The sequence below is a fragment of the Cryptomeria japonica genome, chromosome 3, assembly GCF_030272615.1.
Source record: "Cryptomeria japonica chromosome 3, Sugi_1.0, whole genome shotgun sequence".
Classification (NCBI taxonomy): domain Eukaryota; kingdom Viridiplantae; phylum Streptophyta; class Pinopsida; order Cupressales; family Cupressaceae; genus Cryptomeria; species Cryptomeria japonica.
In genome coordinates, this window is record NC_081407.1 from 760,168,232 (window position 1) to 760,240,320 (window position 72,089).

Sequence of the window (72,089 nt, forward strand, 5' to 3'; positions counted from 1 at the left end):
TAATTTTCTACAAAATAAGCATTCTATGCACAAATAAGCACTCAAACACCAACATCAAGAAGGCGAAGACAAGATGTGAACGCACACGCTACACACCAGCTAAGGTCTGCTCAATCACTCACATGCAAAGGAGGACAAGCATACACATAAGGTTGATACACCTCACACAATAGAGGGCACACGTGACACCAGAGATCCCAATGTTTGCAACATGGGCTCTGATACCAAATGTAATGCCCCGCCAGGAAACCCCGAAGGGATAAGCTAAAATAACAAGAATAGAGTGCAAATTTTTTTTTTTAAAGTTACAACACATAAGATGCAACAACATAACAAGATTCAGATTACATAGCGGAAGACTTCAACTAACTCCTAAAGAGTTTCCCAACGAGATTACTTAAATTTTCACAATACACTTAGCTCACACAATTAATCCATTAAGCTGAATATCTTAATAACGAGATAATTCGCAATCGGGATAATTTCTTTCAAAGATGGAAATATAAATCACAAGCAAGAATTCATCATTAAGATCCATTCATGATTCTCATTCAAGCTTTTCATTTAAAATTACCAACCATACATCTAACATTCTAATACACTAGGATTTCAAAATAACAAAAGAGATCTTTCCAAGCATATTTAAATTCCTTAACAACAACTGAGTATAATTCACTACTCTAAGTTACATTCTTTTCATATACCAACTTATTGCATTTTAAAAGACGATTGCATACTAGCATCTACGATAATCTCATCTAAAACACTTACGCATACGATCAACATGGCATTTAATAAAGAACTGAATATAAGCATTCATAGTTAATTCCAATTATCCACTTACCCATTCTAACATAAGTTAATCATACATTATAAAGCTGAAGTAAGAGACATAAAAGAACGCATCACATAACACCATATGATCTCGGAGTTCACCCCTAAAGGGCTACATCTCCGGGTCTGCGCAACTGCAAGACCCCTTCTGATAATTAATAAGGTTAAGAGTACAAGAGGTTACACCAAGTACTATCCAGCCATCAAGGCGATACATAAGCAATATACAAACGACCACATCGGTCAATAATACATAAACGATCCTTTAAAAGAACAGGATCCAGCTGAACATAATCAAAGCTAAAACAAAGAGATCCAAGAGAGCATCTGTAAAACTGAACCATCACCACCCAAGGTCTAACATGAAACCGACACTCACAAGGGCAGAGATAAAGGATGACTCACAAAGGAACTCAAAACAGGACAAAACAACAACACACTAGCGAACGTAGGGACAAGTGTCATCACATGACCTGGTATGGATACCATGGCAAGTCTTCATAGGTCCCGGCCCATGCACTGGTAACCCTGGCAACCTAATCTGAACTTCTGGCCCATCCAAGCCTCATGTGGACCCACACATCCTCTCGTGAAGACAAGGAAGGTGGTTTGCCATTTCAGGCCTTCTCACAGCATGTCGAGTCTATGCTAGCACTCATCCCATGTGTGAGGCACATTATCTTATTTATAAATTATTTTCTAATCTACTTAGGTTATCACTTATTAGACTCACTTTCGACGGGTTATCCAGTAGCCACTTTGGGCGCGGCCCCCAATCAAAAGCCACTTTCCCATACGACACTAGAACAAACTCAGACGAACTTCAAACCAAGGAATAACATGGTCAGACGAACGGAGTTCAAGAAGATACAAACATCAGGTCAAACACGGCTCAAGGGTAATCACTTACTGACGGTGCTCTAACTAGAGACCTGACAACTAAGGTTAACCACGAATCATTATTCGACTCACTCAAAGAGGATATAACCAACTAAGACAACATCACAATACCATAGTCAACTCAAAATTCGAGGACTGAAACAGGTACACCAAGTCAATCCATACGACAGGGTCCTATTTAAACAAAGCAAAACATGCCATTTCATAATTAAAGCGAATACAGTAATTAAACTCGCAAGGCAATAATCAGAAAAGACAATATTTTCTCAAATTGATTAAGCATTAAAAATGATCAAGTTTTCTACAAGATCTAAACAGATTACAGTTATCTATCTCATCAAGGGTTAAGTTGTTCTTGGTTTTCTAACTCCTAAGGTTCAAGCATCGAACAGGCAAATTAAGCCATAAAGAGTTTCAACCAATTCATATTATTAAATCTCAGACAACCGTTAACCAACTCAAATAAGGTATTTAATCTCCCAATCAAAACGTCATTACATACTGGTCTAAAATCAGTCTCTACAGATTCATAATTTCAATTCCAGTTACATAATACGGATCACGGAATTAAAGATAAAGAAATTCAGTTGTAGATACTCATTTCCAACGCACATGATATAAACTTATTAATCTAAGAATGGACCCAAGCATAGCCAAATAACATTTGATGATGAAATTATCAATGTTAGAACTCAATTAGACGAGGTGCACAAATCATGAAATGAACTTGAATGACTAATTCACCTATAACTTCCATTATATACTCAATCAGAATCAAGTTATCATTTATCGTGATATGCCCTTTAATCATAATTCAGAACAAATAAAAACTTAACATTAAAAATTAACTTCATTGACATGATACTAAAATCATATGTATTTTTTTTTTATTATACCAAGCCAAATACAATTAAACAACCATTTTATTTTAATTTTTTTTTAAACCATGTTTGAAACAACTAAAAACGCACTTTAAATAAAATGATGCTTCTTTGTTTATAAAGAAAAACATGTTCAACACAGTGAAAACGCGGCGGCCGTGCCCTAACCCTAGCTGAGGGAGAGGGCGGCGGCGCTCGTGGCGGTGCCACTCCACACAGCCAGGTGGCGGCGGCGGCGCCCTGCAGCCACCGCAGTGTGCCGCGGCCCGGGACTAACGCACCAGCGAAGGGTTTGACGAAAACCAGGGGAAACGAGCGGGACAAAGGGGTGCGAGCGGTGGAGAGGGGAGGGAGCGGGTGGAGCTCCGCTCCCCGCCTCCCATCCCCAAAACACAGGGTTGCGCTAAACATAACGCCCAGCTCGGCTTTGAGCATAAATTTCGCTCAAAAAAAACCACAGTACGAAACAATAACAAAGACGCCCAGCTATGATTCGAACCACAAAGCACAGGGGGGGGTAAAAAAATTATATATTCTTTTTTTTAAAAAAAAAACAAAAATACACACACAGTTCGAAAATTACCACCAACGCCCAGCACAGGTAATTTCATAAAAAAAATTTCCAATTCAATATAATTTCGAATTCAACATACAAGAATTCCATCTTTTCCTTTCAACACAGCAAACCCCATAATAATAAAACATAGTCCAATCAAGAGATTAACACTATGATTCTTCAATAACAAAACCAATTCTTTCAACCAGAATTTCTTTTGGCAACAAGAAAATGATTCAGACTCCTACCTTTATTCGCAATCCTGGCGAGATCGGCTGAAGAATCCCAATCTCAGCTGCCAAGCCTCCAATTTTCCATCTCCAATCCAAAACTTCCCAAAAATGTCCATCCTCTCCAATTTCCCCAAATTTGGGTTATATGGAAGAGTTGACCCAAAAATTTCCATTTTTGGAATAAAAACTTTTATTTAAAAATAATACTTAAAAATTAATTCTTTTCTAAATACAACAACAAAATAACTTGCTTTTTCAATTAAAAATTCGATTTCCTTATTTAAACAAGTTTAACCTTTCTAATATAATAATCCAACAGATTCAATTAAATTCTATTGCGATAACCTACTAAACTTCCTTTTCAACAGCATATATAAATGCATTTAATAATCGAAATCAGCCATTAATTCGAATTCACTCCCAATAAAAATAAGAAATTCATTAACAACGAAAATCGCATAACGAATTCTCAATCAATTTAATCCATGCACACCAAGCACGCAAATCGAGAAAGTCAACCAAACAGACGACTCGCAAACCCAAACAAACAGGGATTACCGACGACGACTGGCGATGCTCACTAGAGCACGACGAAGGTCAACTAGGGTCTCACGACCACCTAATCCGACTCTAGGGATTAACAAGGGTACACTCAAACCTGCAAAACCAGGTGACGACGAACCTCGCACTCATGCGACTTCGTACCTGGAATCTCCTGCAACAAAAGATCATACATGCATACATTTATAAAATCTAATGAAAGCATTAGTCCGATACTAACATCACGAAATAGGTACACTGAATAACCTGCATACAACTAGTGAGAAAACCACATCAATAGCTATGCGTAAAATCAACATCTGACTATCACATAATAATACGATAAACTAATCAAGATTAACCAAGGTTAGAAATAGACTAGGGTAGGGGTACTACAGTATACAATAGTATTAAATTCAATAACCAAATCTCTGTAAACCTACCCTCAAAAAGTACTACTTCCATAGAAGATGCTTGTTCACCAATGATTTGGTCTCGTACAAGTTTCCAATCATTTCTCAAAAGGCTGGCAGAAGATTCATCTACAACATTCAGGAGTACTAAATTTCCCAAGCAAAACCAAAAAAGACTACTAAATTTCTTATCTAACACAACCCAATATTTGTCCTACATACGTAATGTTTTACTTTTAAGGAATGCTTTCCATAAATCTCTAACCAACTATGCGAAACTGCACAGAGGTTCCATTCCCATAACCATTCCGAAAATGACTGAAAAGCCGGTTACGTTTGCAAAGCCAATTGAAAGAGAATCTCCCTCTCCTAGGTACCCCAAGAACTGCATGGATATCATGCCTCTCAAATAGATAAGCAGTCCCATTACTACCACTGGGCTCGAGATTCTTCCAAGCATCACTAGCTCAACTACAACCTGTGTGAACTATAACGCGTCAACTAAATTAAGCCCAAGTCTAATCTATATTCTATTGAATTGGATAAACTACAAGGAAATTTAATACCGAACTCCCTACGTGGTGGCCAACAATCCAAGTCATCGTAATCAGGATGGGTATGAGACACCATTCATCTATGTCAATCTTAAACTAAAGTTGATTCTCGACTATGTGTGAGCACCTGAAGATTATATGCATGATTTTCATAAATACGCAACAAATTTTTCTCTCGTGTATAAAAAATGCAAATTGGCTTTTCCAACGATCTCTCCTCGTGGTCGTTTTTCCTATATTTTCCAATGATAGAAGATCAAAATGAAATCCATATAGCACATGGGGTAGCCAGTAGATTTTGACAAGAACCCACCCGCCAGCTTCGATGTCTATGTAGCATAGCTTTTGACTTCTTTCAGAAGTCATGGCTCATTATGAGACGTTGGATCCACTTTTCCTTATAGTTGGTGGTCTCCTGATCCATTCCTAATAAACTAAAATTATTGTTTATATCTCAAATCAAAATATAGGTTTTAAATAAAAACTAGCAAAAGGTTTTGTAGCCAAACGAATATACATAGGGCCATTAAATCATTTGTAAGATGAAATGCTACTACGACATCATTTTCAAAATAAGATAAAATCCTGACCAAAGTATGCAAGAATAAAGGAGTAAAAATAATAGTCAAATGCACGTCGAGTATCTAAAAATGTAGCTCATGATATCTCATGAGTAAATTCATGGATGCCCTCCAATATGCATATAGTTGTTAGTTCTTTTGTGGGGATGGAAGGCGGTCGTGCACAATGAAATAATCAAGATGCCCAACTTTGTCAAATTTTGATTGTTGGTAATCACTTATTTGGTAAAAGTTTGAAATTAGGGACTAGTCTGAAGGCCATTGAAGTTAATATACCCTCTGTGGAAAGAGACTGGCATAATTTGCGTTCATGATTTGACAACTAGAATAGAAATTCAATAATGTAAATGGATATAAATTCCTCGCGAACATGTGCAAAAGCAACTCTTAGTTTTGAAGATATATGTCTGGTTTTAGATATGATACGTGTAATGCCCCGCTAGAAACCCTAAAGGAAAACATCACAATCTAGGCAACTAAAGGGTGAAATAATTTTTTTTCCTAAAGATTAAGTGCATAATCATATAACTTGCACGTTTAATAACACAATGGAAGTCTAACACCTGATTCCCTAAGGGTTACCAATGAAGATTACTTTGTAGATTATAATAACACCATGGAAAATCCTTTTGTTCAGCTATTTAGGAAAATTAAATGTTTAAGATAAAATCTACACATACATCTAAATTCCATAATGAAAGAATCAAAGTACTCCAATGCATTCATTTCTCATAGATCATATATACAAAAGATTAAGGCAACTGAAATAACAAACATTCCAATGATTCCCTTTCACAATATCCATAAATACATCGTTACCACAAATACCATGGATTACAAAGTTACAATATCAAGGTTACACAAAAGTTTGATACAATGATGACAAAGTCTCAACTGAACAATGATCACAAACATGAGCTACATGAACCACAAACCAAGAACACCAGCGAAGCCCTTCCTCACCTGAAGATACATTCCAGAACATCTAATAGGAAGTGGCACTACCACCCGACCATGTGATCCCAAAATGCAACCACCCCACCGTGCTAGGAGATAGTAGAAAACCCTCAAGCAAGTAAAGTAAGACAAGTACGAAAGGATTACAAGACTCTGCAAACATCCATGTGACTCAACTCACAAACACTAGTGACTCTAAGGAGAGAGTGCATCGCATAGCTTAAGATGGATACCATGGTACAACCTCCTAGGTCCTGGCTCTCTGTCCTGGTAACCTCTCCTGGCTTCTAGCTCCAACTAAGTCTCATGCGGACCCTACCAATCCTCTCATGAAGACAAGGTGGTAAGTTTGCCATTCCAGGCCTTCTCGTAACATTATGAGCCCTGTACAAGTGCTTCACCTATGCACGAGGCACATTATCTTAATTAATGTTTATTCTAACCACCCCCTAATCAATTATTAGGTTATCACTTTTTATCTGACTTCCGACGGGTTATCTCATCATCCACTTCGAGCACAGCCCCTGCTTGAAAGCCACTCTCTCTTAGAGGACACTACAGGAAAGGTCTCTCTATGAGAACTCTATGGTGAAACAAACAGCCATACCTATTCCTGACAAACTACACGTGAAGGATACACAATCACTAACCCAGGATTGACCATTTGGACAAAACACACAATGGCTCACATCAATAAGGTTATACATCAACACCTGACCAAGGAAATATAATAACATAGGACACAATGACAACTCAACCAGAATTGCAACAAAATTTAAACTTGACTGTAAACACCATTAAAACAAGATCCTAATACAGGCAATCTTTTCTTAACACAACAAAATGCATAAATAACTTGCAATTTAAGATTTCCAGAAAATAAGAATTACAACTATATTAATACAAATAATAAATGTTGTCATTTTATTGAGAAAAGAGATAAATGAATCGGGACACATGGCAATATAGAGAGCTTAGGTGATATAAACTTAGAATTTTAATCCATAAGAAATGTCGATATTTCTTAGCGAAAAAGAAACATATTTGCAACATTACGTCTTCTCTAATCCTATCATGCTCCCTAACAAATAACCTTATAATATAACTAGAAGATTAAATATCCCTATTCACCACTGTAGCAATTAAATTAGTTAACATTTATTTCACTATGACTTCCATTCCTCTATTTCAAAATGATTAATAATTACATTTTCAATTAACAATGATATAAGCAAAATCATATAAATAATCATAACCTATATCTAAAACTACAAATTTCACACTTCCTTAAATAATAACCAAAATCAAAAGAAAGTCCGACCTCATTGCAAGCTAAAACTGGTTTGTGAGACTTCTGACGCTCTTCCGCCAAATAGCACTATGCCTTGCTTGCCAATCTCAAACCAATCTATCCTCTAGCTTGCTATCTTCTAACTTGCTATCCTCTAACTTGCTATCCTCCAACTTGCTATTCTCCAACTTGTTATCCTCCAACTTTCTATCCTCCTATTTCATTCTCTATTCCTTAGTTGCATCTCACCTCCCTTCTCTTCCAACTCAATGGTTTATAAATAGTGTAGTCGTCTACCCTCTTTCCTACTTTTGGGCTATCTCTACTAGAGGTGGATTGATTCTAAGTGACACCACTCATAATCTAATTGCATCATAATAGTCCTAATCATATTTGAATTCTTATGTGTTCACATGCAAAGTTATCCATTAACTTCTTATGTGACACAACACTGCACATGTCGTTATAGACACTAATAACGACTCCCTTGCAAACAGTTTTATAAGTTCTCATGATGCCAAGTTGACTTTCCTCCTTTTTCAAATATGACTTGAATTAAATACACCCAATCATAGCAGTAGAAAACTCTTCTCATTCCAATTTAACAAGTTTGACATCTCTTCAAACACATCGTGGTTGCAAGGTCTGATCATCTTAAACTCTATGTGTTTGTTTGCATGTAAAGTTGATACCAATCCAAAGACTTCCTTCTCTTAACTCGCTGTTCACTGTAGTCGTGGGATGCCAATCTACTGATTTAATCACTTCTCTGCCATTTTACCATGGTTTGGGGGGGTAATTGGTGGTGTCGACTCCCTCCATTACTATACTTTCCACATTAACTTTCCAACCATAAAGTTTAAGTGGCTGCACGTAGTTTATGTGTCTTGAAATGTGGCATACTTAGCATTAAACTCCATGATTTCTAAGTTGCAACATGGTTGGTGTTTACGCTTTCCTAAATTCAAACAACTTACCTTTAAACTTGACCACTACCGTATTGGATCTGCTAAATGGTGATTGGGATAGCATTATCCACCAAAGTTTCTGCTTGCAACGTGGAGTATGTTTCATAAAAAGGTAGGAGGGTAGGTCGGTGTTTAACTACCACCGCATTCGGCCTACAACGTGGTGTATGAAATATTAAAATGGAGGAGGGTGGTCGGTGGTAATACCGACCTCTCCCTTTTATTAAGGGGGGTGGTTGATAGCAATATCGACCACCCTCTTTATCATTAAATTCTCTCAAAACTTAACTTCACCTACCAGCTTTTGTTAAGTTATATTTTAACATGCGACTCTAACATCTTTTGCAAAGTAATATTAAACTTAGACATTTAAAGTTTATAATATATATTCATTATTTACCATATGCTAATATTTATAAATATGTTTTATGAATAATCATTTTTTATATCATATGACAATATTCATATTAATTAAATTTACGACTTCACCTATATATATATATATACAAATAAGTGTAATCGACAAATTCAAGTTATCTATCATATGACTTACATCTATATAACAATGATTGATTATTTTATACTAGGTCGTAGAATTCAATTATTCATCTTTTAATTAGTCATATAAAAATAATCAAATAAATTTACATGAACTATATTCACTTTTGAATATACAAATTTTTAATCGATTCCTAATATTTAAAATACGTACAACTAAATTGTAATTCCAAAAACCAATTATAATCGATAATTTCCATACAAAGAATGTAAAAGCATAGAATCACTATATAATTCAAATCATTAATCGATTTCTCATCCTATGTAGACAAATAAAGCGTATCATGCAATAATTAAAATCATTAAACACACAAACTGAGAAAAACTCAAGCAAATACTCATAAAAGATCAAACAACAAAATACAAAGGCCGAACAAACTGACCAAACGACCAATTGACGACACTCACATGAGTTTAACTAAATAAAATAGGGTCATCTACCATCTCCTCCACTTCCATGGGAAAATATAAGGCACGCTTAGACTTGTGAAGCCAGGTGGACATGATACCCCGTACCTACCCGGTACTTGTACCTGCAATATCCTGCATCACCGAACCACACATACATATATACAATATAGAAAACATGAAAAACACACCGATGAAGGAGACTCGTGACGTTCCCTGTCTCACCAAAATGAGTGAAGGAAAATCGTCCCCTTGCATCAAATACACTTGCGGACACACAACATACAATTCCACATTGCATAGATAAAGTAAAGTGTCTGCACATAGCAATAATCCATAAAATGCCATAAATCACAAGTACTAAAATACTGCAAATAAATTATGCATCTCATATCCATATAAAGCATGAAATAATGTCATATAAGTCTAAATAACAAAACATGGTAATGTATCCACTGAAAACAACAAGAATAAAATATGAGTCCAAACGAGTAGGGGTACTACAATACAACCATCGATAGTCAGAGAAAAAAGTAATGCTCCTCTGGCACTTGCTATAGAATCATTGGGCTCCTCCATATATATTCTTTCCGTTCATCCACTTAGGCTTACCTTCGGAAGGAACGAAATTTAGATGCAAATGTTACAATAGCTAACAATATTTTCAAGTGCTTAAAAGTTTAGCATACATAGTCAGTTTAGAGTAGTTTGTATTTAGTAATTATTTTTTATATTTATTTATTTATTAAGACTAATTATGTCAAATTATTTCATTTATTTATTAATATTAAGAGGGAATGGATTAAAAAGGTAGCTAAAGAGAACACATACCAAAGGGTTGTAGTTGAATTAAATGAGAAAACATTGGTGAGCATGATGGCACATTCTTAAGTTAAAACTTAACTAATGGTACTACTTCATTAAGATTATTTACCAATGAATCAAGGTTACCTACTTGTCTACAATTTAGAATTTTCATTGGGATGATTTAATTTAGCTGATTTTCTCATAGATATAGAACTTTAAGGTGAGATCATGTCCGATTCTAGGCAGATAGCACCTGTCTAAAAGGAAGAAGATAGTAGAAACATGCCCTACACTAACCAGTGATGAGAGAAATAGATATGAAGATTAACCATTAAATAATTACACATGTACATTACAAAAAAAAGTTTAAGAGAATAGTTTTCCAATGTTCTCGCACTTATTTCAAATGCCTTCGAAAATGATCAATCTAACTATTAAGGACTATGAGGCCATTATATTTACTACAGCATCTAATTTTATTTATGCTCACATACTTCATCAAATCATCTAAAAAACTCACCAAAGAGTTAGTGTTTTCAATCATCATCCACTCTCCTCCACCATGTGATGAGAATAATGATATTGTGCATCTATATACACCACCTACATACAAAAACTTGTGTTTTTCGAAGATAATGACACTTTGACTCTCACATCCAATCTAAACTACTCCTTGAGTTAGCCTAATAATTGAAAAAAAAATCTAAACAAAATTGTCTGGTTCTAATTTTTAGTAATTGTCACGTGCTTTGCCTCTATAATGGATAAATGACTACAACCTATCACTTGCTCATTCAACTAATAACAACATTAAATAGTTTAAAGAAATAGCCACTAGTAGATATTTTTCGATTGAGATCTCCTATCCAATCTAAGTTGACAAAACCTTGGATCTCAAAGGTTTGTGAGTAATCCCAAAAGTAGAAAATATAATAGTTTGTAGTGTTTCACATTCACATAAACTCTTTATTCAGTGTTGCGCATTTATTTATGCCAATATTAGCCATATAACAAATTTGGGCTCCTACTATATTGGCAATGTCTAGATTTATGCAAAACATAGCATACATTAGACTATGAACTAAACTTGTGTAAGCAACATGAATTCTATACTCCATCATTATAGCTGAAGACAAATACATTATTTAACCAATAACATAGTCCCCACCAAAATAGGAATATTTACTAGTATATATTTTTTCATACTTAAATATTCTAACATAAATTCTCATTCTTAGCCTATCTGAACCAAAGCTTTCTATTTGCTCTCCTTTTTCAATACCTAAGATGCACTTAGCAAACCCAAAGTTTTTATGTGAAATTTTAGTGAACATTGATATATTATATTTCTAGTCATCCATTTATTGTCACCAAATATCAACATATAATCTATACATAAATTAGTATCAAGAAAATGATTATCATATAGTTAAAATATATAAAATGATATGGTTTGTAGCAAGTATAGATTTGGACTTCAAAAGGAATCAAACTTTTGACAGCACATTTTTGAGATTGTTTGAGATCGTATAGATATTTCTTCAATTTATACACCAATGAATCCTTACCTTTTACCACATAGCGCTTGTTATTGTGAGTTTTTCATTTCCTTATATTAGGGGGTATTTATTTTTCTTACACATATTATTTAAGTTTGTTTAGGTTTATTAGGAGTGGTTAATATGAAGGCATATGGCAAAATATATAAGCTAGATGTGTCACTCTCTTCCACAAATGGGTAACTGAGTCACACACCCTCTTTTTCCTTGGTGTGCCACCTCTTATAACCACTACTTTGTCCTTACCTGAGTAGGTTATGGGGTAGTTGGGTTTCTCACCCTCTTTTAGCTTAATGTGCCACCTCTCATAACTTCTTCTCTATCCACACTTAAGGAATATATGCCACATATTTAAATGGCATTTATCAAGTAGCTAAAACTTTCCATCTTTTATGGTTCTTAGAAGTTAATGCAACTATTGGATATATATGCCATTATTTTTCTATGTATACAACACTCTTTTCTGACCTTCACTAATTGGTGATAGCTCAATGAGAGTACTAAGAGTATTGTAAAATTATATTGCATTATCTCTATTGTTCTTTCATTTTATATTTTATATTTTATCTCTACTTTGAAATTTTGATCTATGATAATCTGTTGGATGGTTGGTGTTGTCCTCTTTCTAGACTGCTGAGGTTCTAAAGGAGATCTTTCTCCTTGATCTTTCAGTTATGGGGGCCTACCAAAACCCTTTGTTCCAACTAAGAGAAATGGGTTTTTTCTTGAGTTTTTGGACTTTCTTCTTCAATTGCAAGTTGTTATTCTTGTTGGGTTTGCCCTGGTGGCTATGAGTGCTACTACTAAACCCATCTCTTTAGGTTGTGGGAGCCTGGTTTTTCTTGAGGTAGACAATTTTTTGGTTGATGGATCCACACTTTCAAGCTCTCTTTTGTCTTCTTCTATAGAGGTGGAGTTTTTGGTGTTGCTTGTTTGATTGGATGTTGTTATTTTAAGACCTCTCTTTCAATCCAAGGTGGTTGAGGGAGCCACTTCAAAAACCTTTCTTGCATTTTTGGAAACAATTTCAAAACCCAGGTCTAAGGTTAAGGAAGCCTTTGAAAATCCCCTTGTTTCTTTTCAGCATGTTTTTTCTTTTATGTTTAATCTTGTCTGGCTGGAAGCTTATAGTTTTCAAGGGCCCAATTTAGGCAGTGGTTGTTTTTGGTTATGGCCTAGGCTGGTTTTTTTGTGTCCAGAGTCTTTATCTTAGGTTAAGGGAGCCATGAATATCCCTGTTGTTTACCTGAGGGTGCTTGCTAACCCTCATCACTATTTCTTAAGGTTAAGGATGTAGCCTTTTCGATGTGGCAAATTTTTTTTGTCTTAATCATATCTTAAGTGTCTGGTTAGCTCCTGCCTATGGTAGTGCTGGTGTTCGGTTGGCTTTTGTCAGCTCAGCTATGTTAGGGCTGCTGGTTTTCATGGTTTGATTTCTGGAGTAGCATTGTTCTGTGGGTTCTAGATCCTGGTAAAATTTGAGGGTTTTGGGTCCCTTCAAACCTTCTTGTAATGGGTTTCAAGTCCCCTAAAAACCTTTTTTCCCATAATCAAAAACATGGTATCAAAGCTTGGTGTCTAGTATAGTTCATTTTATTATATGATTTTTTGAGAGATTTTAGACTAAAAGGTAGCTATATTTTTTACAAAATCTAGTATTCTCTTCTCCTACATCCATGGATGACTTAGAGAAAGTGGATAATTTAAAGGAAAACTAAGAATCTATATACTCTAGTTTGCATATTTATGTTCCTATGAGATTTGGTTGATTGTAGCATTTTGGTAATATTGGAAGTTTTTTTAGCATTTCCAAAGCATCCAAAAGGTCTGAGAAAGTCATAATTGAATTTTATTTCACGAAAATCAAAGATTAGGGGACAAAGTTACAAATCAAAGTTTAAAATTTGAAATATTTTATAGAACTATTTTTTAATTTTGTATTAGAAACTCATCTTCCTCTCAATGGAAATAAACAAAAATATCTGGGTTTTATTCCGACACTAAAAAAAATCTATCTAGTATATTTGCATATATTTCACAAATTTTGTATAAATTACATAAAAAGTAGATATATTTGTCAGGAGAGTTCTTCTTGTGTGACAAATTTACCATTTTAAGAAAAATGCATAATTTTTTCATTGAGTGTTAGAATTTGGCAAAATAATACTTGAAAAAAAGTTGTAAACAATAACTTTCCATCCATATGAATATTCGTTCCTTGGTGTTGGCTCTTTCCTTGAGCCTATTCTAGGCTCCTACAATGATTCTCCCTCCTCTAATCTTTGAATACGTAGGGACTTTATTTCTAGTCATGTTGTGGCTAATGTCACTATGCGTGTGAATGTCTTTGATGTCCTTCCTTCCAACTCTCCTCTAGATGTTGTGCTTGTGTTTAATGTCCCTCCAACCACCTCTCCTCTAGATGGTGTTATTCCCCCTACTTCCTCTCTCTCTTTGTTGGTGGAGGACTTTAGGTGCCCTTCAAGTATCCCCTTCTGATGCTATCATTGCTAAAGATTAAGTTTTTCTCCACGAATTTTGTCAGGAATATCTTTAGAGGATGTCTCTCCCCGCTAACTATTCTCGATGTTTGAAGTCTCTTCCTCTGGTCCTGCAATGCCTTGTTCCTTATATCCCTAGTCAATGGGTGGATAAGGCTTCTTATAGGTTGCAGGTTACTCTCATTGGTAAGTTCTTGAGGCCAAGACCTAACATAGAGACTATACGTGAATGGATTTCTATTCATTGGTCTATTGTTGTTCATGTGGTAATGGGTCTTTCACATGGTTTACTATTATTTCTATAAATTATTTGGAGGATAGTAAAAGGGCTCTTCTAGGAGGTCCTTGGTTCTCTCACAAGGTGTTCCTAAATTTGAAAATATGGGTTATTGGGTTTGATCCTTCTATGTTCAATTCACTTCCTATTTGGATCAAGCTCCTAGAATTCTCTTTGGAGTACTGGGATGACTATATTTTTCATGGCATTACTAAATCTTTTGGTTAACTTAGTTTTGTGGATGAAATCACTAAATCTATATCAAGATATTGCTCTGCTAGATTTTGTGTTTGTGTGGAGGAGGGTTTTAGGTTGCCTAATTCCATCAAGCTGTCTTCTAGATTGAGAGTTTGAGATTAATATTTTCTTTTTGATGACACTCATTTGTGTCATTTCCACTATATGGGAATTTTCTCTATGAATTTCATCAATTCTCATAAGATCAATTCCTATAATGCAATTTAGAAGTTAGTGAATGTTCTTCCTCAACTAGCTAGTTTGGTGTAGGTTTATTCTTCTTCTTCCAAGGATCTTAAATATTTTTATTGCCCCTCTATGGTGCAAGGCCCTTTCTTGTATCCTACAATTGGGTTCTCTTTGATAGGCATCATTAGGAAAAAGATTGACATTTTTCCCTTTATCTTGGGTTCATCTTGTAAGGGTAAGAGAAATCTTGTTGTGGATCACGGGAGACATTCTTTACAAATTCTATTCCTTCTTCTCAACCTACTCCTCTCATGAGGTCATGAATTGAGTTTGGATTCAAACGTCTAGGACTTTCCCATCTCCTTAAGGCTGCTTGTAGCCTTGTTCCCCTTATGTCCCTACTTTGCCTTGCTAGCTTGCCCTTTTATAGTTTTTAGCTTTTCCTTTTTTGGGCAGCATGTGTTGGATTTAGACCTTCTCAATTTTGTTGGTTTTCTCACTCCTTATGAGATCCCTCTGTGTTGCTTGGTAGGTTTATATGTAAAGGTTTGGGCCCTCTCCTACTTTATCTAATCAAAACAATCAATGAGTAATAGAGAATATAGTAAAATCAAAGAGAAAAAGTCTACATAATAATAGACAAGGTGCAGGATTACAAGTTAGATATGTGTAGTGTAAAATCAATCTACAATCACATAATAAACGTAAGATCAATTAAGATTTTGTATACAATTTTTGACATTGACTGTTTCCAAATTATATATTTTTTGATATGAAAGTGAGCAGAATCTACAGTGCACCAATATTATCTTAATCATTAAGTATATTAATAAAATATCCATACCCTTATACATTTAATTTCCTAAAATAACATCAATTTACACAATTTATTTTTGACATTGACTGTTGCGTCGTATGCAATTACACCGGGTGTGTTCGTAGTTTCAAGAAACATTTGCATAAATTAGTTTTTTGAATTACTGGTATGAACATAAATTCAACTATTTCCTATCTATATATTGCAGTTCTTGTGAGATTTACCAAAGAAATGCTTTTAAGTGATAATCGAGATAATATAAACAAAACATTGGCTTGACGTTCTACCACTATGCTTCAAATTTGAGAAAAATATTATTCGATATTTTCCATATATTCATCTTTAGTGAAAGTTGACAAGAGAGTCTCAGCAAACAAAACAAAAATAACTAAGAAGCCTCATTTCGTGTGCTCATGCTTGCAAAGTAACAGAATTGAGGGATTCCTAAGAATTTGTCTATAATGCACGCATTTGGTCTAACAACTGGAACCTTTTCTACAGGTGAGAACACCCAAACTTGCAGTGATAGAGCCCACAATAGAGGAAGGACTTGCCGCCATACTTGAAGCTTTGGCATAGCTTGAGGATGCTTTAGCCCCTGATGCTGTGAAGAATGCTCCATTTAACATAAGATCTCCCACTGATCTCCAGTTGCCTTCTATTGAATCTTAGTGCTTTGTAACCTGCACATTACCCATACTATAACTATACTACAATCGTTAAATACCAAATATATAAGAGACATGAGTTGTACAGGTCTTTTACCTCCTTGTGGAATCGATTATCAGGAGCAAGGAATCTTTTGGCTTGGCTGTTAATGGTGGGGTTTGCACTTCCCTCGATTGCATACATTTCCCAGTGGGTGTAATCATTGTTCACCACATGAAAGTATCCATGTCGACATCTGCATCATAATGTTAATATCTTAAAGACTTGAGCAAATAAACTTCAGCAAGGTGTATATTCGTGGTCTTTGTGCAAGGAATATCTATTCACACCTAGGCATACGTTGAACAAGCCCTTCTCCAAAGTCGTTGAAAGAAACTGTTACTTGCATTTTGACGTCCTTGGTGTAGGCATCGTTGTGTCCCAGGAGCATCACCTCTAAAAAGTGAATAATTATTAGATTTGAGAAATAGCGTTCTATCGACAATTTAGTAAATACTCACATTTTTTTCATAAGTCTAGTAATAGGCTTTTAGTTCCCTACCCTAAAATCCTCGGATAAAAAAAACAATTGTGAAACCTAATTTCAAAGAAAAGTATATTTATGGTAGACCAAACAAGCAGTTTTGAGCACCTTGTCATGGTGAGTGGAAAAGTTGTTTGAAATGGTTATAGCAGTGGAACCCCTGATGGTGTCGATCAATCCATTTGCGCAACTTGACAATGAACAGTGGTCAACCCAAATTGTGCTTGATCCAAAGATGGAAATCCCATCTCCATCACTCTTGGTTCTAAACCCATAATGGGTCGGGGAGCTCCTAACATTTGTATTTCCCCCAGGTTTACAGTCGTGGATATGAACTCCATGAATGATAATATTCGTCACATACTGAATTGTAATGCAAGCTGTAGAAATTCTACTGCAGTCACTGATTATTAATCTCCTATCTCATAAAAATTATTTAACTGTTGAAAATAAATTTACAGCTGAATATCGAAAAATAACACAACTGCAACTTCACTAAAAATACGAAAAGAAATAAGCAACACAAGGACACAATATTTTTGGACAATCGTCCCTGGAAAAACCCCTAAGGGAAAACCAGTTCTACAGATGGAAAATATATTAATCTTCAGCAATATAAGAATTACAAAAGAATTCCTTGCCTCTTACTAGCAGAACTCCAACAAACTCCTAATATCTCCTGCTGATATCCTCCACTGCTATATCAACGCTATCACTGCGCCTCTTGCTAACACTACAAGACTATTTGCTATCACTGCAAATTCTTCTCAAGACTTCTTGTTTTCCAAATGACCCATGACCCCTTTTTATACTACTCTATTAGAAAACCAACGACCGAGATTAATTCAAACCAATGGCTGAGATTAAGACAACTCAATTAACCAATAACTAATTTTGGCTATGAGGTGTCACCTAAAAAGAGCCACTATTAAATAAAAATTGTTATTATCCTAACAACACTTGTTTGACAAAAACAACCATTTTCTAATTCTAGGTCAGGACGAACAGCTGTCCAAAACTACCCATAACTAATGCTGTTATTTCTGGGTAAGGACGAACAGCTGTCCAAGCTACCCATAATTAACACTCCCTCTTAGCGAGGAAGCTGTTCTGCACGACACCCATCTTATCTCTAAAGAAGATGAATTTTTCCTTCCCCAATGCCTTTGTTAGAATGTCTGCTACCTGCTCCTCTGTAGGTATGTACTGTAGCTGAACAATCCCCCTCTGTACACAATCCCTGATGAAGTGATACCTGATGTCTATATGTTTCGATCTATCATGAAACACTGGATTCTCAGTCAACTTGATGCAACTCTGATTGTCGCAGTGTATCACCGTAGTCTCAACCTTCTGACCAAACAAGGCTACTAGCAACTTCCGAAGCCATATAGCTTCACACGTCGCCATGCTGGCTACTATGTATTCTCCTTCTGATGAACTCAAGGCCACAGATTTTTGCTTCCTGCTGAACCAAGAAACAACTCCTAATCCCAGGCTGAAACAACATCCTAAAGTACTCCTTTTGTCCATTGTACTGCCTGCCCAATCTGCATCAGTATAGCCTATCAACTTGATACCTTCACCTCGAACATATCTGATCCCGTACTCAACTGTACCATGAAGATAATGCAACACATGCTTAGCCGCCGTCCAATGCACTCTCTTTGGCTCTACCATGAACTGACTAAGAGAGTTTACTGTAAAGGCTATATCTGGGCTGGTGTTGACCAAATACATGAGCGAACCAATCACCTGCCTGTATAGGGTGGGATCAACATCCTTTTCCTTGGATGCATCTACCTTCCTCCAATTAGTGATCATGGGTGTAGACATGGCTTTGCAATCTTCCATCTCGAATCTCTTCAAGATTTCAATGCAATATTTCCCTTGACCAAGGAAAATCTCTCCATCAGTCTGCCACACCTCCATGCTTAGAAAGTAGTGCATAAGTCCCAAATTCTTCATCTCAAACTCTTCTGCAAGGTCCCTCTTGCAATCCTCTATGAGTCCTAGTGCACCAGTAAGAAACAAGTCATCCACATATAGAACAAGAATGAGAACCTCACCCCCAACCACCAAGTAGTAGAGGTTCGCATCAGCCTCACTCTTCACAAAGCCCATTTTCTGCAAGTATGTATCAATGCGCTCATACCACGCTCTGGGAGCCTGCTTGAGTCCATATAAGGCTTTCTTTAATCTGCACATGTGGGTCTCTTTACTGTGTGCTACAAAGCCTTCTAGTTGTTCTATGTATACCTCCTCCTTCAATTCTCCATTAAGGAATGCTGTCTTGACATCCATTTGATGGATTTGCCATCCCATCTGTGCTGCAAATGAGATTACAACTCGTATAGAAGTATACCTGGCCATAGGAGCAAATGTCTCCTCATAGTCTATTCCCTCCTTCTGAGAGAACCCCTTGGCCACAAACCTCACCTTATATTTCTCGATGCTACCATCTGCACCATGCTTTATCTTGAAGATCCAGTGCGATCCAACTACTGCTCTATCAGTTGGTCTAGGCACTACCTCCCATACATCATTTTGCATTATTGAGTTATATTCCTCAACCATAGCATCTTGCCATACCTGATGCTTTGCAGCTTCCTGATAGCTGGAAGGTTCACTATCTACCAACTGGCTGACTAATGCCACATAGTCATTGAACTTGGCTGGTTGTCTCCTCTATCTTGTACTCTTCCTAGGAGCTCCCACAGACTCCTGAGTATCCCTTTGTATGTCTTGAACCTCATGGTTCCTACTGCCAACTGTAGAGGATGAAATATCAACCTCTATATCATCTAGATGCATATCCTACTGCACCAGTTGCTCCATACTCTGTGAATCTTCACTACCTGAGTCTATGCTTGTACTAGTAACTGTACTTGAGCATTGCTGTCCTTGACTTGGACTTGGAGCTTTCGTTGGCTGCTCACTCCGATCATCTGCTGGCAAATCTCTGGATCTTCTAAATGCCTTGTCCTCCATGAACTTGACATCACGTCTGACAATAATTCTTCTGGTCCCTGGAATGAACATCCTATATACCTTTGAAGTTTCACTATACCCAACAAAGTACCCCTTCTCTGCAGTCTGATCTAACTTGGTACGTGTGTCTCCAGGAATAAGGCAATATGCCAAACTCCCAAATATCCTGAAGTGACCAACATCTGGCTTCTTCCCCGTGAAAGCCTCCTCTGGTGTCATTTTCCCTAGTACCTTGTGTGGAACCCTATTCTGAATGTAGACTGTTGTACTACACGCTTCTGCCCATAAGTAGCGGGGCATGTCCTGGTCATGTAGCATAGCCCTTGCTGCCTCCGAAATAGAACAGTTCTTCCTCTCAGCAACTCCATTCTACTGTGGATTGTAAGGAACAGTCCACTCTCTCTTGATTCCTTCTCTGGTACAGAAATCCTGGAAGTCATTTCCTTTGTACTCACCTCCATTGTCTGACCGAAGAACCTTTATCTTCCTTCCTGTTGAGTTCTCCACAAGAGCCTTGAACTCTTGGAAGCGACTGAAAACCTCATCCTTGGTCTTCAAGAAGTATATCCAGGTCTTCCTAGAGAAATCATCAATAAAGGTAACATAATACTCATATCCTCTGAGAGACTTTGTCGACATTGGTCCACATGCATCTGAATGTACTAGATCAAGAACACTCGTAGATATGGTGTCACTCCTTGGAAAAGATGCTTTCACAAACTTTCCCAACACACATCCCTTACATACATCATCATGCTCTGTGCTCACCTCTGGAACACCTGTCACTGTCTCACAAAGCAATCTAAGTGCTCCATTATGAATATGGCCCATCCTCCTATGCCATAGCTCTCCAATATCTCTAGGGTTACTGCTGCTCATGAGTGCCTTAGGAGTATCAAACTGCAACCTATAAAGGTGACCACTCCTAACTCCAATAGATACGGGTGATTTCCAATCTTTATGCTAATCAAAACATGCATCCCTCTAAAGAGAACATTATACCCTTTATCCTGAAGGATAGATATAGAAACCAAATTCATACCTAAGCCTAGCACATGCAACACATCATGAAGAGGAATTACCTTTCCATTCTCCCTCTGAAGCTGAATAGTCCCTTTCCCAACTGAGTTGAGCTTGGACAAGTTCCCCATAGAGATCTGGATTCTGGTGTTCTCCTCCTTGTAGTTGGAGAAGTACTCTTGAACTCCTGTCATATGAAATGATGCCCCACTATCTATATACCAGACACTCTGTGAGGTTGAGCTAATCATACAAGCTATGAGTGCAAACTCATCCTCCAATCTACTAGAGAGCTCCTCTGCACTTGCTGAAGCTGCCACTTGGTTCTTGCCCTTTTTATCTTTCTTCCTTTGTGGGCAATCGCTGACATAGTGGCCAAACTCGTGACAACCAAAGCACTTGACCTTAGATAGGTCCTTCTTCTTCTTTTCAATTTGTGAATTTGCTCCTTTGCTAGATCCCTTCTTTGTTTTCCCCTTTCCCGCTAGGGCAACATTTTCTTGTTCTACCTCACTTTTCTAACTCTTATTGTTGGCTCCATTGACAAGGCTAAGTCTAAGCTCCTCCTGAGTGAAATCACTCCAAAGTCGATCCCAACTTGGTAAGGTGTCTCGTCCATTAATAACTTGAACAAAGACATCCCACTGCTTAGAAAACCCATTTAGGGCTATTCTTACTAGCTCATCTTCATTTGGCTTATCTCCAACAACTGCTAACTCGTCCTTGACAAGTCTAAGCCTGGTGAGGTAACTTGTAACATCTTCTCCCTTGTTCATCCAGGTATTCCTCAATTTTTCTCTGAGAATCAGCTTCCGGTTAGTGGTAGCATTCTGGTACAGATTCAGAATGGCATCCCACATCTTCTTCACTGTATCTAACTCTGTGATATGTGGAACAACATGGTCCTTGACACCATCAAGGATTATCCTCCTCGCCTTGGCATCATCCTTCTTGTATGCTGCAAGTTGTACTGGATCTGTAGGTACAACAACTGTATTGGTAACATATTCCTTGATACCATTCTCTTCCAGCAATAAAAAATTCTGGCTTTCCAGACACCAAAATTTGAGGCGCCATCCAATCTATCCTGATCTCTCAAACCTGCTGAGGCCATCTCAAAGAAATAAAGGAAAACAATAACTCGAAAGAGGTCAAACTCAAATTTCTTTCCTTTGCTTAGGGTAAACCTTTTCTACCCTCAACAAGGCTCTAATACCATGTAGAAATTCTATTGCAGTCACTGATTATTAATCTCCTATCTCATAAAAATTATTTAACTGTTGAAAATAAATTTACAGCTGAATATCGAAAAATAACACAACTGCAACTTCACTAAAAATACGGAAAGAAATAAGCAACACAAGGACACAATATTTTTGGACAATCGTCCCTGGAAAAACCCCTAAGGGAAAACCAGTTCTATAGATGGAAAATATATTAATCTTCAGCAATATAAGAATTACAAAAGAATTCCTTGCCTCTTGCTGGCAGAACTCCGACAAACTCCTAATATCTCCTGCTGATATCCTCCACTGCTATATCAACGCTATCACTGCGCCTCTTGCTAACACTGCAAGACTATTTGCTATCACTGCAAATTCTTCTCAAGACTTCTTGTTTTCCAAATGACCCATGACCCCTTTTTATACTACTCTATTGGAAAACCAATGACCGAGATTAATTCAAACCAATGGCTGAGATTAAGACAACTCAATCAACCAATAACTAATTTTGGCTATGAGGTGTCACCTAAAAAGAGCCACTATTAAATAACAATTGTTATTATCCTAACAACACTTGTTTGACAAAAACAACCATTTTCTAATTCTAGGTCAGGACCAACAGCTGTCCAAAACTACCCATAACTAATGCTGTTATTTCTGGGTAAGGACGAACAACTGTCCAAGCTACCCATAATTAACACAAGCTCCATTTGCTATATGAACATTGGCACCTCTAGCATCAATAGTCTTATAATTGTTCATGATAAGCTCCTCCTTGAGCTGAATAACCATATCTCTTTGGAAAATAATCCAGAGAGGTTCGGTTTGAATAACAGCATGCCGCAGAGTGCCAGGTCAAGGATTGACCGGGTCATCGTCATTTGGATCTGTAACTATAGGTGGTCCTTTTTTTTTCTCTTTTTCTTTTCCTTTTTCCTCATTCCTCGTGCCCTCCCACAACCCACTCCTCTTTATATTCTGTCTCAAATCAGCAACTCAACATCTTTCATATCTTTAGAATTCTTCTCATCCTGATGATGAATCACGGAGTGTGATTCGAAACGTTGATGGAAAAATAACACACACAATCGAATCCAGAAAAACAAACTATTATACAATATAGATTGTGGAAATCTCATAGTTTTTATATATAAAATCTGCCATTCTTACCTCCAATGGCGTTTTTGCCAAATCCGATGGCACAATCAGCCAGTCTCTTTCGGTTGTTAACCCAGTTAGGATCACAATGCCAACAGTCATCGATGGGGTTCCCCATTTCGCACGAGCTCAGCTTTGTTTTCGAATTATTTAAACTCCTGCACAATAGTTCTTGAAGTAAATAATCTCAACTGTCTGTAATATATGCTAGCTATAAAAAAATGCTAGAACTTTGAAATTCTCTTAATTGAACTGACTTAAATATCTTTTCTGTAGTGAATTTTCTTTCATTGAATCTGTCTCAATGATGACAATTGTTAATTATCCAATGGCATGATTGTAAGGAAGCAAAGGTGTGCGGAAACGCTTCCTACGCTAATCTTGAGAGGATGGTTATGCAACTTTCAACTTAAATATTACTAAGATATCAAGAAATGCATAATAAAGCATAAACAAAATAGCAATGAACACATAACACAGTGATTACCGTGGGGAAACCCTTCTAGGAGAAAAATCCCACCCTCCAAAACTCGTACAATGTATTATCAAATCAAGCTGATTACAATACACATGCAATGGAAGTTCTGACGACAATTGTTAATTATCCAATGGCATGATGATATGGGTGATAGAAATTTGTTCTATAACTGCTGCATACCAACTACCATAAATAAGAATAAATAGAACATTTATAATAACCTTGTCATTACAGTGAAGAAAACGTCGAGGAAAAGCATAAGAATAAATAGAACATTTATAATAAACCTTGTCATTAAGGATTTCATACTAATGTACTAAATTCAATAAGATATTGGATTTCATTTCTATACTACCATAAATAAATTCTCTAAAATGTCTAAATCATCTGAAAGGCGAGATGGTTACCTTTTTACCATTTGAACTACAAGCTTCGGCTTCTCAACATGATATTTATCACTATTCTCAGCCTTAGTCATATTGAAGGGGGTTCTAATTGATTCCACCATTACTAACTTGATGAAAAAGACAGCAAGAAGAAGAAACAATGGCTGTAAGGCTTGTCTGCTCGCCATTTTGGATAGGAGAAAACCTGCAATGGTTGTATTACATGCTATGGCTTTGGGCTCTCTTATATGCACATGACTACCATCTATAGCGCTTGACCTTACCTATACTCATAAACAATAGTGAGTAATGATGTGATAGAGCATTCCTCCAACGTTTCTTAGAATGTTTACTCCGACGTTTTTCTGAATTGAGAGTTTTCTCCAAATCTATTTGAAAAACATAGATATAGAAACTTTCATGGATGTGGTGGACGCGGCATTTTATCCGTGTCTGCTTTCCATGGTGACTCCATTGAGTTATTCAGTAGTAACACTTCTTTGGGTTTCACATTAAAACATGAGAAACATTGGAAAAGGTGATATGGCCCACAAGTATATTTGTCTTTGGTTATAAATGACTTTCCTCTTCCGTAATTTGCACGGGGATGGGCGACCAAGTTTGGTATAAAATTGTCGCATGTTGTTCCCGCGCTCACATGGTTCCCGCGCTCTTCATTTTTTTTATCGTGGAAAAAATTAGAATTCCAAAGAATCTAATATATCGAAACTTAATAGATTGTAAATGTATATTTGTAGGATAAACTTCTTTATGTTAACGCAATAAAACATAATGAATGGATGATTACGTTAGAGAAAAATAGGTCAAAGTGAAAATAATTGGAGTTTTATTTGCTATGTGTGACGTCACGAGGATAATTAGGTATAATAGACATATTTATATATTAATTAAAGGTTATAAGTTTATAAAGATTGATTATTTCTAATTCTACATCATATCAATTTAATAATATGAACTTCTAAATAATATGTTGAATCCTTCTATGTTTTTAGTTTGGATGGCTAGCTCAACCTGAAATATATATTTAATCAAACCAAATATTCAACTTTTAAAAATAATAAAGACATATGATACTATTGGAATATTTTTGTGCATTAATTCAACTTTTAATTCTATTGAATTGTATGACACACACAGCCTAATAGTGAGAAGGCTTTTGTAAGAAGTATGAATGGTGAACTAATTGTTATTTATATTGATCTAATAAGATCATTCATTTCTAGAACTTCTAATTGTGTAGATCTTACTTATAAAAAGGAGCTGTGAATAATAGAAGGCTTTCTAATACTTATGTTTTTTTACTATTAGATGGAGTAATTAATTATATGAGATTTTTTTTTATTTATCAAATAAAAATCATTTAAATAGCATCAACAAAAGTCCAAATAGTTCTATGTGATTGGATTTGTAAACCATTTTTAGAAGTAGACATCTCACTTTCCATGCCACATAAAATAATATTAAAGTTGAACATGAGTCCTTATATCATAAATTCTATCGAAATTTTCTACCACCTCTTATTATTAGAGCATTTTTACACTAGATGACTTGTTATTAAATTATAAATACAAAAATAATAAATTATAAAAATGCCTCTTATATGTACTCACATTGAAAATATAATCAATATTTGGTAAATTTATTTATCTTACATGAAACAAAACCCAACTACAAGTGAAACTGCTTTGAATATATCAATGTGCATTCACATGAGTTAGTAATGTGTCAATTTTGATATTTTTAATGTTTTGAGACAATAATAATTTCAAACTATAAGGACCTTCATATTATTAAAATAATGATATAGCATAAAATACGCATTATTCTAAAACATTTAAAATAACATGTTCAAATATATTAGAATGGAAACATGACGTCTAAGTACAAAAGCCATTGACAACCCATGTCATAAGGAAACAATTTTCTTTACATAACATCAAAAGGTCAATTACAAAGAGTACAAAAATAAAGGTAACCCTAAGAGGAACTCTGGACACACTATCTCCAATAGGCACACATTGGGTGAGAGCATCATCAAAGAACTTATCTACCCAACCAAAAATCTTTACACTCCCCTCAAACTCTTCTTGGCATGAAGAATACCTGGCCCAACACATAGATGTCGAGAAATCTCAAACAAGTAGGAGTGATGGAATCTATGTAGCATGATACTCTCTCTCTCTCTCTCTCTCTCTCTCTCTCTCTCTCTCTCTCTCTCTCTCTATGTTTGTGTGTGTGTGTTTGTGTGCGCACACACACATGCTAATATAGCAATATTATGATATGGCAAAGAGTATGAGTTTTGAATGATCAAAAGTAGTAGCATGGTCTAATATTAAAATTTGATAAAACATGTTTTTCCCAATGCATCTTTTTAAGTCATTTGTTGATAGATATGTAGAGGGTGATACTCAATCCTTCTATGGTTGTTTAGCACCATCCATTTACACAAACAAGAATTGAATGCACAAGTATACAAAGTAGTCATAGGAAAATAGAAGCATCTACCACGTATTATCTTCTTGATAATTAAATTCAGCATAAAATTTGATTTCAAAAACATTAGTACATAAGAATACCAATAACAAGATTTCTCTAAACATGATCTTGAGAGTCTAAAACTCATACAGACACATGTATAAGAGTACAAAAGAAAAGGTAACTATCAATTTATCTAATTAACTTGATATCATGCAAGACATATTAAATGCTAATTCATTATTAAATCTTCTAAATGATATACTTAACAACTAATTCATGAGTTATTATATGATGCATAAATTCACTAACATTATATCATTAACATGTTATAAATTGATAAGAAATGATTATCATAAATAACTTAGTTCCATTCATTAAATCTAATTGATTCAAATATTTTGATAATAGAAGATATTTTCTATCTTAGAATAAACTTTCTACCTTAGATTTGATTATAATATTAAATATCATATTCATCTAATCACTCCTTTGATTAAAAAGTGTTATCATGATCAAACAATCACAATATAAGATCAAATCCATTTAATATTTATATATATAGTCATAAACTTTAGAGATGGTTAACCATTTAATGGTAAGGAACTATCATCTAGTCAAGAAACTATACGAACATGTCAACATGAGATTAATATGAAATTCCACCCTTATCCTTTACATTTAAAAAAGCAAACTATCGTATTATCATTAGAGTTTTCACTAAGTCAGAGTTCAATATTCAACAATCACAAAATAAAAACAAAATTTATTATTTCTATATGGTAAGGGATAAGGGCTTACATCTTACCCTTGACCCAGGAGTGAATTTTTCTCATTACTATCCTTATTATCCTATTTTATATATTAGTCTTGTGATTTTAAAAAGTCTTTCTATTTTTAATCCAAACAAAGTATTGTAGAGGCATTCAAATAATAACTTATTCATCTTAAGATATACAGAAAGAATATATTCAAGTTTAATATTGTTGACTAATGAATTTATTTCTATATGTTTAATGTTATAACTTAATAAATTTCAAGCTTTAATAACATCTCTACACCTCTTACTTAAATTCTCTTAATAACTACTTGCATTCTTATATTGATGTATGCTACTCTATGCATTTATTAATATATAAATAAATATCTATTTTATTGATCTACTACTAATCTAATTATAAATAAATGGTAATAATCAATGGATGGATTTAGTCAAGCTAAGGATTACTGGCTATACTCTTGGGTTGACCTAAACAAATCCATGAGTAGTAATATCCTAATGATTATAATTAAAGTGTGAGTTAATGTATTCATTTACAATTCATTAATAGCTAAATTTTAATACAAAAATATCATTCTAAATTACTTACAAAGTATTATTACAAAGGAAAAGTATTTATGAAATTCAAAACTTATAAATCCAAATTTTTAAACTATCCAAAATAACCAATAAACTTTTACATTGTTAGACAATATAGGATAACTTGTTACTGCTACACGGACTTGATTTTTGTCTTGAACAAAGATACATTATGCATAAAGGAAGATTGCACAAAGTGACATAAATAGAAGGTCATATCCAAGGAAATATAGATAGTTCTTTTGAATGAAAAGAAAAGAAATAGTGGTTATTGTTCTTAATAGAATGCATATATTATGTGTGTTAATCACACATAGACACTAAGAGAATGGTAATTAGTAGACAGCAAATCCAAATTAATTACCCTTGATAACTTCTCCAAACATTTAAACTATCCAAAATAACCAGTAAACTTTTACATTGTTAGACAATATAGGATAACGTGTTACTGCTAGATGGACTTGATTTTTGTCTTGAACAAAGATACATTATGAATAAAGGAATATTGCACAAAGTGACAAAAATAGAAGGTCATATCCAAGGAAATATAGATAGTTCTTTTGAATGAAAATAAAAGAAATAGTGGTTATTGTTCTTAATAGAATGCATATATTATGTGTGCTAATCACACATAGACACTAAGAGAATGGTAATCAGTAGATGCCAAATCCAAATTAATTACCCTTGATAACTTCTCAAAACGTCATAGAAATTGATAAGATAAGACAAGATAACAGGACATCAACACAAAATAATACTAGATTTATGTAGAAACTTAAGGCAAAAACCATGGCGAGAAAAGTTGCTTGGATCTGATATCTAAATCTAGCCTCATAAACTAAATAATAAACTTACAATATTTTGTATGCATCAACCCATAGGAGACACCAATCCCCGAGTCTAAGAAGTGAACACCAACTATGATCATGAGGCGCCAACCTTAAATACAATAATAGCACATGAAAGATATGATATACAGATCTTCAAGGATGAACCTTTAGCGTCACCTTGATCTAATCAACTTTTGACAACCCTCTCAAAGTGCATGAGACCTTCAATTGATTTTGCCCACTTAACCTAAAATTTAGTAGACAACTTACATAACTTCTACCATGGTTATTAGTTCTACTAGCAAGAATTACTCTTGAAATGAATCCAATTACACTTATGCATCTCTACGTTATATATAATCACAACTCATCTTATAACTTATTTACAACATTCACACGTTTGCCGCATGCATACTTTAGACCAAACATGTAAAAGGGTTAAACAAAGATCCAACATGCTACTCCAAGAGTTGGATGATGCTATTCTTTATGAAAAAAAATTAGTTGGTCCTAGTACACTTTCACATGCTTCCTATAGTTGGTTCATAGTGCAATAATTTGACCCATTCATCAAAAAAGTCATAATATATTGTGAAGTGATCTCTATGAGTATAATGTTGACCCAAACTTTTCATGTTATTGAAGTCAACCTTTGCAACTTGAATAGATTTGTCTTTGTGTGTAGCCTTATTTATCTTCCAAACTACAAGCCTCAAAATATAACTATGGTAGAATGTGGTATAAAATACTGTGCTAGTGGATATAGTTTTTGAGGAATGGAATTCATATACATATCACAAATACTTCCAAATCCTTCAACAATAAAAAATTGATTAAGATGATACTAGTGACATACTATATTGAATGATGTATTTAACATAACTTGACTCTATTTATCTAGATCAATAATTATTTTATATGACATAATATTAATTAAAATTATTCTAATTTTTTAAAACTGGATATTAAGGGTAACATAATGATAATTTATATACATCCTTAACTACCTCCTTTGACATTAATGAAAATATAAATTTCAACAATCTCCCCCTTTGTCATTGGTTGCAAACACGAAAAATGCTACTAATAAAATACTCCTTGTAATGGAAATTAGGGGCTCCCCTTGTGTAGAAAATTTGCTTCCATTGTAATTGGACTTTAATTCTGCTCAAGTTTGGCTTTGTGCTCTTGTAATTGGACTTTCATTCTCTCTCTCTCTCTCTCTCTCTCTCTCTCTCTCTCTCTCTCTCTCTCTCTCTCTCTCTCTCTCTCTCTCTCTCTCTCTCTCTCTCTCTCTCTCTCTCTCTCTCTCTCTCTCTCTCTCTCTCTCTCTCAATCCTTTCTTCCCCAAATGGTGTAGAATTTTGGCTTCCTTTCTCCCCCTTTGACATCAATGACAAATATCCACTTTGATTCTTAGTCTTCAACTCTTGCTCCTTTTGTGAGGAAAAATTAATCTACTAATACCTTTTGTAATTTTTTTTCACAATACCACCAAGACTACTTCCAGTGAGGAGTCAACACTCCTCCTCAACATATACTAACTTCCTCTTCATTTAAGAGGAGGGAGATACCACTCCTAAATTCTAGCCAAGATATTAAACTGTCTCCTTATGAAAAGGTTTTGTAATGATCTCTCCTTTGTTTCAACATATTCTATCTTCACTTATTTCCTTGCAACCTTCTCTCTTAGATAGTGATACTTAATTGAGATATGGTTTTTTCCATTAATGTGTTACCCAATCATTTGAAATGTTTATAGTACGTGTATTGTAACAAAGGATACGCATGGGTTCTTCAAATTCAGTCTCCATCTGCTACAATTTCTTTTTTATCTATAAAACCTAAATGCAACAAGAAACTATTACAATATATTTTGCTTCTACCATAGACTAAGATATGAAATCATTATTTTAGCTCAACCATGATATAAGGCTATCACCAATAAAGAAAGCTATGCCACTTGAACTGTTCTTTCTATGAAAGACCATTTGGGAGAAGAGAAGACATTACCTCAACAAGCACAAAATTTAATGTAGTGCTTCAAATGTTCATCAATATATTGCTCCATATGTGTAGAAAAGAACACCATAAGACCATTCCTATAACTTCTTCCTCCATCTTTCATTTACAATAGTGTTAAATGAAATAAAGTGCTCAACAACTGAATCTGTATCAACCACCCTCCAAGAATACTACTTACATAGAAGATGCTTGTTCACCAATGATATGGTGTGGTACAACTTTCCTAACTTTATAAAAAGGGGTCGCAGAGGATTCATGTACAACATTCAGGAGCATTAAATTTCCTAGACATAGCCAAATAAGACTACCATATTTCCTATCTAAGACAACCCAATCTTCATCCTTCATGCCTGTTGTTTTACTTCTAGTGAAATCTTTCCATAGATCTCAAACTGACTAACCCTGATAGCACAGAGGTTCCATTCCCATACCCAGTCCATAAATAATAGAATAGCTTGTTACGTTTTTAAGGCCAATTCAACGAGAACCTCTTGCCACCTCCAGATCTCTAAGGTAGCCCAAGAACTATAGGGATATCATGTGTCTCACGTAGAAAAGCAGTCCCATTACTACCACTAGCTTGATATTCTACCAAGCATCACCAGCTCCTCGACAACCTGCATAAAATATAACACGCCAACTAAACTAAATCCAACTCTAGTTTATATTCTTTAAATTTGGTAAATACAAAGAAGCTCAATACCGACCTCACAACATGCTTTGCAACAATTTAACTGGTCATAGTCAAGATGGGTATGAGACACTGACCATCTACGTGAAACTTTAATTAAGGCTAAATCTCGACGTTATGTGTGCACACTTGAAGAGTATCTCCATGCTTTTTCACAAATAACAAATTTCTCATGTGTAAAAAAAAAGTCACATGGCTTTTACAACAATCTGTTCTGCATGGTTGTTTTTGCTATGTTGTTCAACGATAAAAGATCAGAACAAACTCCATATAGCACATGTAGCTTTTGAATTTGTCATGGGACGTGGGATCCACATTTCCTTATAGTTGGTGGTCTCCTCCATCCCTCATCAACTAAAATTATTTTCGTATCACAAATCTAAATGTAGTTTTTAAATAAAAAGAAAGAAAAGTTTTTGCAGCCACATGAATTTGCATGGGGCCATTACATCATTTGTAAGCTAGAAGGCTAGAACAACCTCGTTTCCAAAAGCAGATAAAATCTTGACGAAAGTATGCTTAGAAGAATTAAAGGAATAAAAATGAAATAAAAGTATAGTTATTAGTTGGGGATGGAAGGCAAGCATGAACAATGAAATAATCATGATGCTCAAGTAGTCAAATTTCGATTGTTGGTACTCCCTTATTTGGTAAAAGTTCAAAATTAAGGACCTTTAGGAAGGCCATTCAAGTTAATACGCCCCTCTTTTCCAAGCAACTTGCATAATTTAGCTGATTTTACCTTTGATATAGAACTATAAGGTGAGAGCTTGTCCAATTCTAAGTGGAAGGTACAAGTCTAACACGAATATGATAGTAGAAACATACCACACACTAACAGTGATAATAGAAATACATGTAAAATTTAATTATTAAATAATTAGATATGAACAAAATATGGTTGAGACAATGGTTTTCTAGAATTCTCCCACTTATTTCAAATACCTTGCAAAAGCATAAAGGGAATATTAGCATATAAGTATTAAGGACTATGAGAGCATTATATTTATTACACCATCTAATGTTATTTGTGCTTACATGCTTCATCAAATCATCTAAAACAATCACCAAAGAGTCAACATTTTCAATCATCATCCACTATCCTCAACCATATGATGAGAAAAATGGTATTGTGCATCTATATGCTTCATTTATACATAAAAAATTGGGTTTTGGCCAAGCTAATGACACCTTGACTCTCACATTGAATTTAAACTACTGCTTGAATAAGGCCAAAAATTCAACAAAAACTCTAAAACCAACTCGCCTCCTTATAGGAATTACTAATTGTCATATACTATACCTCTACAATGGATAAATGACTACAACCCATCACTTGCTCATTCAAGTAATAGAAACACTAAATAGGCTAAAGAAATAGCCACTAGTAGATATTTTATGATCTACATCTCCTATCCAATCTAAGTCAACAATCCCTTGTGAGTAATCACCATAGTAGAAGATATAATAATTTATAGTGTTCTGCATTCACCTTAAGTCTCTCTTAATTGTTGCTCAATGCTCTATGCCAATATTAGCCATATAATAACCCGAGGCTCCCATTACATCACCAATGTATAGCTTTATGTAAAACATAACATAAATTAGAATATGAAGTAGACTAGTGTAAGGAACATGCAATATATATTCTACATTTAACGGTGAAGATGTATATATTACCTAACTAATAACTTAGTACCCAAAAAATAGAATCATTTCCTACTATATAATTCTCCATACTAAAATATTACAACACAAATTCAACATACATAGTCTATCCCAATCAAACATTTCTTATTTCTCTCCCTTTTCAATGCCTAGGATCCATATAGGAACCCCTAATTGTTTATGTTGAAATGTAATGAAATTTGATATACCATATCTCTAATCATCCATTCATTGTTACCAAATATCAGCATATGATCTATGCATAAATTGATAAAAAGAGATTTATTACCATCATAAAGTTTTATTTTTAGTAATTAAATAGTTGCTAAGGGGCCCAACACCCAATACAGTAGAAAGTAAAGTCTATAAACAACATAACACAAAAAATAGGGGAAAGAAGAAACAATTATCGGCACTCTGATGACTACCATCTAGTACATAAAACCAACCCAACCAAAACCAAAGTCCAATATCCAACCAATTATATAGGCAACCAACACAACTAGGAAATGCACTAGATTATAACACAAAGCATATGAATTAAACTTTTGAAACCATAATTTTGGAGATCATTGGACACCATATAAGTATTTCTTCAATTTTTATGCCAATGAATCCTTTCCTTTTACCACATAGTAGTTGTTAGTGTAAGTTTTTTATTTCCATATGTTAGGGGTTATTCTTTTTCCTACAAATATTATTTAAGCTTCTTAGTTTTATTAGGAGTGGTTAATGTGAATAAACATGGAAAAATACATAAACTACATGTACCACTTTCTAACACATGAGTAATTGAGTCACACACCCTCTTTTTGCTTGTTGTGCCTCCTTCCATAACTACTAGTTTGTTCTTACCTTTACTAGGTTATAGGGTAATTGATTTTCTCACCCTCTTTTGGCTTTTATGCCACTAATTATAGCTTCTTTTCTATCTTCACTTAAGGAGGTTATGCTACATATTTTGACATTTATCACGTGGGTAAAACTTCCCATATTTTATGGGTAGTAGGAGTTAATGCACCTATTGGTAGCTTGGTGAGTGTATCAAGAGTATTCTCAAGTTCTCTTGCATTGTCTATATTATTCTTTCATTTCAGAATTTGGCTCTACTATTTGATATTCGATTATCTATTAATTGTAGTTGCATAAGATCTAGGTCAGACATGAGATTCTAGCCGGATTATCACTTCCCAAAGAATCTAACATGGTATTGGAACTTGTTGTCTAGTACAGTTAATTTTAATATCTAGTTTTTAATAGATTTGAGACTAACTGATAGCTATAATATTAAAAAACCAAGTATTCTCTTCTCCTACATCATTGCATAGCCCTAATAATAAGTACAACTTAACAAAAGAATAAGTATCCCTATAATCTACTTTGCATAGTTATATTCTTGGGAGGTTTGTGTGATTGTAGCATTTAGGTAATTTTGGCAGAATTTTCAACATTTCCAAAGCATCCAAAAGGTTGGATAAAGTCACAATTGACTTTTTTTTCAAAAAAATCAAAGCTTGGAGGACAAAATTACAAATCAAATGTTAGAATTTAAAAACTTTTACAGGAGCCATTTTTAATTTTGCATTAGAAACTCATTTTTCAGTCACTAGAAAGAAAAAATATTTTTGGCATGCAAAAACCATTTTTAATAAGTTTGGCACCTTCCCTAATTTCAATCTATGTTCTCCTACTCCTATTTCCATAAATGAATATATATCCATTCTTATCTATATCCTATCTATATTTATATTCATGCATTCCCATTATTTTTTGTCCTATATTTGCATACATTTACCCATGATCATTGTATTATATATCTTTTTACAATGGACCATTTTTGTAGCATTGAGGATTGATCTTTCTTGGCTTGAATGTTAAGGAAAAATAAATTTGTTTCAAATTTTAAAATTCTCCTCTTTCCTCATAGCCATTGGGAGTTGAGTCTGCAAAACATGGAATTATCTAGTATCGCTTCAATTTAAAGACATTAATTGACCATTAAGCAATCATTGACTATTTGTTCATATCTAGAATGAACTTATGAACATTTTCATTTGGAACTTTAAATGGAATAAAAATATTGTATCAAAATCAACATCTAAGTATCTTTATCACAATCAAAAAAATATTCTAATTAAGGGAGTAGGAGAACATGACCATTGATTATTTCACTATCTTTATGATGTAGTTATAAATATATCAAGTCCTTAACAATCAATGAGGAGTATAGAATCTAGAAAATCAAAGAGAAAAAGTATATATTGTGATAGATAAGGTCTAGAGTTACAAATTAGACATGTATAATATAAAATTAATCTAGAATCACATAATTAACTTAAGTTCAATTAATATTTTGTATATAATCTTTCACAATGAAAGTTTTCAAATCATCTATTTTTGATATAGAAGTGAGTGGACTATACACTACATCAATATTATCTTCAACATTAGTGTAATAAGTAAATATCCATACCCTTAGGTTTCTTTAAAAAAATCAATTTACACCATTTATTTTTTTCAACTTTCAATCTATTTAATCTAAATTAATATATTAAAAATTAATTATATTTACTTTTTAATTAACCTAAATGGAAAGGCGACTCTACTCTAAAATATCTCACTTTCTATGAGTTAATTATACTCTATTTTATATTAAATAAAATAGTAATAGAAAAATTAAACTCGAAAGGTCAATACAAGTCGCGTTAGAGTGAATTTATTTAGTTGTGTCATGTGCAATTATACAAGGTGTGTTAATAGTTAAAAAATAAACTCACACAAATTAGTTTTCTTAAATACTGGTATAGACATAAATTCAACTATTCACGTCTATATACCGTAGTCCTTGTGAAGCATAGCTTAAAAATTATTTTTAGTGGCAATCAAAATAATAAAAACCATATTGACTTAACGTTCCACCACTATGCTTCAAATTTGTGAATAAGATACTAATATATTCCCCTTTAGTAATTAATGATCGGAGTGCAAGTGAGAACACCTGAATTTGTAGTTATAGAGCCCACAATAGAGGAAGGTCTTGCTTCCATACTCAAAGCTTTGGCATAGTTTGAGGATGCTCCAACCCCTGATGCTATGAAGAATGCCCCATTTAAAATTAGATCTTCCACTGATCTCCAATTACCTTCTGTTGAATCTTTGGGCTTTGTCACCTGCACATTACCCATACCATAACTATTCTAAATCCCTTGAATACCAAATATATAAGAGACGTGAGTTGTAAGGATCTTTTACCTACTTTTGGAATAGATTATGAGGAGCAAGGAATCTATTTACTTGGCTATTAATGCTGGGGTTTGCACTTCCCCCGATTGCATAGATTTCCCAATGGGTGTAATCATTGTTCACCACATGGAAGTATCCATGTCAACATCTGCATCTACATCATAAAATTCATTTCTTAAACTTAAACAAATAAACGTCAGCAAGTTGTATTGTGTTCTTCGTAAAAGAAATACACAGTAGTTATAAAATTTTATTCAAACCTAGGCATTAGCTGAACAAGCCCTTCTCCAAAGTGGTTGAATGCAACTGTTACTTGCATTTTGACGTCTTGGGTATAGGCATCATTGTGTCCAAGAAGCATCACCTACAAAAATAATATATATACCTGACTTGAGAAATAGCACTCTACCGACAAGTTTATTAATACTAACATTTATTTATGTTTATGTCTAATAATTGCCTTTTAGTACCCTACTGTAAGATCCATGTGATAAAAGTATAATAGTAAAACCTTTTATAAATAAAGTAAATTTATGGCAGACCAAACAAGCAGTTTAAAGCACCTTGTTATGGTGAGTAAAAAATTTGTTTGAAATGGTTATAGTAGTGGGACTCATTATGGCGTCGATTAGTCCATCTGCGCAGCTTGACAGCAAACAGTGATCTACCCAAATTGCACTTCCTCCAAAGATAGAAATTCCATCTTCATCACTCCTGGTTTTGTACCCATAATGAGTCAGGGAGCTCCTCACATTTGTATTTCCTACAGGCTTACAGTCATGGATATGGATGCCATGTATGATGATATTGGTCACATATTGTATTGTAATGCAAGGTCCATTTTCTATATGAACATTGGCGCCTCTACCATCAATTGTCTTGTAATTTTTAATGATAAGCTCCTCCTTGAGCTAAATAACCATATCTCTTTGGAAAATAATCTAGCGAGGCTTGATTTGAATAATAGTGTGTCGCAGAGTGCCATGTCGAGGATTGACCAGGTCACCGTCATTTGGATTTGTAACTATATAAAATCTCCCATTCTTACCTCCGATGGCATTTTTGTCAAATCCGATAGCACAGTTAGCTAGTCTCTTTCTATTATTAACCCAGTAGGGATCACAACGCCAACAATCGTCAATGGGGTTCCCCGTTCCACACGAACTCAGTAGTTCTTGAAAATTGTAAATAATCTCAAGTGTCTAGAACATATGCTAGCTATAAAAAAATGCTAGAACTTTGAAGTTTTATTAATTAAACTGACTTAAATATATTTTCTTTATTCAATTTATCTTATATTGAATCTATCTCAACAACGTCAATTATTAGCTATCCAATGACATGACGATATGGCGAAAATAAATTTTGTCTATAACAGCTACGTGCCACTATAGATAAATGAATAATAGTATAGAACATACAGTAAATAAAATTCCGAGCAACATCATAAGAATGAATAGAACATATTATAATAAACTTTGCGATTTAGCATTTCATATTAATGTACTGAATGGAGTAAGACATCACATTTCATTTCCATACCACCTTTAATAAATTATCTAAAGCATCTAAAATGCAACATGCTTACCATTCTAAAATCTCAGCTACAAGCTCCGGTTTCTTTTAGTAGTCTTGTATCTTTCTTGAGGAATGAAGGGATTAATGTATCCTTTATTTGGTCATGTCTTTTGAGCTCCTTACAGGCTTATCATGAAACTTTTTTGTTGTTGCATCAATTTGTCTATCTTCTTCATGCTACCAATAGTTACATTTGTAATCTTTTCATGCACCTCTTTATTGTTTCTTCCCTTTGTTTAGAGCATTACATATAAAATAGTCAAAGGTCCCAGTTTTTATTTCAAGCTTTTTCTTAAGCACCTTAATTTTATTTCTTACCTCTTCTACTCATCAAAATCCTTCCTAGTCCCAACATATATTAGCCAAAATTTCTCAACATGTGCCAACATTTTTTTAAATCTCAATTTCACTAATTCTATGACCATGTTAGATTTTGATGTCTTTAACTCCATGCTTAGTTGTTTTTCTCTTTCTCTAAGCTTCTCAGTCTCTTTTTTCAAATGATTTTTTTCTATAGAGACTTATAAGAGTGTTCTCAAGAATAATTGGATGCATCAACTGATGGAAATGGGAGAGGCCTTGAAGAAGATCCCAACTTATGCCTTAGCTACATATTTTCTTCTCTCAAGTATTAATTATTTTCCTTGCACCATGTGTTTTACTTTATTAATTTTTCCACATGAGCTTTAGTAAAATTTGTTGCATTAATTATCAAGTTATCTGCATCCACTAGATTTGTGTCCTTAATTATTTGGACAAGAAGTTGTCCATAAATATTACTTGGATCATATATTGTTAGTGGCCTTTTTCCTATTTGGTATAATGCCCAAACAAATAGAGATTTATCATCAATATTAAATCTTGATCTAGTCTAAATTTAATCAGCAACATATGCATTTAGTTTGACCTAGATATTCCAATTAGATTTCAAATTATCAAATACTATGGCTGCATTAGTTATCCATCAAGGTAAAATTGAAACCCCTTCCTCTTGCAGCAATCTTCTTCCCTTATCAAGGGTGATGTCTTTCATCTCTTAATCCATCTTTTCCCTTAACTCTTTAAATATTTGTGGATGTTGCTTTGGCCTAATTTCCTTAACATGCATCCTTGTTTCTCTTCCTTTATCTCTTGCTCTCTTCTTGATTGGTAATGGTTAGAATTTGAAAACTTTATTCCTAGAAGAAACCCCAACACAAGCTAACCAATTTCCTAGCAATGAAACTAATAGTAGCAGGAAATCGAAAGGAGATAGGCTAGAGTTTTTTTCTCAAAGGGTTTAGACTACAATTCTAGTCTAATAACCCCAAACTTAGTTCTATAGAAGTAATTTTAAAATTTATTTTGGATCTATTTTAGGTACTTAAATAGAAAGAAAACATAATACACAATATTGGGCTTGATAACCATGTATCCTATATTTATATCTCAATGCATTAATTTCAGTCCATTATAACTCCTTATACTTTGTATCTTCTATTTATCCTTCCCATAACTCTTCTCTCCTTATAGAATGTATTAGGTTATGAATATTTATATTGTAGCTACTTTAGCTCTTCAAAATTATATAATCATTATTATAATCATATATAGCTATTTAGATTGTCCTATGGGTTATAAGTACATATCAAAGTTAGCTTGGATGTCATCCAAGACATAAGTAAGGTGCATATAGGAGGTCTAGGTTAGTTATTATCATCATGTGAAGTAGTATGTTCTTGTTAAAGCCTATTGGAGCTATCCAAATCCAAGTTGTTTTAGGTGGTTGTCCCCTTATAAAGGAATATTGTTATAAAATATTTTCACCATAACTAATATTTTATTTTTATATTTTAATTTCTTTAATCTCTTTATACTAGCATCCTCATAAATTACATCCAAACCTTTTGTTTCACCTTCAAGCGTAATTATCTTGACCTTTGGTTATCATTGCATTGTAGAATTAACACTCCCATCTAGTTGCTCAACTATAGAAGAATACCCAATCTCTCTCAAGATCATATTCTAGCTATATAATAAATTTCACATTATGTCAATCATAACTTGTATTATTTTATCTTTACCATAACTAAAAAATATACACTTTACTACTTTATATTACAATTTTGACCTCTTCTTTACGAGCACACAAGTACATATGCATCACAACCAAATACTAAAGGATATTTAATTGTTCTCTTTCTTCTTATCCAAACCACAATGTTGGTTTCATCGATAATTGCTAATAAATGGGACCCACTGATTAAGTAACATGTAGTACTAATCACCTCTCCCTATTCTAAACTAGCCCCCGCTAAACATACTTATCATCCTTTCCCTTAGCAAATTACTCATGTCCTCTACAACTCTATTTTTTTAGAAGTTTATGGAGTTGAAATATTACATTTAATATCATTCTTTTTTATTGAATCTATGAAAGTTTACTTATAAATAAATTATTTACCATTATTTATTTTCAACGGTTTGATCGTTTTACTTGCCTAATTTTCTAAAAGATCCTTACACTCTTCAAATTTAATGAAGACCTTGGATTGATTCTTTATAAAATAGACCCACATCTTGATTGAGATATCATCAATTAAAGTAAAACAATACATGGTCTTTTCCAATCAAGCATGTCTACAAGACTTGACACATCACTATGAATAACATAAAAAATCACACTAGACTTAAGTAACTTGAATAAAGTTGAACATTATTTTTTTTCAATAAATTTTATATTCACAATAGTTTGAATCAAGAAAACAATTAGTTAACTCTTATACAAGATTTGTGTTTTAATTCCTAAGACCCTTTACACCAATGTGGCCCATGTGGCCATGCCACAACATATTCCTCTTAGCTAGTAGCTTGGTTTCTAAGGTGAGAACATGTAAACCCATGCAACATTCAACATTACCATAGGTCTTGACATGTGTGCCTTTACTACAATTCCTAAATTCCCTTTTCTATAATTATTGATCTTGTAAGCATACATTAAGAGGTATCACTAAACAAATATGGGTGCTAACATAAAGGTGGAAAAGAGTTCTAAACAAAAGTCCCTTTGCCAAAAACATCACTCAATGAACACTAATTACACTCTCACATCATTTATATTACTACTAGCTAATACGTCTTGTGCCAAACTTGGAATGTGCAAAGCTCCCAAAATAAATTGTATCCTCCTATCAAAAGATCTAATATTAACTCAACTATGCACAACAATACTTGGAAACGATTTGACACTGAGAAAGATCTTTCTACCATCAAATTTCTCATAGTTATAAAATCACTCATGGGGAGAAGTCATGTAGAAAGAAGCACACAAAAAAAATCTTCCATTCATCCTCACATGCATGTGTAAGAAAATCTATAACACATTTTTAATTCAGCCTAAAAGGATTTAAAATATAATTCCTCATTTAATTCATTCTTTCATTTATAGTTCTACTTGCATTCCTTCTTGATTCTAGCTTTCTTACAACATCTCCAACATATTTCCTTTTATTTTCTAGCAGACTCAGATCTCCCTTGAGACTTAGATCTAGTCTTGTTTTCTTATCCTTCTTTTCGTTTCCTTAGACCATCCATTTTATAATCTTTCCAACTTACATCATTTGGGACAAGAGAGTCCACTACCTTATCATGCAAACAAAAGAAAAAAAATTGAATTAGTGCATCAAATGGCCATTGCTAGATTGTCTCATAAGTCTACCAATAAAAACCATAACAAGACCATGCATATATCTTCTTCCTCCATCTTTACAAGAAAAAATATAGTTAGTATACAATAGTATTAAATGCATTGTTCAATAACCTAATCCTTATCACCTACCCTAAAAAAATACTACTTCCATAAAAGATGCTTGTTCACCAATGATTTGGTGTGGTACAACTTTCTAATCATTTCTCAAAAGGTTGGTAGAAGATTCATCTACAACATTCAGGAGCACTAAATTCCCCAAACAAAACCAAACAAGACTACTAAATTTCCTATCTAACACAACCCAATATTCGTCCTGCATACGTAATGTTTTACTTTTAAGGAATGCTTTCCATAAATCTCTAACCAACTGTGCCAAACTACATAGAGGTTCCATTCCCATAACCAGTTCGAAAATAACTAAAAAGCCATTTACATTTGCAAAGCCAATTGAAACAATCTCCCTCTCCTAGGTACCCTAAGAACTACATGGATATCATGCCTCTCAAATAGATAAGCAGTCCCATTACTACCGCTGGGCTTGAGATTCTGCCAAGCATCACTAGCTCAACTACAACCTGCATGAACTATAACGCATCAACTAAATTAAATTCAAGTCTAATCTATATTTATTGAATTGGATAAACTACAAGTAAATTCAATACCGAACTCCCGACGTTGTGGCCAACAATCCAAGTCGTCATAATTAGGATAGGTATGAGACACCATTCATCTATGTCAATCTTAAACCGAAGCTGATTCTCAACTATGTGTGAGCACCTAAAGATTATATGCACGATTTTCATAAATACGCAACAAATTTCTCTCTCGTATAGAAAAAATGCACATGGATTTTCCAACGATCTCTCCTTGTGGTCGTTTTTCCTATATTATCTGATGATACAAGATCAAAATGAAATTCATATAGCACATGGGGTAGCCAACAGATTTTGACAAGAACCCACCCGTGAGCTTTGATGTCTATGTAGCGTAGCTTGTGACTTCTTTCAGAAGTCATGGCTCTTTGTGGGACATTGGATCCACTTTTCCTTATAGCTGGTGGCCTCCTGATCCATTACTAATAAACGAATTTTTTTTTTTTTAATCTCAAATCTAAATATAGGTTTTAAATAAAAACCAACAAAAGGTTTTGCAACCAAATGAATATACACAGGGCCATTACATCATTTGTAAGCTGAAAGGCTACTACGGCATTGTTTTCAAAACAAGATAAAATACTGACCAAAGTATGCCAGAAGAAAGGAGTAAAAATAATAGTCAAATGCACGATGAGTATCGAAAAATGTAGCCCGTGATATCTCATGAGTAAATTCATGCACACCCTCCAATTTGCATATAGTTGTTAGTTCTTTTGTGGGGATGGAAGGCATCCATGCACAATGAAATAATCAAGATGCCCAAGTTTGTTAAATTTTGATTGTTGGTACTCCCTTATTTGGTAAAAGTTCAAAATTAGGGACTAGTCTGAAGGCCATTGAAGTTAATATACCCTCTGTGCAAAGCAACTAGCATAATTTGCATTCATGATTTGACAACTAGAATAGAAATTCAATAATGCAAATGGATATAAATTCCTCACGAACATGTGCAAAAGCAACTCCTAGTTTTGAAGATATACATCTGGTTTTAGATATTATACGCCCATCGATAGTTAGTTTAGAGAAGTAGTCTGTATTTAGTAATTATTATTTTTATTTATTTATTTATTAAGATTAATTATGTCAAATTATTTCATTTATTTATTAAGATTAAGAGGGAATGGATTAAAAAGGTAGCTAAAGAGAAAACATACCAAATGGTTGTAGTTGAATTAAATGAGAAAAAATTGGTGAGCATGATGGCACATTCTTCAAGTGAAAACTTAACTAATGGTACTACTTCATTAAGATTATTTACCAATGAATCAAGGTTACCAAATTGTCTACAATTTAGAATTTTCATTGGGATGATTTAATTTAGCTGATTTTCTCATAGATATAGGACTTTAAGGTGAGATCATATCCAATTCTAGGTGGCTAGCACCTGTCTCAAAGGAAGAAGATAGTAGAAACATGCCCTAGACTAACCAGTGATGAGAGAAATAGATGTGAAGATTAACCATTGAATAATTAGACATGAACATTACAAAAAAGAGTTTAAGAGAATTATTTTCCAATGTTCTCACACTTATTTAAAACACCTTCCAAAATGATCAATCTAGCTATTAAGGACTATGAGGCCATTATATTTACTACACAATCTAAAGTTATTTATGCTCACATGCTTCATCGAATCATCTAAAATACTCACCAAAGAGTTAGTGTTTTCAATCATCATCCACTATCCTCCACCATGTCATGAGAATAATGATATTGTGCATCTTTATGCACCACCTACATATGAAAAATTGTGTTTTTCGAAGATAATGACACTTTGACTCTCACATCCAATCTAAACTACACCTTGAGTTAGCCTAATAATTGAAAAAAAAAATCTAAACTAAATTGTCTCCTTATAAATTTTTAATAATTGTCACATGCTTTGCCTCTATAATGGATAAATGACTAAAACCTATCACTTGCTCATTCAACTAACAACAACATTAAATAATTTAAAGAAATAGCCACTAGTAGATATTTTTTGATTGAGATCTACTATCCAATCTAAGTTGACAAAACCTTGGATCTTGAAGGTTTGTGAGTAATCCCAAAAGTAGAAAATATAATAGTTTGTAGTGTTTCACATTCACATAAAGTCTATATTCAGTGGTGCGCATTTCTTTATACCAATATTAGCCATATAATAAATTTGGGCTCCTACTATATTGGCAATGTCTAGCTTTATGTAAAACATAGCATACATTAGACTGTGAACTAAACTAGTGTAAGCAACATGAATTCTATACTCCATCATTATAGCTAAAGACAAATACATTGTTTAACTAATAACATAGTCCCCACCAAAATAGGAATATTTACTAGTATATATTTTTTCATACTTAAATATTCTAACATAAATTCACATTCTTAGCCTATCTGAACCAAAGCTTTCTATTTGCTCTCCTTTTTCAATACCTAAGATGCACTTAGCAACCCCAAATTTTCTATGTGGAATTTTAGTGAACATTGATATATTATATTTCTAGTCATCCATTTATTGTCACCAAATATCAGCATATAATTTATATATAAATTGGTAACAAGAAATTGATTACCATACAGTTAAAATATATAAAATGATATGGTTTGTAGCAAGTATAGATTCTAACTTCAGAAAGAATCAAACTTTTGACACCACATTTTTTGAGATTGTTTGAGACCATATAGATATTTCTTCAATTTATACACAAATGAATCCTTACAATTTACCACATAGCGCTTGTTATTGTGAGTTTTTCATTTCCTTATATTAGGGGTATTTATTTTTCTTACACATATTATTTAAGTTTGTTTAGGTTTATTAGGAGTGGTTAATATGAAGGCATATGGCAAAATATATAAGCTAGATGTGTCACTCTCTCCCACAAATGGGTAACTATTTCACACACCCTCTTTTTCCTTGTTGTACCACCTCTTATAACCATGAATTTGTCCTTACATGAGTAGGTTATGAGGTACTTGGGTTTCTCACCCTATTTTAGCTTAATGTTCCACCTCTCATAGCTTCTTCTCTATCTACACTTAAGGAGTCTATGCCACATGTTTAAATGGTATTTATCAAGTAGGTAAAAGTTTTTGTCTTTTATGGTTCTTAGAAGTTAATGTAACTATTGGTTATATATACCGTTATTTTTCTATGTATACAACACTCTTTTCTCACCTTCACTAATTGGTGATATCTCAATGAGAGTATCAAGAGTATTCTCAAATTATATTGCATTATCTCTATTGTTCTTTCATTTTATATTTTAAATTTTATCTCTACTCTGAAATTTTGATCTTTGATCATCTATTGAATGGATTTGCATGTGATATATAATTGACATAAAATCCTAACCTAATTGGCACTTTTGGAAGAATTTAACATGGTATCAAAGTTGCAAGGGAGGAGGACGAAGGTGACCCAGATGGTGGGCAGGATGTCGTGGGTTCCTTCACGAGCCTACTGTCGTCCCTTTTCCCCTTTCTCTGGTCTATGCTTTGGCAGAGTGGTTGGTGGTTTCAAACCAGAGAGGGTGCTATGAGGGTTTCAGGGAAATGGTGTTTGCCTACCATTCTTTGCCTGTCATCGGCCATAAATCATTTTGTCATTTGGTGGATTGTGGTGATGGTGGCTCGCCATGGTGTTTCTGGGATTCCCTACAATGATGTGTCCCAAGACGATCTTGAGGCTAGGGAAACCCCTTTCTCTGCTTGTTCTCTCCTCCTTGCTAAGGTTTTGGCTTCTAATGTTTTGGGACTTAGGGTTCTTTTTCCCAGTGCTGCTCTTTTCTCTGCCAAGCAGGAGATGTTCTTTTTGGAACTTTGGCTCAAGGCCTTAAGGGCGAGAGTATTTTATGCTCCCTCAATCTTTGTTGAAGATTTGTTGAGGGGTTGTTCTCTTCAGCCTAGTCATGCTTTTGTTTGCAAATTCTATTGGTACACCCTCTCTATGCAGCCTGGGTTTTTCTCCAGCTTGCCTTATTGAGGTGGCCCTTCCTTATTCAGAGGCGAAGAAGGACGGTGTTGGAGAAAACTTCTCTCCTATAGAGGTGGAGTTGAGTGCCTCCATGGAGGTTGGGTGGTGCTAGCAGATGGCTGGTGTTGTCCTCTTTCTAGACTATGAAGGTTCTAAAGGAGATCTTTCTCCTGGATCTTTCGGTTATGGGGGCCTACCAAAACCCTTTGTTCTAGCTAAGCGAAATGGGTTTTTTCTTAAGTTTTTGGACTTTGTTCTTCGATTGGAAGTTGTTCTTCTTACTAGGTTCACACTGGTGGTTATGAGTGCTACTACTAAATGCATCTCTTCAGGTTGTGGGACCCTGCCTTTTCTTGAGGCAGACAATTTTCTGGTTGATGGATCCACACTTTCAAGCTCTCTTTTGTCTTCTCCTATAGATGTGGAGTTTTTGGTGTTGCTTGTTTGATTGGATGTTGTTATTTTAAGGCCTTTATTTCGATCCAAGGTGGTTGAGGGAGCCACTTAAAAACCCTTTTTTGTGTTTTTGGAACCATTTTAAAACCCAAGTCTAAGGTTAAGGAAGCCTTTGAAAATCTCCTTGTTTCTTTTCAGCATGTTTTGTCTTTTATGTTTAATCTTGTTTGGCTAGAAACTGATAGTTTTCAAGGGCCCAGTTTAGGCAGTGGTTGTTTTTGGTTATGGACTAGGCTAGTTTTTTTGTGTCTGGAGTCTTTATCTCAGGTTAAGGGAGCTGTGAATATCACTGTTGTTTAGCTAAGGGTGCTTGTTAACCCTCATCACTATTTCTTAAGGTTAAGGTTGTAGCCTTTTCGGTGTGGCAATTTTTTTTTTGTCTTGATCATATCTTAAGTGTCTGGCTAGCTCTTTCTACCTATGGCAGTGCTGGTGTTGGACTGGCTTTTGTCAGCTCAACTATGTTAGGGTTGATGGTTTTCATGGTTTGATTTTTGGGGAAGCGTTGTTTTGCGGGTTCCAGATCTTGGTAAAATCTGAGGGTTTCAGGTCTCTTCAAACCTTGTTGGAAGGGGTTTCGGTTCCCTTGAAAACCTGTTTTCGCATAATCATAAACATTGTATCAAAGCTTGGTGTCTAGTATAGTTCATTTTATTATATGATTTTTTGAGAGATTTTAGACTAATAGGTAGCTATATTTTTTACAAAATCTACTATTCTCTTCTCCTATATCCATGAATGACTTAGAGAATCGGGACAATTTAAAGGAAAACTAAGCATTTATGTACTCTAGTTTGCATATTTATGTTCCTATGAGATTTGGTTGATTGTAGCATTTTGGTAATATTGGAAGTTTTTTCAGCATTTCCAAAGCATCCAAAAGGTCTGCGAAAGTCATAATTGACTTTTATTTCACCAAAATCAAAGATTAGGGGACAAAGTTACAAATCAAAGTTTAAAATTTGAAATCTTTTATGGAACTATTTTTTAATTTTGTATTAGAAACTCATCTTCCTCTCAATGGAAAGAAAAAAAAAATATCTAGGTTTTATTCGTACACTAAAAAAAACCTATCTAGTATATTTGCATATATTTCACAAATTTTGTATAAATTACATCAAAAGTAGATATATTTGTCAGAAGAGTTGTTCTCGTATGACAAATTTGCCATTTTAAGAAAAATGCATAATTTTTTCCTTGAGTGTTAGAATTTGGCAAAATAATACTTGAAAGAAAGTTGTAAACAATTGTCGTGCTCTGTGAAGTGTAGTTGTACCTGCAAACACAATGCACTCAATAAAACATTACAAGCATGGTTAGAAGATTTAAATCATAGAAAGAAAAAACCATAGCTAATCGACTTATTGCCTCTTAGTAAATGCGAGTATGAAAATGCTCTCAAATCTGATTATGCAAATTCCAGTGACTTGACTACACTTAGATGGAGGATTTGAATGTTGAAAATGCATGATCTAGCAAGAATAGCATGATTAAGCTACATGAATGATTGATCTAGCATGATTAAGCTAAGATTTAAGCTAAAATTGAGCATGATAACATTGCTAAAATGGATAAACTATAAGATAGATGCCTATAGTAACAATGCATAAGATGAGAATGAGATGGGATCAAATGATATGAAATTGGGACATGAAATTGGGACCATCTATATTGGGACCCTTTGAGCTCCAAAATGAGCTCTATTTATAGGATTTTCAAGGCTAGGGGTGATGTGGCAAGAATCAACAGTCAAGATTGATTTGAAGATATCAATGGTTAAATTGGAGGAGGATGGAAAAGGTGGTTGGATTAAAGGGAACATTTGTCATCTCTATGGTGACAAGTGTCAAGAGGCTTCTAGAAGGGTTGGATGAAAGGGAACACTTAGTGACAAGTGTCACAAAGTTCTAGAAGATGTTGGATGAAAAGGGACATGGTGGTAGGTAGAATGGGTTAGGTTTAGGAGTGGTAGAAGTTAGGAGAATTTGAATTTAAAAATTCAAATAATATGAAAAGGGATAATTAATCTCAACAGCTCATGGATTTGATTTGTTTTAATTAATTAGGATTTAGAAGAAATGAATTTGGATGGAGGGAATTAATTAATTTGAATTAATTAATTAAACGGGTGAAATGAACCTATTTAATAAATCCTTAGATTTATTAATAAGTAGATGAAAGGGAAAATTTAATAAAATTACTTATTGAATTCAATTAAATTAGGAAGGAGGATTAATTAAATAATTGCTTATTTAATTAATTATCTTTAGACCATTTTTAGGTGTATACAACAATAAATTTCCATCCATATGATTATTGGCTCCTTGGTGTTGGCTCTTTCCCTGAGCCTATGTTAGGCTCCTACTATGATGCTCCCTCCCCTAGTCTTTGACTACATAGGGACTTTCTTTCTAGTCCTATTGTGGCTAATGTCACTATGCGTGTGAGTGTCTTTGATGTCCTTCCTTCCAACTCTCCTCTAGATGTTGCACTTGTCTTTAATGTCCCTCCAACCACCTCTCCTCTAGATGGTTTTATTCCCCCTACTTCCTCTTTCTCTTTGTTGGTAGAGGACTTTAGGTGCCCTTCAACTATCCCCTTCTGATGCTACCATTGCTAAAGATTAAGTTTTTCTCCATGACTTTTGTCAAGTAGATCTTTAGAGGATGGCTCTCTCCACTAACTATACTTGATGTTTGAATCCTCTTCCTCTGGTCCCACAATTCCTTTTCCCTTCTATCCCTAGTCAATGGGTGGATAAGGCTTTTTATAGGTTGTAGTTTACTCTCATTGGTAAGTTTTTGAGGCCAAGACCTAACATAGAGACTATATGTGAATGGGTTTCTATTCATTAGTCTATTGTTGTTCATGTGGTAATGGGTCTTTCACATGGTTTTCTATTATTTTCATAAATTATTTGGAGGATAGTAAGAGGGTTCTTCTAGGAGGTCCTTGGTTCTCTTACAAGGTGTTCCTAAATTTGAAAAGATGGGTTGTTGGGTTTGATCCTTCCATGTTCAATTCACTTCCTATTTGGATCAAGCTCCCAGAATTCCTTTTGGAGTACTGGGATGACTATATTTTTCATGGAAATACTAAAGCTTTTGGTTAGCTCAGTTTTATGGATGAGATCACTAAATCTAAATCAAGATATTGCTCTGCTAGATTTTGTGTTTGTGTGGAGGAGGGTTTTAGGTTGCCCAACTCCATAAAGTTGTTTTCTAGATTGAGAGTTTGAGATTAATAATTTCTTTTTGATCACTCTCATTTGTGTCTTTTCCACTATATGTGAGTTTTCTCTATGAATTTCATCAATTCTCATAAGATCAATCCCTATAATGCAGTTTAGAAGTTAGTGAATGTTCTTCCTCAACTAGCTAGCTTGGTGTAGGTTTCTTCATCTTTCTCGAAGGATCTTAATTATTTGTATTTCCCATCTATGGTGCAAGGCCCTTTGTTGTCTCCTACTATTGGGTTCTCTTTGATAGGCATCATTAGGAAAAAGATTGACATTTTTCCCTTTGTCTTGGGTTCATCTTGTAAGGGTAAGAGAAATCTTGTTGTGGATCATTGCAGACATTCTTTGCAAAATTTTATTCCTTCTACTCAACCTACTCCTCTCATGAGGTCGTGAATTGAGTTTGGATTCAAACATCTAGGACATTCCCATCTCCTTAAGGTTGCTTGTAACCTTGTTCCCCTTATGTCCCTTCTTTGGCTTGCTAGTTTGCCTTTTTATAGTTTTTAGCTTTTCTTTTTTGGGCAGCATGTGTTGGATTTAGACCTTCTCAATTTGGTTGGTTTTCTCACTCATGAGATCCCTCTGTGTTGCTTGGTAGGTTGATATGTAAAGGTTCGAGCCCTCTCCTACTGTATCTAATCAAAACAATCAATGAGGAGTAGAGAATATAGTAAAATCGGAGAGAAAAAGTATACATAATAATGGAAAAGGTGCAGGATTACAAATTAGATATGTGTAGTGTAAAATCAATCTACAATCACATAATAAACCTAAGATCAATTAAGATTTTGTATACAATTTTTGACATTGACTGTTTCCAAATTATGTATCTTTTGATATGAAAGTGAGTAGAATCTACAGTTCACCAATATTATCTTAATCATTAAGTATATTAATAAAATATCCATACCCTTATACATTTAATTTCCTAAAATAGCATCAATTTACACAATTTATTTTTTTCAACTAATAATTTAATTTATTTAATCTAAACTGATATATAATAAATTGTTTAAATTTATTTAATTAACCTAAATTGAAAGGCTATTCTACATTACAATGTCTCACATTCTTGTGAGTTCATTATACTCTATTTTATATTAAATAAAAATCTTATAGGAGCAGTCAAACATAAAAGGTTAATAATTCCCCATGCAAGTGAATATATTTAGTTGCGTCGTATGCAATTACACCGGATGTGTTTGTAGTTTCAAGAAACATTCGCATAAATTACTTTTTTGAATTACTGGTATGAACATAAATTCAACTATTTCCTATCTATATATTGCAGTTCTTGTGAGATTTACCTAAGAAATGCTTTTAAGTTACAATCGAGATAATATAAACAAACACTGGCTTGACGTTCTACCACTACGCTTCAAATTTGAGAAAAATATTATTCGCTATTTTCCATATATTCATCTTTAGTGATAACTAAGAAGCCTCATTCCGTGTGCTCATGCTTGCAAAGTAACAGAATTGAGGGATTCCTAAGAATTTGTCTATAATGCATGCATTTGGTTTAATAGCTGCAACCTTTTTTGTAGGTGACAACACCCGAACTTGCAGTGATAGAGCCCACAATAGAGGAAGGTCTTGCCAGCATACTCGAAGCTTTGGCATAGCTTGAGGATGCTTTAGCCCCTGATGCTATGAAGAATGCCCCATTTAACATAAGATCTCCCACTGATCTCCAGTTGCCTTCTGTTGAATCTTGGTGCTTTGTAACCTGCAAATTACTCATCGTATAACTATACTACAACCGTTGAATACCAAAGATATAAGAGACATGAGTTGTACAGGTCTTTTACCTCCTTTTACCTCCTTGTGGAATCGATAATCAGGAGCAAGGAATCTGTTGCCTTGGCTGTTAATGGTGGGGTTTGCACTTCCCCCGATTGCATACACTTCCCAGTGGGTGTAATCATTGTTCACCACATGAAAGTATCCATGTCGACATCTGCATCATAACGTTAATATCTTAAAGACTTGAGCAAATAAACTTCAGCAAGTTTTATATTCGTGGTCTTTGTGCAAGGAATACAGTTTGTTACAGAATTCTATTCACACCTGGGCATACGTTGAACAAGCCCTTCTCCAAAGTGGTTGAAAGCAACTGTTACTTGCATTTTGACGTCCTTGGTGTAGCCGTCGATGTGTCCCAGGAGCATCACCTAGAAAAAGCCAATAAATATTGGACTTGAGAAATAGCGTTCTATCGACAATTTAATAAATACTCACATTTTTTTCGTTCAAGTCTAGTAATAGGCTTTTAATACCCTACCCTAAAATCCTCGGATAAAAAATACAATTGTGAAACCTAATTTCAAAGAAAAGTATATTTATGGTAGACCAAAAAAGCAGTTTTGAGCACCTTGTCATGGTGAGTGAAAAAGCTGTTTGAAATGGTTATAGCAGTGGAACCCATGATGGCGTCGATCAATCCATCTGCGCAACTTGACAATGAACAGTGGTCAACCCAAATTGCGCTTGATCCAAAGATGGAAATCCCATTCCATCACTCTTGGTTCTAAACCCATAATGTTATTAGCTTTATTTGCATGAATAAACAAAAAAAAACTATTAACTAAAAATAGCTTATGCATGGTGATGAATGGATAGCTTCATGTCCAAACTGGAGTTGCATGGAGCTGCATGATAGAGCAGCATCACTTATCAACAAATGTGTCGGGGAGCTCCTAACATTTGTATTTCCGGCAGGTTTACAGTCGTGGATATGAACTCCATGAATGATAATATTGGTCACATACTGAATTGTAATGCAAGCTCCATTTGCTTTATGAACATTGGCACCTCTACCATCAATAGTCTTATAACTGTTCATGATAAGCTCCTCCTTGAGCTGAATAACCATATCTCTTTGGAAAATAATCCAGAGAGGTTCGGTTTGAATAACAGCGTGCCGCAGAGTGCCAGGTCGAGGATTGACCGGGTCATCGTCATTTGGATCTGTAACTATATAAAATCTGCCATTCTTACCTCCAATGGCGTTTTTGCCAAATCCGATGGCACAATCAGCCAGTCTCTTTCGGTTGTTAACCCAGTTAGGATCACAACGCCAACAGTCATCGATGGGGTTCCCCGTTTCGCACGAGCTCAGCTTTCTTTCGAATTATTTAAACTCCTGCACAATAGTTCTTGAAGTAAATAATCTCAACTGTCTGTAATATATGCTAGGTATAAAAAAATGCTAGGACTTGGAAATTCTTTTAATTGAACTGACTTAAATATCTTTTCTGTAGTGAATTTTCTTTCATTGAATCTGTCTCAACGACGACAATTGTTAATTATCCAATGGCATGATGATATGGGTGATAGAAATTTGTTCTATAACTGCTGCATACCAGCTACAGTTACAAGAATAGTATTATAGAAATTACAGTGAAGAAAACGTCGAGGAACAGCATAAGAATAAATAGAACATTTATAATAAACCTTGTCATTTAGGATTTCATACTAATGTACTAAATTCAATAAGATATTGGATTTCATTTCTATACTACCATAAATAAATTCTCTAAAATGTCTAAATCATCTGAAAGGCGAGATGGTTACCTTTCTACCATTTGAACTACAAGCTCCGGCTTCTAAACATGATATTTATCACTATTCTCAGCCTTAGTCATATTGAAGGGGGTTCTTATTGATTCCACCATTACTAACTTGAAGAAAAAGACAGCAAGAAGAAGAAACAATGGCTGTAACGCTTGTCTGCTCGCCATTTTGGATAGGAGAAAACCTGCAATGGTTGTATTACATGCTATGGCTTTGGGCTATCTTATATACAAAATCATCATGTGCAAAATCTGTAGAGAAGGGGGAATCTTGACCCCGACGTTTGAAAAATTGTTGTATGCACGTTATCTCAGTGCGATTATTAGGGTGGTAATGCACATGACTATAGCGCTTGACTGCAACGTTTCTTAGAATTGAGAGTTTTCTCCAAATCTATTTGAAAAACGCGGCATTTTATTCGTGTCTGCTTTCCATGGTGACTCCATTGAGTTATTCAGAAGTAACGCTTCTTTGGGTTTCACATTAAAACATGAAAAACATTGGCAAAGGTGATATGGCCCACAAGTATATTTGTCTTTCCTTTTCTGTAATTTGCACTCACATGGTTCCCGCGTTCTTCAATTTTTTTATCGTGGAAAAAATTAGAATTCCAAAGGAATCTAACATATCGAAATTTAATAGATTATAAATGTATATTTTTAGGATAAACTTCTTTATGTTAACGCAATAAAACATATATCATCATGCGACTAATGGTGGGATGATCTTATACAAATGTGATATATATATATATATATATATTTTATGGTGAAAGGAGTTTCTAATTTATAAATATTGTGTATTAGATGATCTAAATAGGAAGTTAAGTTACGCGGTGTCTAAGGAAATAGTAAGGGCTATGGTATATAAAATAAATACGAGTATAAAATTATTAAAGTGAAAATTTATATGTAATGAAGAGTCATTAAAAATGATGAATGATTACGTTAGAGAAAGATAGGTCAAAGTGAAAATAATTGGAGCTTTATTTGCTATGTGTGATGTCACGAGGATAATTAGGTATAATAGAGATATTTATATATTAATTTAAGGTTATTAAGTTTATAAAGATTGATTATTTCTAATTCTACATCATATCAATTTAATAATATGAACTTTTAAATAATATGTTGAATCATTCTATGTTTTTAGTTTGGATGGCTAGCTCAACCTGAAATATATATTTAATCAAACCAAATATTCATCTTTTTAAAATAATAAAGACATATGATACTATTGGAACATTTTTGTGCATTAATTAAACTTTTAATTCTATTGAATTGTATGACACACACATCTTAATAGTGAGAAGGCTTTGTGAGAAGTATGAATGGTGAACTAATTTTTATTTATTTTGATCTGATAGGATCATTCATTTCTAGAACTTTTAATTGTGTAGATCTTACTTATAAAAAGGTGCTATGAATAATAGAAGGCTTTCTAATACTTATGATTTTTTACTATAAGATGGAGTAATTAATTATATTAGATTTATTTTTTTATCAAATAAAAATCATTTAAATAGCATCAGCAAAAGTCCAAATAGTTCTATGTAATTGGAATTGTAAACCATTTTTAGAAGTAGACATCTCACTTTCCATGCCACATAAAATATTACTAAAGTTGAACATGAGTCCTTATACCATAAATTCTATCAAAATTTTCTACCACCTCTTATTATTAGAGTATTTTTACACTACATGACTTGTTATTAAATTATAAATACAAAAATAATAAATTATAAAAATGCCTCTTATATGTACTCACATTCAAAATATATTAAATATTTGATAAATTTGTTTATGTTACATGAAACAAACCCAACTACAAGTGAAATTGCTTTAAAAATATCAATGTGCATTCACATGAGTAAGTAATGTGTCAATTTTGGTATTTTTAATGTTTTGAGACAATAATAATTTCAAACTATAAGGACCTCCATATTATTAAAATAATCATATAGCATAAAATACACATTATTCTAAAACATTTAAAATAACATGTTCAAAAATATTAGAATGGAAACATGATGTCTAAGCACAAAAGCCATTGACAAGCCGTATCATAAGGAAACAATTTCCTTTACATAACATCAAAAGGTCAATTACAAAGAGTACAAAAATAAAGTTAACCCTAACAAGAACTCTCGACACACTACCTCCAATAAGCACACATTGGGTGAGAGCATCATCGAAGAACTTATCTACCCAACCACAAATATTTATGCTCCCCTCAAACTCTTCTTGGCATGAAGAATACATGGCCCAACACAAAGATGTCGAGAATTCTTAAACAAGTAGGAGTGATGGAATCTCTGTAGCATGGTATACTCTCTCTCTCTCTCTCTCTCTCTCTCTCTCTCTCTCTCTCTCTCTCTCTCTCTCTCTCTCTCTCTCTCTCTCTCTCTCTCTCTCTCTCTCTCTCTCTCTCTCTCTCTCTCTCTCTCTCTCTCTCTCTCTCTATCTCTCTCTATGTTTGTGTGTATGTGTGTGTGTACGCATGCGCGCACACTTATATAACAATATTATGATATGGCAAAGAGGTTGAGTTTGGAATGATCAAAAGTAGTAGAATGGTCTAATATTAAAATTTGATAAAACATGTTTTTCCCAATGCATCTTTTTAATTCATTTGTTGATAGATATATAGAGGGTGATACTCAATCCTTCTATGGTTCTCCATGTTTAGCACCATCCATTTACACAAACAATAATTGAATGCACAAGTACACAAAGTAGTCATAGAAAAATAGAAGCATCTAACAAGTATTATCTTCTTGATAATAAAATTCAGCATAAATCCTAATTTCAAACACATTAGTACATAAGAATACCAATAACATGATTTCTCTAAACATGATCTTGAGAGTATAAAACTCATACAGAAACATGTATAAGACTACAAAAGAAAAGGTAACTATCAATCTATCTAATTAACCTGATATCATGCAAGACATATTAAATGCTAATTCATTCCTAAATCTTCTAAATGATATACTTAACAACTAATTCATAAGTTATTATATGATGCATAAATTCACTAACATTATATCATTAAGATGTTATAAATTGATAAGAAATGATTATCATAAATAACTTAGTTCCATTCATTAAATCTAATTGGATCAAATATTTTGATAATAGAAGATATTTTCTATCTTAGAATAAACTTTCTACCTTAGATTTGATTATAATATTCAATATCATATTCATGTAATCACTCCTTTGATTAAAAGGTGTTTTCATGATCAAACAATCACAATATAAGATCAAATCCATTTAATATTTATATATATAGTCATAAAATTTAGAGATGGTTAACCATTTAATGGTAAGGAACTATCATCTAGTCAAGAAACTGTATGAACATGTCAACATGGCATTAATATGAAATTCCACCCTTATCCTTTACATTTTAAAAAACAAACTATGATATTATCATTAAAGTTTTCACTAAGTCAGAGTTCAATATTCAACAATCACAAAATAAAAACAAAATTTATTATTTCTATATGGTAAGGGATAAGGGCTTATATCTTACCCTTGACCCAAGAGTCCATTTCTCTTGTAGTACCCCTACTCATTTGAACTCATTGGACTTATATTTTATTATTGGTTGTTTTCAGTGGATACATTACCATGATTGGTTTTCAGACTTATATGACATTATTTCATGCTTTATCTAGATTTGAGATGCAAAATTTATTTCCAGTATTTCAGTACTTGTGATTTATGGCATTTTGTGGATTATTGCTATGCATTGACACTTTACTTTATCTATCCAATGTGGAATTATATGTTGTGTGTCTGCAAGTGTATTGGATGCAAGGGGACAATTTTCCTTCACTCATTTCGGTGAGACAAGGAACGTCGTGATTCTCTTTCATCGGTGTGTGTGTCATGTTTTCTATATTGTATATATGCATGTGTGGTTCAATGATGTAGGATATTGCAGGTACAAGTATTGTGTAGGCACGGGGTATCATCTCCACCTACCTTCACAGGTTTGAGCGTGCTTTATATTTTCAGATGGAAGTGGAGGAGATAGTAGTTGACCCTATTTTATTCAGTTACACTCATGTTAGTGTTGTCAGTTGGTTGTCCTATCACTTTGTTCGGCCTTCGTATTTTGTTGTTTGATTTTCTGTGAGTATTTACTTGAGGTTTGCTCAGGTTGTGTGTTTAGTGATTTTAATTATTGCATGTTACATTTTATTTGTCTTTGAAGGATGAAAAATTGTTAATAATGTGAATTAAATAGGGACTCTATGATTTAACGTTCTTCGTGTAGAAGTAGGTAAATTATTGAAACTATATTTAATGTTTGGTTTTCAAAATTATACTATAGTTGTACGTATTTTAAATAATAGGAATCGATCATAAACTTATATATATATTCGAAGGTGAATATAGTTTATGACTAATTATATTGATTATTTTAATGTGATTTATGATAAGTTGAAACATTTGAATTTTACGACCTAATGTACCATATATAGAAAGATTTATTGTCTTTTGAATAAGAAAATGTATCTTTATTAATGACCGTTTTTATATTGATGCGAGTTAAATATATTTGGTAGTTAATAACTTTGATTTTATCAAACACACATATTTTCGCATATATATTTTAAGGTGATTTTGTAAATATTGCGATTATTGTCTTATGCTATAAAAATATTCATAAAACATGTTTATGTATATGCTCATGGTTATGAATATGAGCATATACGTAAATTATGATTATATATTATAACTTTAAAACGTCTAAGTTTAAAGGTTACATTGTAAATTATAGATAGTCGCATGTTATATAAAAGGTGGCGGGTTTTATTAGATAAGCAACATGTTACATGGCCATTAGGGTGGCCAAACTAAACAAAAACTATTGATTAACTTAGAGCTAAGGACAACGAGTACTAGGAGTCGATATGTGCCAATATACCAACACGTAGGCAAAACCAGTAGTTGAATGCAGAATTTAGTTAAGTAAACCACGTTGCAAGAGACGTAAACCACGTGCAGCCACTCAAACTTTATGGCAGCCACTCAAACTTTATGGAGGGAGTCGACACCACCGATTACCCCCCCTCCCCCCAAACCACGGTGAAATGACAGAGAAGTTGATTAAACCAGTAGACTAGCAAACCACGACTGGCAGTAAACGACAGAGGAACCATAGGGAGACTTGGCAGGTTGACGGTCGATGGATACCGACAAACCTGCACTTGACAAACACTAAAGTGTTTGAAAGCTTAGCTTAGTCGACATGTATGCAATCCCTTAGAGTTGTAAATCAATTAGAACTAAAAGAGAGATTTATAATTATTAGTGATGTCGTTGTTATGGCCAAGATTATAGCAACCAATTTAGAATGAGAACGGTATAAATAATAGTGAAAGCTCGAGGAAAAAGGGAGAAAATAGCCGAGGAGCTTTTTAGAGCAGAGATAGAAGGAGAATAGAAGATTTGTGAGAGAACTCTTGAGCCATCAAGGAAGAAGAAGGTCAAATTAGAGGAGGCACGAAGGAGTTCATTCCAAGCCAATTTCAAGCGTAAAGAGGTAGGTTCTTTATTTAATTTCGGTTATTATTTAAGGAAGTGTGAAATTGGGAGCTTTAAATATAGGTTACGATTATTTATGTGATTTTGCTTATATCATTGTTTATTGAAAATGTATTATTAATGTTTGAAATAGAAGAATGGATAATCTATAATTATGGACTTAACAACTATGGTGGTTCGTGTCATGAAGTAGGTAATGTATAACTTTGTATGGTGAACACATAAGAATTCAAAATCATTTAGGACTAATATGTTGCAATAAAATCATGAGTGGTGTCATTTAGAATCAATCCACCACTAGGAGAGATAGCCCGAAAATAGGAAAGAAGGTAGATGACAACCCTATATATATAGACCATTGAGTTGGAAGAGAAGAGGGGGTGAGATGCAACGAAGGATTAGAGAATAGAATGAAGAAGAGAAGGTAGGAAAAGATATAGAGGAAGATAGCAAATAGCAATTTGGAGCAAAGAGAAATAGAGAAAAAGATAGGAAGTTAGAGGGGAGCAAGATAGAGGATAATGGAGATTTTGATGTGTTTACGACCGAGTCGTAAAAGATTGATGATGGTCATTTCTTATTTAGTGTCGAACTTAGAGGTTAGGCTCTTGGATGAGCGTTACTTGCTTTATTATTATTAGAGAAATTCTTAGAATATAGAAGGATAAGGACTAGGAATAGAGAGCTCGTGAGATAGAAGAGCGCCGAGAAGGAAAGCATCGGAATCCAGACATATTGCAGACAATTTGAAGTTATCAAGGATCGTAATACCCATGGATCGCATTTCTTGAGGTAGGCTCAAATCTAGTATGTTTTGTTGGAAGGATTTAAGAGATTAAGAATGATCTAGATTTATATTTATGAAATAGTTAAAGTCACAATATCAATCAATAAATTACGATCATGCAAGTTTAGATGCATTAATGATATATTTCATAAAAGTTGGTTGATTAAACTTAGCGAAACTCTTAGAAAATTAGATCACCCAATCTTCTAGAAATAGAGTCAGAGGATAGAGAGAGAAACTTTGAAGTTGAACTATGAAAAAGATGAAACATTAGGTTTATGACTTATTAAATAATGTATTAATATAGTTGTAATTCTTATTTTCTGGAAGTCTTAAGTTGAAATCTATTTAAGCATTTTTCTATTTTAAGAAAAGATTGCTTATATTAGGATCTTGTGTAAATGGTGTTTTTAGTCAAGTTTATAATTTGTCACAATTCTGGTTGAGTTGTCATTGTGTCCTATGTTATTATATTTCCTTGGTCGGGTGTTGATGTATAACCTTATTGATGTGAGCCATTGTGTGTTTTGTCCAAATGGTCAATCTTTGGTTAGTGATTGTGTATCCTTCACCTGTGCTTTGTCAGGATTAGGTATGGTTGTCTGTTTCGCCACAGAGTTCTTGTAGAGAGACCTTTCCTATAGTGTCTTATGAGAGAGAGTGGGTTTCGAGCGGGGGTCATGCCCAAAGTGGATGGCAGGATAACTCGTTGGAAGTCAGTTAAGAAGTGATAACCTAATAATTGATTAGGGGGTGGATAGAATAAATATTAATTAAGATAATGTACCTCGTGCATAGGTGTAGTGCTTGTACAAGGCTCATAATGTTACGAGAAGGCTTGGAATGATAAACTTACCACCTTGTCTTCATGAAAGGATTGGTAGGGTCCGCATGAGACTTAGTTGGAGCCAGAAGCCGGGAGAGGTTACCAGGACAGAGAACCGGGACCTAGGAGGTTGTACCATGGTATCCATCTTAAGCTATGCAATGACACTCTCTCCTTAGAGTCACTAGTGTTATGAGTTGAGTCGCATGGATGTTTGCGAAGTCCTGTAGTTCTTTCGTACTTGTCTTACTTTGCTTGCTTGAGGATTTTCTACTATCTCCTAGCACTGTGGGGTGGTTCCATTTTGGGATCACATGGTCGGATGGTAGTGCCACTCCCCATCGGATGTTCTGGAATGTATCTTCAAGTGAGGAAGGGCTTCGCTGGTGTTTCTTGGTTCGTGGTTCATGTACCAGCTCATGTTTGTGATTATTGTTCAGTTGAGACCTTGTGGTCATTGTATCAAACTTTTATGGAACCCTGATATTGTAACTTTGTAATTCATGGTATTTTTGGTAACCATGTATTTATGGATATTGTAAAAGGGAGTCATTGGAATGTATGTTAATTCAGTTGCTTTAATCTTTTGTATATATGAACTATGAGAAATGAATGCATTGGAGTACTTTGAATTCTTTCATTATGGAATTTAGATGTATGTGTAGATTTTATCTTAAGCATTTAATTTTCCTAATTAGCTAAACAATAGGATTTACCATGGTGTTAATATAATCTACGAAGTAATCTTTGTTGGTAACCCTTAGGGAATCATGTGTTAGTCTTCCGATGTGTTATTAGACATGCAATGGTTATAATTAGTGCACTTGTTCTTTTAAAAAAAAATATATACTTCACCCTTCAGTTGTCTAGTTGTGTTGTTTTTCTTTAGGGTTTCTGGCGGGGCATTACATCTCTCATTACTATCCTTATTATCCTATTTTATATATTAGTCTTGTGATTTAAAAAATTCTTTCTATTTTTTAATCTAAACAATGTATTGTAGAGGCATTCAAATAATAACTTATTCATCTTAAGATATACAAAAAGATTATATTCAAGTTTAATATTGTTGACTAATGAATTTATTTCTATACGTTTAATGTTATAAATTAATACAGTTTAAGCTTTAATAACATCTCTACACCTCTTACTTAAATTCTCTTAATAACTACTTGCATTCTTATATTGATATATGCTACTCTATGCATTTATTAATATATAAATAAATATCTATTTTATTGATCTACTACTAATCTAATTATAAATAAATGGTAATAATCAATGGATGGATTTAGTCAAGCTAAGGATTACTGGCTATACTCTTTGGTTGACCTAAGAAAATCCATTAGTAATAATATGCTAATGATTATAATTAAAGTGTGAGTTAATGTATTCAATTACAATTCATTAATAGCTAAATTTTAGTACAAAAATATCATTCTAAATTACTTACAAAAGATTATTACAAAGGAAAAGTATTTATGAAATTCAAACCTTATAAATCCAAATTTTAAAACTATCCAAAATAACCAATAAACTTTTACATTGTTAGACAATATAGGATAACTTGTTACTGCTACAAGGACTTGATTTTTGTCTTGAACAAAGATACATTATGAATAAAGGAATATTTCACAAAGTGACATAAATAGAAGGTCATATCCAAGGAAATCTAGATAGTTCATTTGAATGAAAATAAAAGAAATAGTGATTATTGTTCTTAATAGAATGCATATATTATGTGTGTTAATCACACATAGACACTAAGAGAATGGTAATCAGTAGACACCAAATCCAAATTAATTACCCTTGATAACTTCTCCAAACATCATAGAAACTGATAAGATAAGACAAGATAAGAGGACATCAACACAAAATAATACTAGATTTATGTAGAAACTTAAGGTAAAAACCATGGCGAGAAAAGTTGCTTGGATCTGATATCTAAATCTAGCCTCATAAACTAAATAATAAACTTACAATATTTTGTATGCATCAACCCATAGGAGACATCAATCCCCAAGTCTAAGAAGAGAACACCAACTATGATGATGAGGCGCCAACCTTAAATACAATAATAGTACATGAAATATATGCTATGCAGACCTTCAAGGATGAACCTTTAGTGTCACCTTGATCTAATCAACTTTTGATAGCCCTCTCAAAGTACATGAGACCTTCAATTTATTTTGCCCACTTAACCTAAAATTTAGTAGACAACTTACATAGCTTTTGCCATGGTTATTAGTTCTACTAGCAAGAATTACTCTTGAAATGAATCCAATTACACTTATGCATCCCTACATTATATATAATCACAACTCATCTTATAACTTATTTACAGCTTTCACACATTTGCCACATGCATACTTTAGACCAAACATGTAATAGGCTTAAACTAAGATCCAACATGCTACTCCAAGAGTTGGATGATGATATGCTTTACTTTGCAAAACAAAAGGCAATAGAAATCTTAAACAAGTAGGAGTGATGGAATCTATGTAGCATGATACTCTCTCTCTCTCTCTCTCTCTCTCTCTCTCTCTCTCTCTCTCTCTCTCTCTCTCTCTCTCTCTATGTTTGTGTGTGTGTGTGTGCGTGCATGCACACGCACGCTAATATAACAATATTATGATATGGCCAAGAGTATGAGTTCTAAATGATCAAAAGTAGTAGCATGGTCTAATATTAACATTTGATAAAACATGTTTTTCAAAATGCATCTTTTTAATTCATTTGTTGATAGATATATAGAGGGTGATACTCAATCCTTCTATGGTTCTCCATGTTTAGCACCATCCATTTACACAAACAAGAATTGAATGCATAAGTATACAAAGTAGTCATAGGAAAATAGAAGCATCTAACAAGTATTATCTTCTTGATGATAAAATTCAGCATAAAAACTTATTTCAAACCCATTAGTATATAAGAATACCAATAACAAGATTTCTCTAAACGTTGATCTTGAGAGTATAAAACTCATACAGACAGATGTATAAGAGTACAAAAGAAAAGGTAACTATCAATCTATCTAGTTAACCTTATATCATGCAAGACATATTAAATTCTAATTCATTCTTAAATCTTCTAAATGATATACTTAACAACTAATTCATGAGTTATTATATGATGCATAAATTCAGTAACATTATATCAATAACATGTTATAAATTGATAGGAAATGATTATAATAAATTACTTAGTTCCATTCATTAAATCTAATTGGTTCAAATATTTTGATAATAGAAGATATTTTCTATCTTAGAATAAACTTTCTACCTTAGATTTGATTATAATATTAAATATCATATTCATCTAATCACTCCTTTGATTAAAAAGTGTTATCATGATCAAACAATCACAATATAAGATCAAATCCATTTAATATTTATATATATAGTCATAAACTTTAGAGATGGTTAACCATTTAATGGTAAGGAACTATCATCTAGTCAAGAAACTATACGAACATGTCAACATGAGATTAATATGAAATTCCACCCTTATCCTTTACATTTAAAAAAGCAAACTATCGTATTATCATTAGAGTTTTCACTAAGTCAGAGTTCAATATTCAACAACCACAAAATAAAAACAAAATTTATTATTTCTATATGCTAAGGGATAAGGGCTTACATCTTACCCTTGATACAAGAGTCCATTTCTCTCATTACTATCCTTATTATCCTATTTTATATATTAGTCTTGTGATTTTTAAAAATCTTTCTATTTTTTTAATTTAAACAAAGTATTGTAGAGGCATTCAAATAATAACTTATTCATCTTAACATATACATAAAGAATATATTTAAGTTTATTAGTGTTGACTAATGAATTTATTTCTTTATGTTTAATGTTATAACTTAATAAATTTTAAGCTTTAATAACATCTCTACACCTCTTACTTAAATTCTCTTAATAACTACTTGCATTCTTATATTGATATATGCTACTCTATGCATTTATTAATATATAAATAAATATCTATTTTATTGATCTACTACTAATCTAATTATAAATAAATGGTAATAATCAATGGATGGATTTAGTCAAGCTAAGATTATTGGGTATACTCTTGGGTTGACCTAAGCAAATCCATGAGTAATAATATGCTAATGATTATAATTAAAGTGTGAGTTAATATATTCAATTACAATTCATTAATAGCTAAATTTTAATACAAAATTATCATTATAAATTACTGACAAAGAATTATTACAAAGGAAAAGTATTTATGAAATTCAAACCTTATAAATCCAAATTTTTAATCTATCCAAAATAACCAATAAACTTTTACATTGTTAGACAATATAGGATAACATGTTACTGCTACAAGGACTTGATTTTTGTCTTGAACAAAGATATATTATGAATAAAGGAATATTGCACAAAGTGACATAAATAGAAGGTCGTATCCAAGGAAATCTAGATAGTTCTTTTGAATGAAAATAAAAGAAATCGTGGTTATTGTTCTTAATAGAATGCATATATTATGTGCATTAATCACACATAGACACTAAGAGAATGGTAATCAGTAGACACCAATTCCAAATTAATTACCCTTGATAACTTCTCCAAACATCATAGAAACTGATAAGATAAGATAAGAGGACATCAACACAAAATAATACTAGATTTATGTAGAAACTTAAGGGGAAAACCATGGTGAGAAAAGCTGCTTGGATCTAATACCAAATCTAGCCTCATAAACTAAATAATAAACTTACAATATTTTGTATGCATCAACCCATAGGAGACACCATTCCTCGAGTCTAAGAAGTGAACACCAACTATGATGATGAGGAGCCAACCTTAAATACAATAATAGTACATGAAAGATATGCTATGCAGACCTTCAAGGATGAACCTTTAGCGTCACCTTGATCTAATCAATTTTTGACAACCCTCTCAAAGTGCATGAGACCTTCAAGTTATTTTGCCCACTTAACCTAGACTTTAGTACACAACTTACATAAATTTTTCCATGTTTATTAGTTCTACTAACAATAATTACTCTTGAAATGAATCCAATCACACTTATGCATCCCTACGTTATATATGACCACAACTCATCTTATAACTTATTTACAACATCCACATTTTTGGCACATGCATACTTTAGACCAAACATGTAATATGCTTAAACCAAGATCTAGAATGCTACTGCAAGAGTTGGATGATGCTATGCTTTACTAAAAAAAATTAGTTGGTCCTAGTTCACTTTCACATGCTTCCTATAGTTGGTTCATAGTGCAATAATTTGACCTATTCATAAAAGAAGTAATAATATATTGTGAAGTGATCTCTATGAGCATAATGTTGACCCTAACTTTTCATGTTATTGAAGTCCACCTTTGAAACTTGAATAGATTTGTCTTTGTGTGTATCCTTATTTACCTTCCAAACTACAAGCCTCAAAATAACTATGGTTGAATGTGGTATAAAATATTGTGCTAGTGGATATAGTTTTTGAGGAATGGACTTCATATACACATCACAAATACTTCCAAATCCTTCAAGAATAAAAAATTGATTAAGATGATACTAGTGACATACTATATTGAATGATTTATTTAACTTAACTTGACTCTATTTATCTAGATCAATAATTATTTGATATGACATAATATTAATTAAAATTATTGTAATTTTTGGAAACTAGATATTGAGGGTAACATAATGATAATTTATATATATCCGTAACTACCTCCTTTGACATTAATGACAATATAAATTTTGACAATCTCCCCCTTTGTCATTGGTGCCAAACAGAAAAAATGCTACAAATAAAATGCTCCTCATAATGGAAATCAGGGGCTCCCCTTGTGTAGAAAATTTGCTTCCATTGTAATTGGACTTTCATTCTGCTCAAGTTTGGCTTTGTGCTCTTGATAATTTTGACTTCCTTTCTCTCTCTCTCTCTCTCTCTCTCTCTCTCTCTCTCTCTCTAGGCTCCTACTGTGATGCTCCCTCGTCTAATCTTTGACTACTTAGGGACTTTCTTTTTAGTCCAGTTGTGGCTAATGTCACTATGCGTGTGAGTGTCTTTGATGTCCTTCCTTCCAACTCTCCTCTAGATGTTGTGCGTGTCTTTAATGTCCCTCCAACCACCTCTCCTATAGATGGTGTTATTCCCCCTACTTCCTCTCTCTCTTTGTTTTGGTGAAGGACTTTAGGTGCCCTTCAACTATCCCCTTCTGATGCTATCATTCCTAATGATTAAGTTTTTATGCATGACTTTTGTCAGGTAGATCTTTAGAGGATGGCTCTCTCCACTAACTATACTCGATGTTTGAAGCCTCAGCCTCTAGTCCCGCAATACCTTGCTCCTGCTATCCCTAGTCAATGGGTGGATAAGGATTCTTATAGGTTGCAAGTTACTATCATTAGTAAGTTCTTGAGGCCAAGACCTAACATAGAGACTATACGTGAATGGTTTTGTATTCATTGGTCTATTGTTTCTCATGTGGTAATGGGTATTTCACATAGTTGTCTATTATTTCTATAAATTATTTGGAGGATAGTAAGAAGGTTCTTCTAGGAGGTCCTTGGTTCTCTGACAAGGTGGTCCTAAATTTTTAAAGATGGGTTGTTGGGTTTGATCCTTCTATGTTCAATTCACTTCCTATTTGGATCAAGCTCCCAGAATTCCCTTTGGAGTACTGGGATGACTATAATTTTTGTGGATGATATCACTAAATCTATATCAAGATATTGCTCTTCTAGATTTTGTGTTTATGTCGAGGAGGGGTTTAGGTAGCCTAACTCCATAAAGCTATCTTCTAGATTGATAGTTTGAGATTAATATTTTCTTTTTGATCACTCTCATTTGTGTCATTTCCACTATATGGGAATTTTCGCTATGAATTTCATAAATTCTCATAAGATCAATCCCTATAACGCAGTTTAGAAGTTAGTGAATGTTCTTCCTCAACTAGCTAGTTTGGTGTAGGTTTCTTCTTCTTCCTCCAAGGATCTTAAATATTTTTATTGCCCCTCTATGGTACAAGGCCCTTTGTTGTCTTCTACTATTGGGTTCTCTTTGATAGGCATTATTCAGAAAAAGATTGACATTTTTCCCTTTGTCTTGGGTTAATCTTGTAAGGGCAAGATAAATCTTATTGTGGATCATGGGAGACATTCTTTGCAAAATTATATTCCTTCTTCTCAACCTAATGCTCTCATGAGGTCATGAATTGAGTTTGGATTCAAACATCTGGGACTTTCCCATCTCCTTAAGGCTACTTGTAGCCTTGTTCCCCTTATGTCTCTTCTTTGCCTTGCTAGTTTGCCTTTTTATAGTTTTTAGCTTTTCTTTTTTGAGCACCATGTGTTGGATTTAGACCTTCTCAATTTTGTTGGTTTTCTTACTCCTTATGAGATCCCTCTGTGTTGCTTGGTAGGTTGATATGTAAAGGTTTGGGCCCTCTCCTACTTTATCTAATCAAAACAATCAATGAGGAGTAGAGAATATAGTAAAATCAGAGAGAAAAAGTCTAGATAATAATAGAAAAGGTGCAAGATAACAAATTAGATATGTGTAGTCTAAAATCAATCTATAGACACCTAAAAATGTCACATTGATAATGTACTAATTATTCCTCTAATTGATTAAATAATTCTTTAATTATTTAATTAAGTTAATTAATCTTATTCTTCTAATTCCATATTTCCTCATCATCTTACTAATTATTATATTTTCCTATTCTTTCATCATTTAATCATTTTAATCATTTCCTAAATATTATTTAAATTTTTATTATTTAATTAATTCTAATTAATTCTCCAATTTAAATAATATTTATTATTTAAATAAATTACTAATTATTCAATTTCTATCTCTAGTCATCATTCAATCATTAACCCTCTTCTAAATATTAATTAAATATTTATTATTTAACTAATCATGATTTTATCCTTCAAAAAAAAAAAATCTTTATTATTTAATTAAATTCTATTTCTAAAATAATTGAATAGTTTTTTAAGATATTTAATTAATTAACTAATTAATTCTTCCATTTCCAAATCTTCAAATTCTAATTTCATTTAATTTCATATTCTTTTAAATTCTTCCAAATTCAAATACATGTGCATGATTTCAAAAACCAAATTGAAAATCAAAGTTAAGTTCTAAATATATTCAAATGCTAAATTGAATTAATAAATTCAATTATTTGAATAAATATCATGCAAAGATTAAATTGATAATCTAAATGTAAATGCAAGAACATGCTAAATTAATTAATTAAATCATTTATCTCTCCAATCTCTATTTTCATGTTTCAGTTAGCTTTTACTAAATTAAGCTTTCTTTGTCATCCTCTTTATTTCCTCCAATCATTCTTTTTCTTCCCTCAACCAGTTTTTTCTCAATCAGTTGACTCAATTAATCTATTTAATCTATTGAGTTTCACTCCTATAGTCGGTAGTTCAACTATCAATCAGCATTCGAGCTCACCTGAGTTCCACCTCTTGATCAATTTGTTCCACCTTTCAATCAATCTTCTCCAAAAATCTATAAATTGAGCATTCAATCTCCATTTTCAACAATCACGAACTTTGAATCTTTGTGTCACTTGCAGGTTACCAGCACAATATCTGAGAGCCATTATACCACAGAGAGGAGAAGAGCAATGGAAGCAATACACGATCTTAGGATAGGGAGTTTTGATTTGATTTGATTATTTTAATTCCTATTTGTTTGATTGTGTTATTCCATTGTTTTATTTGTTAAATTCTTTGGTTAGATAGGGATTTGTGATTTCCCTTTTTCTTCTAATTGATTACTTGTTTTTAAGATAAATTTTACACACACATTTTTGTGAACCCAACGTGAAATCCCTTGGTGATAAGATCCTCGGATCTTTGGAGTAAGAGAGACTGGCATGCTCAAGAAGTGTGTGCCATGGAGTGGAGCCAGTGCTGCCAAACTCTCTATTTGTCCATCTTGTTTTGGTATTTTGCTACAGGGGCCTCATTGAATGGTGGCCTGGAATTTGACGGTCACCCCTACCTGTCATATAGTTTTTTATGATGGTTTAGTCATTGTAATGCCTTTCATTTTACGTTTTAAGAAAAATATTAAGTGTCAATTTAAAAAAAATTGTTAATAATTAAATATTAATTTTTTATATTTAAATTTTTTAATCAATTTAATCAATGATACATACCAAAATTGGAAAAATATATATATATATTTTAATAAATCAATGTGCAAATAATTTTGCTATTAATTTAAAGTATATTATTATATATTATTGAAATTAGTTAATTATTTTTAATAGAGATTATAACTTAAAAAATGCTACTAACAAGTAAAACATGTAATAATCTAAAATGAAAGAGAGAAATTTTTTTATTTTATTAATTTGAAATTGAGAAATACAAACAAATGATATCAAAGGTCAAGAACTCTTCTTGACTTTGTATTCTTCCATATATGATATACTTCATTCCAATTTACATCATTTATTTGAGACCTATTTAAGGATACCCTCATTAATGCATCCAATGTATCCAAAGCTAGCTTTGACTTTCTAACATCTTTGATGATGTTTTGTTTTGAAAACCCTCTTTCACAATCAACAGTACTTGTAGGAATAGTAAGAATAGCTTGCCATAACTTCATCATATGAGGATAGCTTCTATGCCAATATTCTGTGTTACGAAAGACTCTCCATGCATCTTTCATCTTAAAACCCTCACAACTTGAATGCAATGAGTCAACAAAAGAGTTTAACTCTCTTTTGCAACCATTCACATCAAATATGGATACATTATTTGTAGTGTGTTGTAAATGTTGGAGAAGCTTATCAAACCAACGCTCTGAGACATTATCTCAAGTTTGATGATCTAATGGATAATAAGAAGGGCTGAAAAGTTTTGCTGCATTAAATAGAGGAAGATCTAGAAATCTTTCATTTAAAGAATCAATGAGAGATTGGATATAGCCTTCTGTCAAGCATTGACAACTTTGTTTTGTTCCTTCAATACGAGGTTGCATGGAATGCTTCCCTAAATCACCAGACTGAAATCCCTCAATTGGAATAGGGATGTATAGAAATTCATGTTTATCAGTGACACCATCTTCTTTGACTTCAATACACCCAAATTGAGAATCAATCAAGAATTTTGAAAGGTAAGTTGTACCTTCTGCAAATGTACCTTTCCTCAAAAACCATCTATATAAATTTCCTATTGCTTCATCAAGAGCCAAACCAATAACAGTAATGTCTACATTTTCTTCTTGAAAAATCTTATTCAATTTATTTAGTTCACCCAAAACATCAACAAGCATATGCAAACAAAATTGAACAGAATAAATCCTTGTCTTTTCATATAATGTTGAACACATCTTATCTTTTTTCCACAAAGTTAAAATGGTTGGTATAAGCTTCACAAGCCTTATTATGACTTCTCCTCTGGATAACCATCTGATTGTGTGGATCTGCAAAATATTCAAAACATCAATTTCCATAACTCTAAGTAATTCATTCAACTCATTATTTCTCTTTGGTGAATTTTGGATCCATGAATGCACTTTATTTGCTATTTTTTCAACAAATAATAATTCAGGTATCTTTTTAGAAGCATCTACTGCTGCTAGTGACTCACGATGAGCTATGCAATGGATTGAAATAAGATTTGGAATATTTTGTTTCATAAGAGAAACAAACCCATTTTCATGCCCAACCATTGCAGAAGCACCATCTGTTGAGACCACTATTAGTTTTGTTAGTGAAAGACCTCTATCATTCATCAATTGATTGATAGTATCATATATGGTTTTCCCTTTTCCATCTGACACAGACATCATTTTCATAAACATAGATATAGGTGCCCCATGACCCTCTAATGTCAAATATATTGCATAAACAACAAGATGTTGCTCTAAGCTTCGATCAATACTTTCATCAATCATTATTGAAAAA

The 72,089-nt window shown here is 33.5% G+C and overlaps 1 protein-coding gene and 3 pseudogenes across 1 annotated transcript in view; all 4 read right to left on the reverse strand.

The window, feature by feature from the left end:
* The window catches only part of LOC131068870 (probable pectate lyase 18), a 16,024-nt gene extending 12,717 nt beyond the window's left edge, over positions 1-3,307 (reverse strand). Inside the window, exons 1-2 of the mRNA XM_059217701.1 lie at positions 3,269-3,307; positions 2,756-2,887 (exon numbers count right to left, since the gene is read on the reverse strand). Coding sequence (XP_059073684.1) covers positions 2,756-2,887; positions 3,269-3,307 — 171 coding nt within the window. The remainder of the gene's footprint in view (positions 1-2,755; positions 2,888-3,268) is intronic.
* Positions 3,308-16,537: 13,230 nt separating this feature from the next.
* Positions 16,538-24,697, reverse strand: LOC131068868 (probable pectate lyase 18; annotated as a pseudogene).
* An 11,848-nt stretch (positions 24,698-36,545) lies between these two features.
* Positions 36,546-43,106, reverse strand: LOC131068867 (probable pectate lyase 5; annotated as a pseudogene).
* An 8,818-nt stretch (positions 43,107-51,924) lies between these two features.
* On the reverse strand, positions 51,925-54,145 carry LOC131068866 (probable pectate lyase 18; annotated as a pseudogene).
* Between the last annotated feature and the right edge of the window lie 17,944 nt (positions 54,146-72,089).